At 35.2% G+C, this 72089-nt stretch overlaps 1 protein-coding gene and 1 pseudogene across 1 annotated transcript; one reads left to right on the top strand and one right to left on the bottom strand.

The window, feature by feature from the left end:
- The first annotated feature begins 20928 nt into the window (after window positions 1-20928).
- Window positions 20929-44020, top strand: LOC125868532 (uncharacterized). Its single transcript, XM_049549155.1, has 3 exons — window positions 20929-21402; window positions 22903-22934; window positions 43681-44020. Exons 1-3 carry the CDS (start codon window positions 20929-20931, stop codon window positions 44018-44020), a joined length of 846 nt encoding a protein of 281 aa, XP_049405112.1.
- Window positions 44021-60254: 16234 nt separating this feature from the next.
- On the bottom strand, window positions 60255-61015 carry LOC125868531 (vesicle-associated protein 1-2-like; annotated as a pseudogene).
- Window positions 61016-72089: the final 11074 nt, after the last annotated feature.

The raw sequence follows: 72089 nt of genomic DNA, 5'->3' as shown, positions 1-72089 counted from the left end.
TTTGTTACAAGAGTCTTAAATAGATGATAAACTAATTAAAAAAAAACAGCATGTTTAATCTCCTAGAAAATTTGAAGCTAAAAACTGACTATGCTATTCCTAATTCCTAAAGACTAAGAAGCAACTTATTGGACTCCTAAACAAATGCAACAATTAAGCATTACTCCATAAACATAACTGCCAACAATTGGTACCTCTTCAATGTAGATCTTAAATTAAACATAGAAAATCATTTCTAAAATATTTATGAATAATAAGTATTCCTTTTAGTTATTATTTTTCAGAGAGACACACAAAACTTCATAAACCATCCAGAAGAATTTATATACAACTATTCAACATATAAAATAATTTACGAAAAAACAACAATAGAAAACAAATCAGTGAAAAACAATACCTTAGTGAGATTGTATAGAAAATACTATTTTTCTTGCATCACTTGAAGGGAAAAACCCTAAGTGTTTTTGTATACTTTTAGAGTGTAAGAACACAATAAGGTGTCAAAAATATATAACACACTAATGTTTTGTCAAAAACAAAAATAATATATGGGTTCCATGGTGAAAATATGTGTTTCGAGAAATTAATTTCAGAATCCCCCATTTTAAATGTAGATAACTTTTCTCTCTTTAAAATAGTTTCTACCTAATAAAACTAAGACTTCTTGAATATATAATCTTAGTTTTGATGGTCATTAAACTTAACTTTGAATATATTTATTACATTGGCCATGTTATTTAAATTGGTTATTTGACATCCGATTATCATATATTCTTTAATTACATATATTTGGTAATCTTTTATGATCAAATTGGATCCCTATTTTTCAGTGCTTAATACATGAAATTACATATTTAGACGTAACTTATAGATCCAAAAATCTGAAGAATTGTAATGACAATTCACTAACCCTCCGTTAGATAAGTCAATTTTTTTTTTGAAATATTAAGATCAATTAACCATACGGAAATAAATGAAATAGCTATATAAGCCATAACATAGATTTCATGTAAATGGGCAAAATACCAATTACTAGAAGAGTGATTAGAAGTTAAATATAACTTTTTATATACGAATACACTATTTGAAATGATACATGACTAAAAAGTAAAAGATAATGCTTAGAATTGGCAATGATCAACATTTGGTAGACAACTTCAAATTGGTGATTTGATGTTTCAACACAACTGTAATATATTTTATGATCTATTTGCATATTTGGTTTTCTAGATTAGTTTGATGGGTAAAATAGATAATTTATCATAGCTGATGCACCAATTGTTGGTATAATTAGTCATCTTCTCCATGCCCGCAAGGGCTAGATATATCACATTTGTGAAAAATAATTGTAGGACTTCTATGCATTCATGAAGGATAAAGTTTGTCAGTTCTAGATAAAGAGTCCCATTTATGATTGTTGAGTCATGATTGTGAGGGGTTAGATCAGATCACTTGATCGTGTTCGCAGTTGTGATCTACATTCGCAAAAAGCAATTAAGACCTGGATGAAATAAATCTCCAATTTGTACATAGACTTCATTAAAAGATTTTTCGAGTTTGGCAGCTCGATTTTGGTGATTTACAAGGAGGAATTGCTCATTTTATCTCAGGTTAAGAATATAACATTTAATTTGGTATTTCCTCTTGATTATATTGTTCATATCATGATTTAATTCACATTTGGGTGTTAGAAATTAGGATTTCTGAACCTAAAATTGAGGAGTGATGTTTCGATGATTCGATGTCTGGTTCGAGCTTGGATTTTGATTAAATTTCTTATTTGTGACTCCTATGTCATCAAAAACTAATTTTGAAATAAAATTATTGCTCTAACCTTGTAGTCTTGTTGTTAACATTTTAAGTTCATAATGAAAGTATAATAATAGGTTTATCAATAGACTTGTATACTTATTTAGAATATGTTCTTGATAGATTGAGCGTATCCAAACTATTAAAAAAACATATTTGTTAGGGTTTACGTCACATGAAATTGATCAACCATCCCAAAGTCCCAACCAAGAAGGTGGCATTATGTTCACACTAGAACAATACGATTAGATTCTAAAGATACCCCTTATCTCATCCAACTCTCTTGATACATAATTTAATGTTTTGGAAAAAAACATTACAAAATTTTCTCATATCGAATTCAAAGTGTCATGCTATTATGCCTTAGCATTCACATGTAGAAGGAATAGTCTTCTTTTTTTCTTTCAAATAAGAACCTCATTGGCGCCAAGAGTGAGGGAATGTTATACACTTGGTAAGTTGTCCTCCGGCCAGGATAAAAGATATTCACAAAGAAGTACGAACTGATTCAAACAAGCACATATCAGGTATGACTAAACTCTTTATGGCTACCAATAGTGAAGCATTTAGAAAGGGGATAGTAAATTCAGGGGCCACTAATCATATGGTTTACAATAACGCCATATTGGATTGAATTTATCATATAACTGATAAGAATATCAGGAGAGGTATTTTCCAGATGGGAATGCACTAGACATAACTTGTGTAGGAAGATGAAGGTTAGACAACGATCACACTCCAAATGAAGTATTATGCATTCCTAATTTTAAACATAATGTCATTCCCCAAGCCTACACCCTGGGCGGGACACGCACTCGAAGACCATTGCTGGTCCCAAGCGAACCCTTGGCCTGGCTTACTTAACTCAGCCGAAACTTAACTCAACAGAATAACTTCATACAGTGAAAGGTCATAAAACAACCCAACTGATAAAATCTGGCTAATAGGCAACTCCGGTCTCAAAATAGAATATTTATATATGTACATAGACGAGAGACTCAATACTAATTCATTGACTGTCTATAAAGCCTCTATAACACTGAGATGGATGTTGGGACACACCCCGCAACATCCTCATAAAGCAAAACTAGGAACACAAAATAATAGAGTCTTCCAAAAAGCAAGGAGGCTCACCACTGACTCTGGAATGCTCAGCTGGATCAACGGCGTGCTGGATGCTGATCCGGGGTACCTGTGTCTGCATCGTTATAAGAAGCAGGCCAACTGGCATCAGTACATTGAATGTACGAGTATGCGAGCTGGAAAGCTAAACAACAACATAAGCTTGAAAGGAGTACAAAGGAACTCTTACCTTGGCTCTGTTCGACTCATGAATAACCGAACACAATATAAAGCAATAAGACACATGCAATATATATAAAGCTTGTAAAACAATGTAAACAACTTAGTTCGTTAAGGATAAAACAATAACAACTCAACTTTACTTATATAAAAGTAATATAACTTTAGTGGGAGATTCTTTAACCGACAACCACCACTATGAGCCCTAGTGATGATACAATGTTTTACCTTACGTTTACCAAGGACCATTCTATATGTTGTCGTGATATAGGACCTTACTTAACTTAGTGGATCCACTAGCTTAACGTACGTGATCATCTAAAAAGAATGACCCGTTAAATCCCATGTTTCGCTACATGGTTCTTATGGAAAGTTGAGTTAATATGAACTCGCGTCCCCAATTCAGTGCTCAATACTACTCCCAAAAATACTAAATTTAGCTCATAAGTGTTTTAAACACATCTTTCTTTAGTTTGAGATAATTGCTCAAAGCTTAGCCCAAAGGCTCTCTTGGAAAACATAGTTCCTTTCTTACTCAAATATAAAAACATTTATAAACTTCTTTGGGAATATTTAGTTCCCTAATAACTTTTGAGAAATGAACTCAACTCTTATACTCTTGGCTTAACTTGAAACTTCAGCCTTAAAAATGAAGTTAAAACGTTCAATCAAGAATCTTGAAAAGCTTTAAAGACTTGCTTTGACTTACTTCTTAACTTTTAAGCTTGACTCTAACTTCACTTAACTTTGATCCTAACTTTCCTCGAATTGGATGATGGATTCAAGGGTAATGATCTCATGTTTATGGATGAGTTCGTGATGTCTAGATGTACCTTAGAGTGTTGAAAACAACTATAAAACATAGGTACATTGCCAAGGAACCGGTATGAAAAAGTGGGGAAAGAAATGAGGAAGACTGGCGTCCTTGGCGCTCTAAGAGGCATGGGGTGCCAGCCCTCAAGTTTCAGAATGGTCTGCTGGGTGCCCTGCATGGCGTGCCACGCTAAGGGGGGGACTTTGGAGCCCCTATTGGGGCGCACTGGCTGGCGCGACGCCCCACCCTTTTCTCCAGAAAACCCGACTTTTCTCCTTAGTTTCTCCAACTCTAAACCCCCTCAACCACAAAGGTTCTTTCCCCAAACACTCATTATCATAAAACCCTCAATATACAATAGATTCAACTAGAAATTCCATCCGGAAACATGTACCAAAATCAGCAAGAAACTTCAACAACACAACCACAAACTTCTACAAACACAACCAATCTTTTCTTGGAATTAAATGAGTTTGGTGTGTTGGGGAATGAACCAACCCAACTCTATGATCTCACATATATTATTAGGGATCACCCCCGATGAAAACCACGATGATCTTGACGAACTTTGCTTCTTCTTCACTTTCTCCTCTAAGTTCCTTTTTTTCTCAAGAACCCCAACTCTCACTTTTAAAGGGGAAAACTTATGTAAAATCAGCTTAGACCCTTGATATACAACCAAAAGAAATGGTGAGGGAAAAGACCAAACTACCCTTAAAATTTCGGATGAACTTCCCTTACCGACAACCCAACTTCAAAAGGGCATAACTCACTCTTACGAACTCGGAATCGAGTAAACTCGGCGGCGTTAGAAAGATACTTCAAAGGGCTTTCCAAACATTACTAGAAATTCACCTAACTCATCCTGAGCTAGGAGTTATGACTACTCAAAGTTGACCAAAAACTCATTTTTTTTCCATACTTAACCAAATTTCCAGATTTTTGAATTCTTTCCAAAAATGACTATTTCAAATTTCCAGCTTCTTCATAGTTATTTCAACTTACACGATGTTACAATATCTCCCCCTTGGGAAAATTCGTCCTCGAATGAGATTACTCTTACTAGGCTAAGGGTGTAACATCAACTCAATATCCAACAAGCAATCATGCAAACAACAACAACAACAACAACATGCTCATTATAATTTGAAGAGCACTACGAAGGAAATTAGTACCTTGATCTGCATTTTCTCCAGATTCAAAGAGATATGGATATCTCTTCTTCATGTCCTCTTCGGCCTCCCAAGTAGCTTCCTCAACAAATTGATTCCACCAAAGGACCTTGACTGATGCTACATCTTTCGTTCTCAACCTACGAACTTGGCGATCTAAAATCCGAACAGGAATCTCCTCATAAGATAAGTTATCCTTGATCCTAATACTTTCAGTTGGTAGGACCAATGAAAGATCGCCTATGCACTTCTTCAATATAGAGATATGAATACCGGATTAACTGCTGCTAATTCATGTAGTAGCTCCAACTCATAAGTGACATTGCCAATCCTCTTGGCTATGCGGTAAGGTCCAATATACCGGGGACTAAGTTTCCCCTTCTTACCAAACCTCATAACCCCTTTCATGGGTGAAACTTTCAAATATACCCAATCATCTACTACAAACTCTAACGCCCTTCTCCTAACATCAGTGTAGGATTTTTGACGACTCTGTGCCATTTTCAACCTTTCTGGAATCACTTTCACCTTCTTCATAACTTGGTGAACTAAATTTGGTCCTATCAACCCTGCTTCACCAACTTCAAACCATCCGATAGGAGATCTACATCTTCTCCCATATAGAGCTTCATATGGAGCCATCTGGATGCTAGAGTGATAATTGTTGTTGTAGGCAAACTCGATGAGAGGTAGGTGATCATCCCAACTCCCTTTGAAATTGATCACACAAGCCCTCAACATATCTTCTAAAGTCTGAATAGTGCGTTCTGCTTGCCCATTAGTCTGAGAATGAAAGACAGTACTTAAGTTCACATTCGAACCCAAGCCTTTCTGAAAAGATTTCAAGAACTGTACAGTAAACTGTGCAACTCTATCTGAAATAATGGAGATTGGGACTCCATAAAGTCTCACTATCTCTTTAATATATAACTTGGCATAATCTTCTGCTGAATGGGTAGTCTTTACCGGTAGAAAATGGGCTGACTTTGTCATTCTGTCGATAATTACCGAAATAGAATCATGTCGTCTGTGAGACCTTGGCAACAATGTGATGAAATACATATTGATCATCTCCCACTTCCATTCCGGAAGTTCTATCTTCTGAGCCCAACCACCGGGCCTTTAGTGTTTAACTTTCACTTGCTGACAATTTGGACATTTAGCAACAAATTCAGCAATGTCTTTCTTCATGCTATTCCACCAATAAACTTCTCTCAAGTAACGATACATAAATGTGGAACCCTGATGAATGGAATATCTGGAGCTATGAGCTTCTTCCATAATCCTCTCTTGGAGTCCATCCACCATAGGTAAACATAATCTATCTTGAAATATCAATACACCATCTCCCCCTTGTCCAAAAGCTAATAATTTTTTCTTTTGAACATTTGCCTTCAACTCAAGCAAAATGGGATATTGGTTCTCTTTCACTTCTGACACTAATGATGATTCGACCCCGTTCGTCACCGTTATTCCTCCTTCTGTGGAATCCATAGGTCTGACTCCCAGGCATGCCAGTCTGTGCACATCTTTTGCTAACTCTCTCTTCCCTTCTTCAATATGGGCGGTGGTACCTATAGACATCCTACTTAAAGAATCAGCAACAACGTTAGCCTTACCTAGGTGGTAAAGAATACTCAGGTCATAATCCTTGAGTAATTCTAACCACCTCCTCTGTTTGAGATTAAGCTCTTTCTGAGTGAGCACATATTCAAGACTCTTGTGATCAGTAAATACATCAACATGCACACCATACAAGTAATGACGCCATATCTTCAAAGCGAAAAACTACGACAGCCAACTCTAAGTCATGGGTCGGGTAGTTCTTCTTATGAACCTTCAACTGTCTGGAGGGGTAAGTTATAACCTTGTCATTCTGCATTAAGACACAACTCAAACTAACTCTAGATGCATCACAATACACCACAAAACCTTGAGTACCTTCTGGTAAAATAAAAACTGGAGCAGTAATCAACCTCTTTTTCAATTCATTAAAGTTTTTCTCACAAGCTTCAGACCATTGAAATTTCACTGTCTTCAGAATCAACTTGGTCAAAGGAGACGCAATAGACTAGAACCCCTCAACAAACCTTCTATAATAGCCAGCTAAACCCAAGAAACTCCTAATATCAGTTGGAGATGTGGGTCTAGACTAATTTTGCACGACCTCAATTTTCTGAGTATCAACTTTAATTCCATCACCAGCTACAATGTGGCCTAGGAATGCCACAGACTTACGCCAAAACTCACACTTAGAGAACTTGGCATACAACTCCTTGTCATTCAAAGTCTGAAGAACTATTCTGAAATGAATAGCATGATCTTCTTCATTCCTTGAATAGATTGGTATGTCATCAATGAAGACGATAACAAACATATCTAAATAAGGTTTAAGGACTCTATTCATAAGGTCCCTGAATGTTGCCGGTGCATTGGTCAAACCAAAGGACATGACCAAAAACTCATAATGACCGTATCTGGTTCTGAAAGCTCTCTTTGGAATATCACATTCCCTAACTCTTAGTTGATGATAGACCGATCTAAGGTCAATTTTCAGCCATGGTGCTCTTGTGATTGATGGAAATGGGATAATCACGATAGACTCTTTCTGCTAGAATAGACTCCCCAACATGTGTAGAAACACAAAAGGGTTCACAAAGTCTATCAAGAAGAACATCAAACTTATTTGGAACATAAGGACTTACAAAAGATAAACTTTCTCTTGGGTCTAGCAAAGCATAAACATCAAAAGCAAAGACTTTGATCATACCAGTGACAACATTTGGTGAATCCTCTTGCTCATGGCGACTGTTGATTGCATAGAAACAGTTTGCTTCTCCGCCAGTACTAGAAGTAGCTCCTCTAGGTGCCATCCTGTCTGGGGGAGCAATTGATGAAGATTGGGCCCTAATACCCAGATTTCCACTACCGTGCCTGTTCTTAGGGCACTCCTTCATGAAATGACCCTCTTGTCCACACTTAAAACAACCTGTCTAGCCATCACGACATGTACCTGGGTGGGTTCTACCACACCTAGCACATGCAGGAATCAAAATACCTCCTTGTGCCACACTACCCGAAGACTGTGCTGGTCTAGCCTTGAAGTCCTTTGAATTCTAGCAATTATGTTCACCTCTGAATCTGGGTGCAGGTGCTCTAGCAGATGATGAAGCAGGTCCCTTTTTCCTTTGTTGAAAGGACAAATGGTTCGCATTACCTCTCTGTTGTCCAGACTCATTTTCGATCTTAGCTTTCTTATTTCTGAACTCTTCCCTGTCCCTCAGCTTCACTTCTTCAACGTGCTGCACATAAGCCATCAACATTTATATGTCCATGTCCCTAATAAGCATTGATGCCCTATCTTCCTTACTCAACATACGAGACAACCCAGCAACAAACAAGAGCATTCTACTCCATATGTCCGAAACCATCTTTGTAGCATAACGGGATAGTTGGGTGAACTTCAACCCATACTCATGAACACTCATAGACTCCTGCTTAAGTGTGAGGAATTCATGTACCTTGGCCTCTTTCAACTCTCGAGGAAAGAAACGCCCCAAGAAAGCTTCCTCAAAACAGGCCCAACTCGCAGGTGGTGCACCCTTAGCTCTGCCCCCTTTCCATTGGTCAAACAAAGTTCTAGCAACATCCTTGAATTGATATGTACTTAGTTCAACCCGCTCAGTATCTGTCGCATGCATCACATTAAAAATCTTCTTCAGCTCCTCAATGAAGTTCTCTGGATCCTCAGTAGTGCTCGTACCTATGAAACTCAGAGGATTTATCCCCAAGAACTCACGAATCCTTGAAGTGTCATCTCTTTCATGTCGAGCTCCCCTCTGCTGACCAATCTAATTAGTTACAGCTTGACTCAGTATCCTAATTGCTTCTCTGAACTCAGCATTAGAAACTGCACCTTGATGTTGCACTCCAGGTGCGAAAGGTAACTCTTTTTCCTCAACATAATGTCTAGGAAGACGCCATCTGCCAACTCTTCGTAGAGGCATGATTATCTGAAAACACGCACAAGCACCAATTAGAAAGAAACTTTTTAGAGATAAACTCTAACGCACGAGATGAGTGTGAAAAAAGTGAGAAATCATCCTAAATGTTGTAGCCTCCTAATTAAAGATATGGCGCGCTTCACACCGATAACTAGGACTCTACAGACACGACTTCATAGACTCCCTAGGACTGTTGAACTCTGTGCTCTGATACCAAGTTTGTCAGTCCTCGAGCCTACACCCTGGGCGGGACCGACACTCGAAGACCATTGCTGGTCCCAAGCAAACCCTTGGCCTGACTTACTTAACTCAGCGGAAACTTAACTCAACAAAATAACTTCATGCAATGAAAGGTCATAAAACAACCCAACTGATAAAATCTGGCCAATAGGCAACTCCAATGTCAAAATAGAATATTTATATATGTACATAGACGAGAGACTCATTACTAACTGACTGACTGTCTATGAAGCCCCTATAACAGTGAGATGAATATTGGGACAGACCCTGCAACATCGTTATAAAGCAAAACTAGGAACACAAAATAATAGAGTACTCCAAAAAGCAAGGAGGCTCACCACTGACTCTGGAGTGCTCAGTTGGATCAACGACGTGCTAGATGCTGATCCGGGGTACCTGCGTTTACATCATCATAAGATGCAGGCCAACTGGCATCAGTACATTGAATGTATGAGTATGCAAACTGGAAAGCTAAACAACAACTTAAGCTTGAAAGGAGTACAAAGGAACTCTTACCTTGGCTCTGTTCGACTCATGAATAACCGAACACAATATAAAGCAATAAGACACATGCAATATATATAAATCTTGTAAAACAATGTAAACAACTTAGTTCGTTAAGGATAAAACAATAACAACTCAACTTTACTTATATAAAAGTAATATAACTTTAGTTGGAGATTCTTTAACCGACAACCACCACTATGAGCCTTACTGATGATACAACGTTTTACCTCACGTTGCCAAAGGACCATCCTATACGTTGCCGTGATATATGACCTTACTTAACTTAGTGGATCCACTAGCTTAAGTTACGTGATCATCTAAAAAGAATGACCCGTTAAATCCCATGTTTCGCTACATGGTTCTTATGGAAAGTTGAGTTGATATGAACTCGCGTCCCCAATTCGGTGCTCAATACTACTCCCAAAAATACTTTAGCTCATAAGTGTTCTAAACACATCTTTCTTCAGTTTGAGATAATTGCTCAAAGCTTAGCCCAAAGGCTCTCTTGGAAAACATAGTTCCTTTCTTACTCAAATGTAAAAACATTTATAAAATTCTTTGGGAATATTTAGTTCCCTAATAACTTTTGAGAAATGAACTCAACTCTATACTCTTGGCTTAACTTGAAACTTCAACCTTAAAAATGAAGTTAAAACGTTCAATCAAGAATCTTGAAAAACTTTAAAGACTTGCTTTGACGTACTTCTTAACTTCTAAGCTTGACTCTAACTTCACTTAACTTTGATCCTAACTTTCCTCAAATTGGATGATGGATTCAAGGGTAATGATCTCATGTTTATGGATGAGTTCGTGATGTCTAGATGTACCTTAGAGTGTTGAAAACAACTATAAAAGATAGGTACATTGCCAAGGAACAGGTATGAAAAAGTGTGGAAAGAAATGAGGAAGACTGGCGTCCTTGGCGCTCTGAGAGGCACGGGGTGCCAGCCCTCAGGTTTCAGAATGGCCTGCTGGGTGCCCTGCATGGCGCGCCATGCCAAGGGGGGGACTTCAGAGCCCCTTTTGGGGCGCGCTGGCTGGTGCGACGCCTCAACCTCTTCCCCATAAAACCCGACGTTTCTCCTTAGTTTCTCCAACTTTAAACCCTCTCAACCACAAAGGTTCTTTCCCCAAACACTCATAATCATAAAACCCTCAATATACAATAGATTCAACCCGTAATTCCATTCGGAAACATGTACCAAAATGAACAAGAAACTTCAACAGCACAACCACAAGAATTCCACAAACACAACCAGAAATTTCAACAAACACAACCAATCTTTTCTCGAAATTAAACGAGTTTGGCGTGTGGGGGAATGAATCAACTGAACACTATGATCTCACATACCTTATTAGGGATCACCCCCGACGATCTTCAAAAACTTTGCTTCTTCTTGACTTTCTCCTCTTCTTTCCTTTTCTCTCAAGAACCCTAACTCTCACTTTTAAAAGGGAAAACTTATGTAAAATCAGCCTAGACCCTTGATATACAACCAAAATAAAAGCTGAGGGAACAGACCAAACTACCCTTAAAATTTTGGATGAACATCCCTTACCAATAGCCCAACTTCGAAAGGGCATAACTCACTCATATGAACTCATTATCGAGTAAACTCGGCGGCGTTGGAAAGGTCATTCCAAGGGATTTTGCAAACATAACTGGAAATTCACCTAACTCATCCTGACGTAGGAGTTATGACTGCTCAAAGTTGATCAAAAACTCATTTTTTTCCATACTTAACCAAATTTCCAGAATTTTGAATTTTTTCCCAAAATGACTATTTCAAATTTCCAGCTTCTTCATAGTTATTTGAACTTACACGATGTTACACATAACCTCCTGTCAGTGTCCGAATTGACGAGAGATTTAAAGTGTGTTGTCACTTTCTTTCCTTGTCTCTATGTTATATAGGATCTTCACTGTGGAATGGTGAAGGGGATTCGTAAGAAGTTTGATGGTTTATACAATATGTTGTTTCCCATAAAGAAAAAAGAGAAGAAATCTCATTTAATAACAACAAATATGATCAACAGTGATAAAGTAGGCAATTTTGCAAACATGGACACCTGGCATAGAATGCTTAGACATGGTCCTACTAGAGTGTTGAGGCAGATTTATTCTTTGAAGTTTAAGAGAAACTGGAATGATGTTCAACCGTGTAATGTTTTCCCACTAACAAGGCAAACCAAAATGCCTTTTCCTTCTTGCTATAATATATCCAACAAGCCTTTCCACACCATACATTGTAATGTTTGGGTATCATAGAGTACCTAGTCATATGGTTGTGTCACTTTTGTTGAATGAGTACCCTCAAATAAGAGTTCTTCCATTAAATAGAAATAATTCTGATTTACATGCCTAAAAATCTGCTATATATCCGTAAATATATGATATTCCTATTTTTAATAAATTTGAAAACATGCTATATTAATGAATGCTATCTCTTATCATCATTAAACAAATATTTAGAGTTAAAACATAGATATGTACATATATTTGTAATCTATCCAATTATGCTTACATCCACCCTCAAATTGATGTCGGTGAATCAAAAAACATCAATTTACCTACCAAATATTGATGATGTTGTCGTGCCATAGACATTGTAAACACATCAGCTATTTGAAGATCACTAGATACATGTGGAAGAGTAATGACTCCCTTATCTACAAATTCTCTGATATAATGACAGTCCACTTCAATGTATTTGGTCCTTTCATGATAAACTTGATTAGTAGCAATATGAATAGCACTTGGGTTGTCAGTATGGAAAGGAGTGGGATTAGATTGAGGAAATGCAATTTTTGCAAGTAAACCACGAAGCCAAACACTCTTAGAGCAAGCAATAGAAAATGCTTGATATTTAAATTCGGTGGAAGATTTTAATACACAATCTTGCTTCTTGTTCTTCTAAGATATCAACAAATCTCCAAGAAACATGAACCAACATGTGACGGAGCAATGAGTATTAGGATATCCAGCCCAATCAGAATCACTAAATGCATTAAGTTGAATCTCAAAACCACTAGGAAAGAATAATCCACGAGTAGATGTTCCCAAGAGATATTGAATGATACGACGGACAACCACCAAATGTAGATGGTATGGAGCCTGCATAAATTGACTCACTTGTTGAACTACAAATGAGATATCACACCGAGTAATAGTAAGATAATTTAGGCTCCGAACAAATTGCCGATACAAAGTTAGATCAGGAAGAAGATTTCCTTCTGCACAACAATACTTTACATTCAATTCCAATGGAGTATTTTTACAGAGGAAGATTCTTGAAGACCAGCTAAAGCAATCAAGTCCTAAGTATATTTGTGTTGGTTCAAGAACACACCTAAAGAATTATAATGAACTTCTTACCCCAAAAATCAGGTAAGATTACCAAGATCTTTCATATGAAAAGAATTCTTAACTTGCTACTGGAGGCTAATGATTAGTGAAGAATTAGTTCTTATGATAATAATGTCCTCTACATACACGAAAAGAACAATACAACCTATAGTTGTTTTTCGAAGAAACAAAGACGAATCATATTTTCTTTGCTCAAAAGAGAATAGAAGCAAAGTAGACTGAAACTTGTCAAACCAAGCTCTTGGAGCTTGTTTTAATCCATATAAAGACCATTTCAACTTGCATGCATCTGTTGTAGGTGATGAGAACAAACCAGGTGGGGATTTCATATAAATATCTTCTTTGAGATCACCATGAAGAAAAGCATTCTTGACATCCATTTGATCAAAAGGCCAATTTTGTGATGCAACAGTGGCAATAATAGTTCGCACCTTAGTCATTCTTGCTACAGGTGCAAAAGTCTCCTCATAGTCTACACCATACTCCGGTTTGTTGCCAAGGACCACCAATCGAGCTTTGTACTAATCAAGAGTTCCATCAGAATGAAGTTTAATTGAATAAACCCATTTACATCCAATTGGACGGACATTTTGAGGACAAGGAACAGTGTCCCATGTGTTATTTTCTGTAAAAGCCAAAAGTTCCTACTTCATTGCTTTTTGCCAGCATTCAAGCTTGGTGGCTTGTGAGTAACCGGTTGTAATAGAGATGGTGGATAAAGTAGGAGAAAAACCATACAGTTTAGGAGTTTGAGACACTCTAATAGATAGACGAGGAGGCTAAAGAGGAGCAGATGTTGAAGAAATATCATATTCTTGTTGTGGAGCAGTCTCAGGTGGCACATCTATTTCAGGTTGGGGTAAAGTTGGCCGACATCGTTCATAAACAAATCCTGGTTTGAATAGCTTAGAAGACAATGAAAAATCCTCAAAATTAGGAAGAAGAGGAGAAATAGAAGATGACTCAATATGAGTAGAAAAGAAATATAAGAAGAAACATATAGGTAGAAAGTTAAGAAAAATAAGAAGAAGATTAAACAAATTATATCCAGAATACAAACAACTCAATATCACAAAAACTGATAACGACAAATTAGATCAGTTAATAGATAATATATCTAAAATAGAATATAAATATATTCAATATTTAAAAATACAATGAATAACGAGAATAACGAATATTGACAAAAACTTACTGAAATAATTATAGCGAAAAGACAAGAATTAGCACATAGGCAAAGTAGACTTAACAGTAATATATTCGCAGGAACATGTAAAAAATCTATAGTAGCACAAAGAAAAACTATTTTATATCTACAGATACAGATAGAAAGTTTAGAATATAAACTTCAACACAATCTACAAATGAATAAGGAAGAATATGCCATAGACGAAAAACATATGAAAACTATGATGGATTAAAAATAAATATAATATTTTCTAATCTAGGAAGAAGATACAAAAAATAGGTCACAATCTAAGTTTAATGTTAGAAAAAGAAATGGTAAAACTAAAAGATAGTTTAACTGTTATGATAAGAATAACAAAAGAAAATGAAGAAATAGATAGAAAAACGGAAATTGAAAAAATAAAACAACAAGCAAAAAAGGAAGTACAACAATTAGAAGAAGTAAAAAATACTAATATAATAGAACAAGAAAAAGAACTGGCAATATTAAGACAAATGTATTAAATTAAACAAAAAGAAAAAGAAAAAAAAACAAAATTAGCAAATGAGATAAATAAATTTAAAGAAAAATTGCAATTAGAAGGTGAATTAGAAGAAAAAGAAGAAAATAACCAAGATAATCTACATGAAATAAGATTTGATGAAATAAATGACAATGATCTATATGAACAACATTCGGAAACAAGCGAAACATATACGGAACTTTTAGCAAACATAGATAATACAAAGAATTTAGAAGTAAATACAGGAGACGTAGACGTAGATGAAAAACCTAGTACATCAGGAATAAAAAAACCCAAAAAATTTAAAATATTATAATGCAAACTATGGACAATATGATAAAGAAAAAACTATATGTGATAAATTATTAAATAAAAAATGGACAACTAAACCAATAACTGAACAACATGATTTTTTAAATTTAGACTGTGTAGCAGATATAAATAAAACAATCCAATTATGGATGGGATATATATCAAAACAATTAATAGATAACAAAATAGGAATGACAGAAATACCAGGATATATAGAAAGAACACATATAGGAACAGTAAAATTATGGCTACAAAATTTATCAGATAAAAGTTAAAAAACTCTAAGAAGTAATAAAAAATCTAATGGTGAATTAACTACTACAACTATGAAAATATTATATAAGTACAAAGTAGATATAAGAAATGAATTTAGTAGTATAACAACAGAAGTAGAAAAATAAAATAAAGAAAAAATCATAAATCAAAATCTAATGACAAAATTATCAATATGTAGATGAATATACATGTGAATTTAGAGAATATTATTATAAAGAACATATAGCACATAAGAAAGTAAAGAAATAAGAAAATTATATTTTACAAAATTACCAGAACCTTTTAATTCAAAAGTTATAAAAAGTTGGAATGAAGCTGGATTAACAGATACCTTAGGAGCTAGAATAAAATTCTTACAACGATGGTTTATAGAACTATGAGAAAAACATAAATAAGAAATAAAAATGGAAAAAGTACTAGTAAAAAACTTAGCATGTTGCAAAAATAAAACGGCACCCCAATTTGGTTGTACGGACAAATACTATAGAAAGAGATATAAAAAAAAATATAGATCAAAATATAAATATAAAAAACCAAGAAGAAGATACTATGTAAAAAACTACGAAACCAAAAGACCAAATAGACGAAAAAGAAAACTAACGGAATGTACTTGTTATAATTATAGAAAATTATGACATATAGCTAGAAGTTGTAAATTACCTAAGAATCCAAAGAAAAAACAAATATCATAAATAATAATAGACGATGAAAAGTATATACAAATAGAGTAGGTAGATTATGAATTAGAAAGTGAAGATAGTATATATGAATTATCAGAAAACGAAACAGAAGAAATGGAAAATAATTCATTAATAGAATCAGATAATGAATACTATATCAATGACTGTAACACATATACAAATAATAACTAAAGAAAGATTTCAAGATGAAGAATCGGCAGAACAAAAAATAATATTTGATAATAATATATTTGAACAAATAAAAGGAAAAAAATTAGACCTAAGCATAGAAAAAATATTCGAAATACCAGCACTAAGAAACTGGTTTAAACGACAAAAAGAAGAATATTATGTAGTAAGTCAAAGAAAATATATCATAGATTGCAAATACACCAAAGGAAAGGCTAAAATACCAATAATAAACAAACGAATAATCAATAAAGAAATACAAGATATTAAGGCTAAAAATCCAATTAAATATGTACATTTAGGAGGAACGGAAATATTAATAAAAACATATTTTAGAAAAGGAATAGATACACCCATAGAAATATACTTAGCAGATGATAGGATCATACAACCTATAGAGAAAAATATAATAAGTGCAGTAAAAGGTAACCTTATATACCAAAAATTTAAATTTATAATAAGTGTTAACTAGTCAGTAGCAATAAATGACAGAAACATAGATAAATCACTAGTATTATATTGGAAAATGTCAGGGATAGAACTAGCCCCAGGAAGTAAAATATTTACAGCTAGATGTAAACACTTATATGTTTTAACAACAAAACATAAAATAACAGCAAAAAATAAAATAAGAAAAATAAAAATAGAAAATACTTTTGAAAGGATAGTTACAGTCATAGATAATAATGATTATAGTTATAATGAGATTGATATAGAAGAAGATTTAGAAATAGTAAAAGAAAGATTAAGCACATCAAAAAGAATAAACTATGAAATACCCCAAATATCATAAAAAATGACTACCTCAAGAAGAATAGATAAAACTCCACAAAAATCAATAGAAGAAGAAATAAAACCGTATCATTACTACATAACGGGAGTAATGGAACAACAAAAATATCTAATATTAATAAATACAGGACAAGAAGAAAACTATATTACAAGAGAACTAGTAACAGAAGATGAAATAATTACTACTGAACAATCATGCCTTGAACTACCAAAGGCATTAATATATACCGAAGAAACTACAGAAAAGGAAATAATCATTAGAGCAGTACCAATAGTAATAAAGTTTAAAGTATATCAAGGAGATACAAATATCACTTTAGGAATAAAATGGTCAGAACAAGTAAAACCATATAATTTAGAAGACAAACAGTTAACAATAAAATATAATGAGAAGAAGATAATAATAAAAAAACTTTCTTATGATAAAAACATGAAAATATATATACTTGCAAAGATAATAATAGAAGGATATTACAACAGATATTATACACCAACGATAGACACATGAGCATAAGCTAATATATGTAAATACAATTGCTTACTAGAAGATAAATGGAAAAAATTAAAAACACCGATAGTAGTAACATGATTTAATAATGAAGGAAGCATGATCACATATAATGCAAAAAATATAAAAATATAAAAATACAAATATGGAATAAGATTTTAACTATAGAAGAAATATATAACTTTGAATTGACCACAAACGATATGCTATTAGGAATGCCATTTTTAGAAAAATTATAGTCACATATAATAACAAAAACACACTGGTGGTTCACAACACCATGTAAACAAAAAATAGGAGCAAAAAGAGTAAATAACAAAAAACGAAAAACAACAGAATTGATAGAAGGAAGTGAGAAAATTACACAAAAATTAGAAAATATAAAAGAAGAAGACCCTAAAATAGAATTAATTATATTTTCTATAGATAAAATAAAAATAATCCAAGATAAGTTAGAATTATTATGTAGTGAAGATCCTTTACAAGGATGGGAAACACATAAAACAAAAGTAAAAATTGAGCTAATTGATAATAATAGTATAATAACCCAAAAGCCATTAAAGTATGATTTTAATGATTTAACATAATTTAAGATACATATAAGTGAATTACTAGAAAATGATATATACAAGAAAGCAATTTTAGTGAATCCCTATCAGGCAGGCCACGAACCACGACCCAGTTGATGGGTAGTGGTTCAAATGACGGCCCATCAATCCACTCTTGAGTGGCACTTCGTCAAGTTTAAGTTAGGGTCATTTTGGTCCTTTCCATATGTGTTGGGTTACTTAAACTACACCATTTGATTCCTAAACTTCGTCGTCTTACTCAGTCTCAGCCTAATACCAAGTCAAACATAACCAGAACCCTCATCCTCCAAAGAACACCCAACTTAGAGCAAGAAGAAGAGGAAAAAGTAGCAACCTTCCCAAGAACAAGCAGAAGCGTTCATCAAACTCCAGCCCAAAAATCCAAAGGATTTCTTCATAGATTTTATCACCAGGTATGTGGATTTCACTAGTGGGTTCCTTTCATCCACTTGGTCCCTAGAATTTAGTGAGTTCCTTGATTCTACATAGCTTGTTTAGACCTAGGGTTTTTAAAATCTTGGGAATTTATTGTGATTTCAAGTTCTATATAATCCATAGTCTAAATAACATGTTTTCTTAAAAGCGTTGCATAATTCCTTGTATAAAACTCCGAACCTTAGTTTGTGTAAATTCTCTTAGTTCATGAATTATACTTTCTAGGTTAGTTAAAAATAAAATCAATCTCCAGCTTTCGAATGTCACATTCTCAGTATGTAAATGTTGCATTTTGAGTTAGCATGTCAGTATTTTGAGCTATTCTGTGTTTAGTGCATTTTAGATTCATATGTATTCAGTTGGGAGTAGACTTAGCACCAAGTTGGACTAGGGTACAATGTACCCTCATAGCCTCAGAACTACGTGCCCGCTTAGGATTATAGGTCCTTTTTGTTGGGCATCAATATTAGTGATCATGCCACAATCAAGCCTTTATATCCCTGGAAAGGTATATTGGGTCTTCTCGATGGGGTTTATACATCGGACTCCACATTTAGCTCACATCGTTTATGTCGGTTAATAGTAGCCCCCAGTCAAACTCTTAGTGCATTGACTAGGTTTTCAACATTTCTATCAATACACAGTTCAACATGTTATCTTTATGATTAGTACTTGGTCATTGCAATCAACTTATCTTTTTAGTTATGCTTCAGTATTTATATTCTTGCTCAGATTATGTAATTTCTTAGTTATGCTTTGTTTAGCTCATATAAATATTTGTTCAGCTTAGTGTATTTGTATCATGCATGCTCAGTACATTCTAAGTACTGATACATACTCTGCGCTATATCCTTTCATGGTGTAGGTTTCGACACTCAATATCCAGATCACACTTAGATCGATTCTCGATCCGACTTCAGCAGCTTCAATGGTGAGTCCTCCTACTTTAGGACAATAGACATGCTCTCCATTTCAGTTTTTGCTTTCAATTTTTAGTTTTGTTCGAGTTAGCTGGGGGAATGTCCCAGCAACTAAACACAATATAGGCTTTTCAGATATATTAGTAGATTAAACTTAAGATGTTTTATGGTCCTTTCAGTTACCACTAAACTCTTGTTATATTTTATTAAGATTATTCAGACTAGTTGGACGTGTTACTCTTAAGAGATTTATTTATTTAGTTTCCACTTAGTTCATGTTTACTTAGATATATTTAGTATGTTCATGATATGCGAGACTCAGGGTTAGCTTGGGGTCACTCGTGATCCTAGGTCCTGTGTTACGTCAAGGGGGTAGCCTCGGGGCTTGACAAACTTGGTATCAGAGCATTAGGTTCAATTGTCCTATGGTGTCTGAAAGCCGAACTTAGTAGAGTCTCTTTCATGGGTGTGAAGCACACAACATCTCTATAGGGGAGGCTACAAAGTATTTTAAGAAAAACTTCACTTTCTTTGCTATTCTTATCATGCGTGAGGTATGATCACACTTCTCCTGTCTAATTTATCATTATGTGTTTCAGATCATGCCTCCTCGTAGATATAATGCACGAAATGCTAATGCATGTAATGCTAACGCAGTTCCTCCAGCCCCGAACCACGACGTTACAAATGCATAATTTTGGAATGCAAGCTAGCTCTTGGCTTAGAGTGTAGCTAATCAGATCAATCAGCATGCCACAGTTCCTACAAACACCACTGGTGGATCAGCTACAGCTTGGGTTTGAGACTTTGTTCGTACCACTAGAATTTCTAGGGTCGAAGGTTCGTGATGACCCACAAAACTTTATTGATGTGGTTAAGAAGATTCTTGGAATAATGTAAGTGAGTGGTCCTAAGAGTGTTGAGTTAGCATCCTATCAACTCAAGGAAGTGGCTCATATTTTGTTCATGCAGTGGAAGGAAAACAGAGGTGAGAATGCAGCTCCTGTGATATGGGATTGTCTTACTGGAGCTTTTCTTGATAGGTTCTTCTCGAGAGAGTTGAGGAAGGGTAAGGCTCAGGAGTTTATGAACTCGAAGCAGGGCTCAATGTTTATTCAAGAATACAGACTGAAGTTCATTTAGCTCTCCAGGTATGCTCCACATATGGTTGCTTATTCGAGGGAACAAATAAGCAAGTTCTTGTTTGGAGTATCCGATTTAGTAAAGACCGAGTGCAGGAATGTTATTCTATTAGGAGACATGTATATCTCCAAGCTACCGACTCATGCTCATCATGTTGAGTGAGATAAGCTTAAGGAAATGGCTAAGGCTAACAAAAAGGCTAGAACAAGGAATTATGAATACTCTCAACAAAGGTCGAGCAGTGGAAATCTCTCACAGTTTCAGCAGAGGTCCACATCCCCAACACCTTCACCAGCTAGCGCTCCGTCCCACAGGTTTCGACAGGATTATAAAGGTAGGGCATCCAGCTCTAAGTCACAGGGGAGTGCTTCAGGTAATCAAACTTTTCCAACTTGCCCAAAGTGTGGTAAAAACCATCCGGATGACTGTCTTGCTGACAGAGATCGGTGCTTCTGTTGTGGTCAGTTTGGTCATAGGTTGAAGGATTGCCAGGTAACATTAACAGGACTCAGTCTACTACTTCAGCAATGCCAACAGGTCGCCCTAATCATCAGGGTGCCTCGTCTGGTACAGGTGGCAGTCAGTGCTAGAACAGGTTATATGCTCTCCAAGCTCGCCAGGACTAGGAAGATTCTCCTTATGTGGTCACGGGTATGTTACGAGTCTTTCATTTGGATGTTTATGCATTATTAGATCCAAGGGCTACACTATCTTTTGTAAATCCCTATATAGCAGTAAACTTTGGTGTCAGTCTAGAAACTCTCTCAGAACCCTTCTTAGTCTCTACTCCAGTTGATGACCCAATTATAGCTTGACGGGTATACAAAAATTGCCCTGTCACAGATTCTTAGAAAGTCACCTCAACAGACCTTGTAGAGTTAGAAAATGTAGATTTCGATATCATTCTAGGTATGGATTAGTTACATTCCTGTTATATCTTATTCGATTGTAGAACTAGGATCGTTCAGTTTTAGTTTCTAAAAAAGCCTGTCTTAGAATAAAAGGGTTGTAGCACAGTGCCTATGGGTCTATTTATCTCTTACCTTAAGGCAAGTAAAATGATCTCTAAAGGGTATATCTATCATCTTGTTCGGGTTAATGATTCAAACTCCGAAACCCCAACTCTTGAGTCAGTCCCAATAGTAAATGAGTTTCCAGAAGTATTCCCAGAAGATCTTCCCAGAGTTCTTCCCAAAAGAGAAATCGACTTCGGAATAGATCTCCTCCCATATACCCAGCCTATTTCAATTCCTCCTTACAGAATGGCTCCAGCCAAGCTTAAGGAATTGAAAGAGCAGTTGAAGGACCTTCTAGATAAAGGATTCATCAGACCTAGTATCTGTCCATGGGTGCTCCAATGTTGTTCATGAAAAAGAAAGATAGTTCTCTCAGAATGTGAATTCACTATCTACGGTTGAACAAAGTCACAATCAAGAACAAATATCCTATCTCTAGGATTGATTACTTGTTCGACCAACTTCAAGGTGCTAGTTGTTTTTCTTATATAGACCTCAGATCCGGCTATCATTAGCTTCAAGTCAGAAATAGTGACATCCCAAAGACTACCTTTAGGACTGAGTATGGTCACTATGAGTTTGTAGTTATTTCTTTTGGACTAACAAATGCTCTTGCAGCTTTCATAGATTTAATGAACAGGGTGTTCAAAGAGTGTTTGGACTTATTCATCATCGCCTTTATTGATGATATCCTTATTTATTCTTGGAGTAGGGAAGAGCATGCGACTCATCTGAGAGTTATTCTACGAACTCTCAAAGATCGCCAATTGTTCTCTAAGTTGAGCAAATGTGAATTCTATCTATAATCCATCTCTTTCCTTGGTCATGTGGTATCCAACGAAGGGATCCGAGTGGATTCTCAGAAAATTGAAGAAGTACAATACTAGCCCAGACCTACCTCTCCAATAGATGTTAGAAGTTTCTTGGGTTTGGCCGGTTATTATAAAAGGTTTGTTGAAGGATTTTCATCAATAGGTTCCACATTGACCAAGTTGACTTAGAAAATTTTCAAGTTTCAGTGGTCAGATGAGTGTGAGAAAATATTCTCAGAGTTGAAGACTAGGTTGACTACAACTCTTTTCTGGACTCTACCAGATGGGTAAGTCATTTATGTGATTTATTTTGATTCCTTCAGGGTCGGCTTAGGTTTTGTGTTGATGCAGCGAGGTAAGGTCATAGCTTATGCTTCTAGATAACTTAAGGTCCTTGAGAAGGACTACCTGACTCATTACCTCGAGCTTGCAGCCGTAGTATTTTCCCTAAAGATTTGGAGACACTACTTATATGGTGTTCATGTTGATGTGTTCACATGCCATAACAGCCTCCAGTATGTGTTCACCAAGAAAGTGTTTAATCTTCTTCAGATGAGATGGCTTGAATTCCTCAAAGACTATGAAATGAATGTGCTTTACTAGCTGGGTAAAGCCAATGTAGTGGCTAATGCTCTAAACAAACTATTTATGGATAGTGTAACACATGTTGACTAAGATGGTGGTGTGATAGTTCAGAATAGATCAGAATCTTCGTTGGTTGCGGAGGTTAAGGAAAAACAGGATAGTGATCCTATATTACTTTAGTTGAATGGTGAAATTCTTCAACAGAAAGTTGAGGTTTTCTCCCAAGGTGGAGATGTTGTGCTCCTTTACCAGGGTTGCTTATGTGTTCCTAATGTAGGTTAGTTGAGGCATCAGATCCTTACATAAGCTCATAATTCAAGATATTCCATTCATCCAGATGCCACTAAGATGTAGTGTGATCTACAGGAAGTCTTTTGGTGGAACGACATGAAGAGGGATATAGTAGACTTTGTGGCTAAGTGTCTTAACTGTCAACATGACTCCATTTGGGTTATAGTGGAAAAAGTCACGAAGACCGCTCACTTCTTGGGTGTCTAGACTACAGATTCAGCGGAGGGCTACGCCAAACTCTACATCAATGAGATAGTTAGGTTGCATGGGGTTCCCTTGTCCATCATCTAAGATAGAGGTCCTCAGTTTACCTCTCATTTATGGAAATCATTTTAGAAAGGTCTTGGTACATAGGTAAATCTCAGTACAACATTTCATCCACAGACGAATGGTCAAGTAGAGCATACCATTTAGACCTTAGAGGACATGTTGAGATCTTGCGTGATCGATTTCAAGGGTAGTTGGGATGATCACCTACCTCTCATAGAGTTCACCTATAATAATAACTTTCATTCCAGTAATCAGATAGACCCGTATGAGGAACTATATGGGCGTAGATGCAAGTCTCCAATTGGTTGATTTGAAGTAGGTAAAGCAACCTTGATTGGGCTAGATTCAGTTCATGAGGATATGGAGAAAGTTCAACTCATTAGAGAGAGACTAAAAATAGCTCAGAGTCATCAGAAGTCCTATGCAAATGTAGGGAGAAGGGACGTAGAGTTGGAAATCGATGATTGGGTTTTCCTGAAGGTGTTACCTATGAATGGGATGATGACATTTGGAAAGAAAGGAAAGCTTAGTCCCAAAAATGTAGGTCCTTATAAAATCCTATAAAGGGTTGGTAATGTGGCTTATGAGTTAGAGTTTCCAGTAGACCTAGCAGCGGTTCATCCAGTCTTTCACATTTCCTTGTTGAAAAAGTGTGTAGGTGATCCGACATCGATAGTACCATTAGAGAGTGTGGATGTGAAGGATAATCTCACTTATGAAGAGGTGCCAATTGAAATTTTTGACCGTCATGTTCGTAGGTTGAGAAATAAGGAAGTCGCTTCAGTAAAGGTTTTGTGGAGGAGTCAGTCCGCAGAGGGAGCTACTTGGGAAGCAGAAGTAGCCATGATGGACAAGTGTCCTCACCCTTTCCTTCCAATTTCGTTTCAACTTGAGGTAATAGTTCCTTTCTAGTCTCTCAATTTACTCTTGTGTAATTCAGTTTCAGTATCTTGTTCTTTGAGTTATTCTTGCATTTCAGCATATTTACATGTTCTTAGAACTCGGTTCCGTTAGATATCGGCTTCTAGCACTTAGTGGTAGGGATTGCAACTCCTTCCTTCCATACTCAGCTTCTTTAGACTTTATTCGAGGATGAATGTTGCCAAGAGGGAGATATTCTAATACCTCTGATTCGAGAAGATTGATAAATGCAGATTTCTAGGATCTGGTGTCAGAACCGACGGAAGCCACCGACGGACCATGTGTCAGACCATGGATTGTAGGTGGGGTGCTGTCGTTGAGTCCCAAACTTAAGGAAATTTCAGGATCAAAAGATGAGACCTAAGATCATGGTCCACGGTCCGTTGATAGACCCACAGACCGTAAGTGGGTCTCATCATTGGGGTCCTAAACATAGTGATTTCTGATCCCACCCACGACCGACCATTATGGTTCGTGGTTGGATCTACGGACCGTAGGTCTGATCATAGGTCAGGGTCAACAACTATTTAGAGGAAAATGGTTGTTGGGTCAACTTCAAATGGTCATATCTTTTAGTACAAAATGAATTAGGTGGCCCATGAGCTATGTACTTAAATATAATTGAATTCTCTTTCCAACGCCAGGGAATTTGCTAAAATCTAAGCTTAGAGTAAAAAGTTATGCTCATTTTAGTGAAGCCCTGTCAAGCAGGACACGAACCACGAACCAGTTGACCGGCAGTGGTTCAAACGACGGACCGTTATTCCACTCGTGAGTGGCACTTCTTCAGCTTTAAGTTAGGGTCGTTTTTGTTTTTTCCTATGTGTTGGGGCACTTAAACTACGTCGTTTGATGCCTAAACTACATCGTTTTATGTAGTCAAAAGCATAATAACCTAGTAAGACACACCCAGAACCCTCATTCTCCAAAAATCACCCACCTTAGAGCAAAAAGTAGAGGAAAATGTATCAGCCCTCCCAAGAACAAGCACAAGTGTTCTTCAGAGTTCCATCCCGAAATTTGAAGGATTTCTCCATAGATTTCGTCACCACGTATGTGGGATTTCACTAGTGGGTTACTTTCATCCTAGGTCCCTAGAATTCAATCAGTTCTTTGATTCTACATAGCTTGTTTAGACCTAGGGCTTGTAGAATCATGGGAATTTATTGTGATTTCAGCTGCTATAGAATCCATGGTATAAATAACATGTTTTCTTGAAAACATTGCATAATTCCTTGTATAAAACTTAGAACCCTAGTTTGTGTAAATTCTCTTAGTTCATTAATTATACTTGCTAGGCTACTTAAGCAAAAAATTATGCTCTAGATTTCGAATGTCACATTCTTAGTATATAAATGTTGCATTCTCAATTAGCATGTCAATATTTTGAGCTATTCAGTATTTAGTGCATTTTACCTTCATATGTATTCAATTGGGAGTAGACTTAGCACCTAGTTGGACTAGGGTTCAGCGTACCCTCATAGTCCCAGAACTACGTGCCCGCATAAGAGTATAAGTCCCCTTTATTGGGCATCAGTGTTAGTGATCACGCCATAGTCATGACATTATACCCCTGGCATGGTATATTGGGTCCTCTCGATAGGGCGTGTACATCGGACTCCACGTTTAGCTCACGTGATTTTTGTCCGTTAATAGTAGCTCCCACAGTGAGACTCTTAGTGCATTGACCAGGTTTTGAACATTTCTATCAGTATAAAGTTCAGCATGTTATCTTTATGATTAGTACTTGGTCATTGCATTCAGATTAGATTTTCAGTTATGTTTCAGTATTTATATTCTCGCTCCGATTATGCAATTGCTCGGTTATGCTTTGTTCAGCTCATATATATATATATATATATATATATATATATATATATATTTGTTTAGCTTAGTAAATCTATATTCTGCATGCTTAGTACATTCCAAGTATTGACGCATACTCTGTGCTACATCCTTTCATGATGTAGGTTTAGGTACTCAGAATCCAGATCACGCTTAGATCAATTCTTGGTCCGACTTCAGCAGCTTCAATGGTGAGTCCTCATACTTCGAAGACAATAGACATGCTCTCCATTTCAGTCTTTGCTTTTAGTTTTTGGTTTTGTTAGACTTAGCTGAGGGCATGTACTGGCAACTCAACTCAGTATTTTTTGAACTAAGACCCGAACTATCCTTCTTTGTAAGTAGGATTTTACCGAGGAATTTAAATTTTCCTTAAGTATTAAGGTCAGGTCACTAGATATAACACATTGAGTTCCAAAATAATTAAAGAGAATTCATTCAAGTCATTCCTAGGTTCTTCTAAGTTTTGGGTCAACTTAAAATGACCATAACCTTCAGTACATGATGAGTTAGGTGGCCCATAAGGTATCAAATGAAAGGTCTTGGAATCCGCTTTCCAATGCCACTGAGTTTTCTAATTTTCGAGCTCGTATGAGGGAGATATGTTCGTTTGAAGTTGGGCTATCCAATTAAGGAACGCTACCCAAAAATATAAGAGGTATTTTGGTCTTTTCCTTACCCAATCGGATTTAAGTGTTTTTAGTAAGGTTCTAGTAGTCTAAAATGATTAGAATTAGGTTCATTCATCCCTAAAAAACGTTTAGAGTTTTAGAGAGAAGATTCAAGAGAAAAAGTTCAAAGTTTCAAGCGTTTGTTCAAGAAATTCAAGATTTCACCATGAACCTAGTTCTTTGAGGTATGTAAGCTTCCATGGTGTTGGGTTCGTTCACCCACACGCAAATCATGAGTTTCTTTTGCGAATCTATCCATAAATATTGAGCAATTTAATTTCTTGATGAGTTCTTGATAAGTGTTCTTGATGTTTCCTTATTGATTAAGTTTTGATGTAAAATTCTACTTGGGTCAACTTCAAACGACCATATCTCTTAGAATATAAAGAGTTACGTGAGCCACAACCTATCAGATTAAAGGTATTTGAATCTACTTTCCAACACCACTAATTTTGCATCAATCCAATTTCTGAGTAAAAAGTTATGAATATTTTAGTAACCTGATACAATGTTGTTACGAATTAGCCGACGGGAAAACATTAAAAAGGGTCGTTTTTGTTTTTTTACCTCCAAGAAAAGCTAAACGAATTTCTTGACTAATAAAAAGGCTCTAAACAATCAGATTTTCATCTTTTAATCCATCATTCTCTTCTCCTTCAAACCCTAGGGAAAAACCCTAAGGAAAAATCAAAGTAGAAGACAACATTCAAGATTCATTCAATCTTTTTCAAGATTCTTCTTCAAGGTAAGTCTTTCTCAAAGAATTCCATTTTATCGACTCAAATTCCTCCATATAATTATGAATCACTATTTAAAATCATAATTCTTGGCCACAGAGATTTCAAGAAACTAATTCAAGAATCTCAAGAAAGGTTTTCTTGATCGTTTACCTTCAAGCTAGGGTTTCAAGGCTTCTAATCAAGTTCTTCTTCATGATTCTTCACGATTGTTCAAGATTCTTCAAGAAACTTGTTATTCCAGGTATGTAAGGCAATCATAGTGTTGGACTAGTTTGTCCTCACGCCCTACATCTACTTCAGATCAGTAAAACAGTAATCTAGGATTCTTTCCCTAGATTTGAGTATTCTTGAGATAAGTAGATTTGAGTTCTTGAGTTAATGGTTCTTTTAAAAATTTTATTTCTAATTATTGAGTTTCTATATTTTTATTGAGATCCTTGAGTTGGTTTGTTTATGTCTATAATTCAGCATGAAACCTATTTTGAGTTATAAATCTTGAGAAGTTTTTCAAAGCCAACACTTGAGTTTTAAACTGAGTTTTGAGGAAGTAAGTATGAGAATGATAAGAGTCGTATACATGAGTTCCATATTGTTAGTTAGACCCTTGAGTTGAGTCGTTCATGTAACATCTCGCAACTTGAAATAGCTAGAAAGAAGCTAAGAACTTGAAATAATCATTTTTGGAAAGTATAAGGAAATCTGGAAATTTATAAGTAATGTAAAGTTGAGATTTTGGTCAACTTCAATCGACCATAACTCCTAGATCAGGATTATTTAGGTGTATTTACAGATATAGTTGGAAAGATCTTGAATTTATCTTTCCAACGCCACCAAGTTTGCACGATTCCGAGTTCGTATGAGTAAGTTACGTCCTTTGTAAGTTGGGTTGTTCGAATGAAGAAATGCCCAATCCGGAATTTAAAAGGGTAGTTTGGTATTTTCCTTACCCAATTAATTAAATCCTTTTGTAGTAAAATAAGTGGGGTCAAAACTGAGTTAGTTCAGTTTGTGCTTTTGAGAAATAGAGTTAGGGCTTTTGGAGAAAGAACGTAAGAGAAAGGAGAAGAGGAAAAGCAAGATTCGCCAAGAACGATCGATTTTGGTTGTGGATTCGCCAAGGAATTGATCCTACAAGGTATGTGAGTCTCTCATAGCGTTGGGTTCATTCACCCACACGCCAAACATGTTTAGTTTCAACGCAATTCGTCCTAAAAGATTTGAAAGTTGATGTTCTTGACATGAATTCTTGAATTTGAATGTTGTTCATGCATTGGGTTGAATTGTGGAGTTTCCGAGAACTTTACGTGTTTTAGAGTTACTTTCAGTTAGGTTCTTGAAAACATATACTGGGTATCGGGATCTAAAATGAATTTGAGGAAGATAATCGAATTTAGGTGGTTTGAGGCTGAAAATCGAAGAAGGAAAAAGTCGAGTAAGGTTCATGAAACAAGTCCGCGTCGCGGACTTGTTCCCCCCGTGAACAAAAATCTGCTCTACTTCACGAAGAGGACGCGGACTCTTCTGTCCCAAAATTTAATTTTGCGAGTAATTATTTAAAACACCTCCGCGTCGCGGACATGTTCCAAGACGGTGATTTTGTAGCTTCTCTCAGGTTTAGCTATTCGAAATCATTCCTAAACATCAAGAGATCTTTCCTATAATAAATCATAATCCTTGAATCCATAATTCAATTTAAGGACCAGTTAAGAGAAGTTAAGAGTCAAGTCTAGAAGTTAAGAAGCAAGTCAAAGCTAAGTTCTAAGGTTTTCAAGAGTCTTTAACAAACTGTTTAACTTTGTTTTAAAGACTAAAGTTTCAATTTAAGCAAAGAGTAAAGAGATGAGTTCATTTCTCATAAAGCTATTAGGGAACTAAGTATTCCCAAAGAGTTTATAAATGTTTTCATATTTGATCAAGAAAAGGGAATGTCGATTCCAAGAGAGCTTTTAAGCTAAGTTTTGAGTAATTATCTCAAACCAAAGAAAGAAGTTTTTTTTTAAAACATATGAGCTAAGTATATTTCTGGGAGTAGTATTGAGCACCGATATGGGGATGCGAGTTCATATTAACTCAAGTCTCCATAAACCATGTAGCCATCATGGGTAATAATGGGTCATACTTTTTAGATGATTACATAGGTTAAGCTAGTGGATCCACTAAGTTAAGAGTTCTATATGACGGCAAAGTATAGGACAGTTCTGGCAGCGTGGGCAAGACGTTGTATCACTACTTAGGCTCATAGTGGTGGTTGTCAGTTAGAGAATCTCCCACAAAATTTATATTACTTTTATATTTAAGTAAAGTTGAGTTTGTTATTGCTTTATCTTTAATGAACTAAGTTGTTTACACTGTTCACAAACTTTATAAATATATTGTATGTGTCTGATTATTTTATATTGAGTTCAGTTATTCATGAGTTAAACAGAGCCAAGGTAAATGTTCCTTTGTACTCCTTTCAAGCTTAAGTTGTTGTTAGCATTCCAACTCGTACATTCAAATGTACTGATGCCAGTTGGCCTGCATCTTATCATGATGCAGACGTAGGTAACCAGGATTAGCATTCAGCGCGCTGTTGATCCAGTTGAGCACTCCAGAGTTAGTGGTGAGCCTCCTTGCATTCCGAAGGACTCTTTTATTTCGCTTTCCTAGTTTTTTTTCTTTATTAGGATGTTGTTGGGTCTGTCCCAATATCCATCTCAGTATTATAGAGGCTTCATAGACAGTCAAACAGTTAGTGTTGAGTCACTCATCTATGTATTTGCAGATACTTTGTTTTGAGACATAAGTTGCCACTTTGGCTAAGATGTTATCATTTAAACTGTTGCATTGAGTTTATTCTGTTAAGTTGAGTCTTCCGCTGAGTTAAGTAAGTCAGGCCAAGTGTCCTCTTGGGGACAGCGATGGTGTCCGAGTGCCTACCACGTCTAGGGTGTAGGCTCGGGGTGTGACAGCTTATGTCCATAAATTCCACATAAACTCGATCAGTTGAGTATCTTTGAGAGGAGTAGTATCTTCAAGTTCTAAGTCTTGAGTATTGAGTTCCTAATCATTTTGGGATTATATTCCTAATGATGGGGATACTACATGTTACCCATAAATGTCCTTGAGTTAAGTAGTTCATTGCCCATAATTCTGCATGAACCCTATGAGTCGAGCAGTCTTGAGATGATAGGTATCATTGAGTCCTTGAGTTGAGTAGTTCACCCATAATTCCACATGAACCCTCCGAGTCGAGCATTTTTTAGATGAGTAGTATCATTGACTCCTTGAGTTCTGGAGTTGTTTAGTTCCAAGCATTGAGTTCTATACATGGTTTTTGAAAACCTTTGATTGAGTCATTCACGTCCATAATTAGGCATGAACCCTATTTTAAGAAGTATTTTTTTACAAATTATTTTAAAACTTGTTTTAAAGACTTGAGCACTGAGTTGAGGAAGAGTAGAGCTGAGTTTCGTTTCTTTAAAATGATATATGGGAACTAAGTATTCCCAAGAGTTAATGATTTTACATTTAAGATGAGAGGAAACTGAGATTTCCAAAAGAGTTTTGAGCAGTTTGAGTACCATCTCTTTTAAGAGAAAGATTTTGAGTAATAATCTCGAATCACAGAAAGACTTATGTTTTTAGACATATGAGCTGAGTATATTTTTAGGAGTAGTATTGAGCACCGATATGGGGATGAGTTAAGATAACTCAAGTCTCCATAAACCATGTAGCCAATGTGGGTAGAAAGGGTCATACTTTTTAGATTATTCCTTAAGGCCTTTTAGCATAGACTTGTGGATCCACTTAGTTGAGAGGTTCTATATCCTAGGAAAGTATAGGATAGTTCTGGTAGTGTGGGCGAGACGTTGTATCATCACATAACTCATAGTGATGGTTGTCGGTTAGAGAAACTCCCATAAAGTTATATTGTATTTTTATATATATACAAACTGAGTTATTATTGTATTCTTCAATACATTGAGTTGCTATGTACTGTTTTAAAAGCTTTCCATATATATTGCATCTTTTAGTGTTGCTTTATCCTTGAATATCATGAGTTGAGTATTTTATTCTTGAGTTGAGTTGAGTTGAGTGAGTTCAGAAAAGGTAAGTATGTTTCCTTTTTACCAAGTTCAAGCCCATGCTTATTCTTTAGAATTCCCCTTACATGGTCGTACATTCCACATACTGAGCCATATGACCTGCATCGTTTCATCATGCAGATACATGTATTCAGGATCATCAACAGGCGTTTCGTTGAGGTCATGTGATATTCCAGTCTGCTTTGGTGAGTCTTCTTATATTCCGGAGGACTTCACCTTTATCTTACAGTTAATAGTTTTGAGATGTCGTGGGTCTTGTCCCGATATCCTGCTGTAATAGTAGAGGCTTCATAGATAGACAAAGTTGAGTAGTTTTCAATATGTATCTTCTTTGAGTTGTTTTTTTTCAAACTCTAAGTTTATCTATTGAGTAGTTTTTAGATATTTTTAAAGATTGAATATTTGAGTTATTGAACTTAATTCAGTTTTTAAGCTTTTGTATACTTGAGTTAGTCTTCCGCTTATAGTCATCTAGGATGAGGGTTCACTTGGGGACCATCAATGGTTCTCGAGTGCCGACCACGCCCAGGGTGTAGGCTTGGATCGTGACAAGAGAAATTTCAAACATATTAGTAGATTCAACTTGAGTTGTTAAGTGGTCCTTTCAGTTACCACTAAACTCCTGTTATGTTTTATTATAATTATTCAGACTTGTTGGACTTGATCCTCTTAAGAGATTTATTGATTTAGTTTTCGCTTAGTTCATGTTTACATAGACATATTCAGTATGTTCATGATATGCTAGACTCAGGGTTAGCTTGGGGTCACTCGTGATTCTAGGTCCCGTGTATTGTCAAGGGGGTAGCGTCAGGGTGTGACATGAATCGTACACATGACAACCAAGTGCTGGAATTATTTTTGAGAATGACTTAGTTTTCCGCTTTTATGTTATTGCTAGTTTACTTCTGCATTTCTATCGTTTTGTTGTGTTTTAGGCTGGATTTTCTTTGTGATACTAGACGAGTTCATCTCGTCTATTTTTGGGTTGTGACATTAAATAATTATATACTAAAGAAAGTAAATGAAAATAAAAATGCAAGGGCTAAAAAACAAAAAAGATACTAAGAAATTTTATCTCATCAATGTCTATACATTTATTTGATCTTTACTTTGTTTCATTTCATTTCTTTTTCTACTCATAATCTCATATAAATAAAATTCTAAATAAGTCAGATTACAATAGTTAACAAAACTAACAAACAAAAACATACATTAAGAATCTAAATTTTAGAGGAAGGAAAAAAATTATGGTATCTTGATTCCCATCCTCATTATTATGTATTACCATTTCCCCCTTTTCATATTTATTTTAAAAATTTTAATTCAATAAGTTTTTTTTGTATTAAATCAAAAAGTTTATAATGGGAGTTAACAAATTCTTTCTACTAAAGTATTTTATATAGAATGTTAGAAGAATTGTGAAAAGATGATTACCTATTAAATTATGAATTAATAATGAATTTTAAAATTTATTACACTATTATTTAACAATAATCTTATTTTATTCTTATGATTGTATGAAGCACGGACAATAACATTAGTAATGAAATCCGGAAATTTGATGTCGGTTAGTTTCCTTATGGTTTGTTTTTCGTGTTGATGTGATTAATGGAACAAATTTTTTTTTACTTCTTATGTTATTTTTATGATTGTAAAGCTCTGATGTGGTTTGTGTGATAAATTCACCAAATATGTATTATGCCTCAATAACAAAAGTCTCATATAACTTTGTTCCTTTAATAGAAAATATATTATAGTTTTGAAAACTTAGTTTACACATGACAAAGTTTGTCTCAACTATATCGTGCTTCGTAAATATTAATTATCTAGGTGTACATGTTTTTCTTTGATAATTATAGGATAAAAACTTATCCACAATGTGTTTACACCCAAACAAAATTAAGGTGGTTCTAATATTAAAAAACATTTACTACAAAGAGTAAAATGTAAAATGAATTTCGGCATCACCAGGGTTACACACCAAGGAAGAACTCCAAGCCATAGTGTTAACTGAAGATATTATTGCCACTACCAATGCAATTCATAAGGAATTACAATACTTCCTAATGAACATAAAATCTTTTCTAAGAATTAGATATTTGAGGTGATGAAAAATCCTTCTTTTATTATTTATAATATATAATATCAAAATACTTTTTTTATGATTCCTACTTGAACTACCACCAACTAATCATCAAAATACTTATAAATTATCGATTGTTTATTGTTCCTACCTGAATTATCACCAATACTAAGACAAAACCGACCCAAGTGGGATGAGGGATTTTCTTTTTTAGTTGATTAGGGTTGGGAAGGGTTAAAAAATGGGTGAGAAATATTTATAAAACCGTGTGGTTTTTTTAAAATTAAATAAAAATGGTTTTAAGACTACTTTTATATAGATTTTTAACGAAAATGTAAATATACATTATTTATTAGACAACAAATCAAATATTAGACGTGGAGGGTATATATATGCCAAACTTGTCATAACTAGTACTCCCTCTGTCCCAATTTATATGACTTACTTTCCTTTTTAGTTAGTCCCAAAAAGAATGACACATTTCTATTTTAAGTAACAATTTAGCTATAAAATGTCTATTTTACCCTTAATGAAATGATTTACAGCCACACAAATTTCTATCATTCATTTTGGACCACAAGTTTTAAAAGTCTTCCTTCCTTTCTTAAACTTCGTGCCGAGTCAAAGTACCTCATATAAAATGGGACAGAGGGAGTAATTAAATTTGGAAACTGAAAAAGTTTCTCAGTCCCCGCCAAAACTAAAGAAACCAAAAACACTTCAATAGCTCATTCATGAGAAGATAGTAAATGTAGAAATGCTTAAACATATAATAATAACCAAATAATCAATATATCCAATCAAGCAATGCTCATGTTCTGAAATAGATGTATCAGAAAGGATGAACATAAAATAATAATGCTACGTCAAAGTTTCTTTCTTGCTTTTAATTTTAAACTTCTATGCAAAAGATCGAGATCTGCTTAAATCTATGTAGAAAATTTCTGCTTTAGGTGATGCACATGAAATTGTACATAGATTTTAATTGGAGATTGTTGATGATTTAAATTGCAATACACCTTTATTTGTTTTGATAGTTTGACGATTTGATTCCTTATGTAATTATTCTAACAGTACGAATAGTAATTCCATCTAGATAGTTTTGATATTATTTTAGTATTGTTCATATAGTTTGAAGATTTCTTACCTCATATTACTTCTTATTTTATACTAGTGTTGGGTAGTTTATGATATCTCCTAAGGGAAGAAAACATTGTCAAAGTTTAATGCATGACATCCTTAGCAATCTTCTCAGTAATGTAATCGATGTCATTCTAATGCATTTGCCTTTTAAAGATGTTTTGAGGACAAGTGTATTCTCAAAGAAAAATATGTATCACTTGTATTCAAATTTAGGAAGATCATCTACCATCTTTTGACACTTCATGAAGGACCCGTTACTAAGTTTAAACTCAATGTTGTTCATCTAGAAACTTGTCTTGAGATTGACAACTTCATATGTTTCTTCTCGATGAATGACATTCAACATCTTTTTCTTAACCTTCCATATAGAGAGAGATACAAATTGTGCATCAATGTCATTCATCCAGAGGAAAAGTATGAAACTATCAATCTCAGGATAGCTATCCAGGCGAAGGCGAAACCTTGATGATAAACTTAGTAATGGGACCCTTATGAAGGGTCAAAAGTAAATAGATTATCTTCCTAAATTTGACAATAGGGTTAAGTAAATCCTTGTTTCCCAAAGTTATTCATAAAGCGTTGATTGCGTAATTCAACACAGTGATTTCTCTATTTCTTTGATAAGATGCTTTTCCTCACATCATCTTTAAAATGTAAACACATCAAAATTAAATCAAATATATCATCAGGATGATTTCAAAAGATGCTAGGCATTAAACTTCGTTAGTAATTTCTTCCCATATAAGGCATTATAAGCCACCAAACACCTTTACAAAATAAGAAACAATACAAGGTAATGAATCTCCAAACTATATTGAGAAAATTGAAATAATCGTCAAACTATTTGGATGGAACTATAGAACCATTGTCAAATCAATTAAAGAACAAAAGAAATGGAATCCCCAAAACTATTTGGATAAGAAAGAAAGGTGCATTGTAATTAAAATCATCAACAATCTCCTATTAATATATGTAACTGGACTTGACATACTAAGTGTTACACAAAATATTTAGTACACTATGTTGATATTTAAAAAATCAAATAAGTGAAACAAATCATTTTAACACATCATACAAGAAAACACAATTCAAATCATAATTAAGAAACTATCGAGGATTAAAATGAGGCAATTGATCATAAATATTAGAAAAACTCCAAATTGCTTCATAGAATTGGTAGTCTATGTCACACCCCTTAGAGTTTGACCTTTCCCCAGACCATGCAATTTGTTTTGGGTTTTCCTTTGTTTCATAGATATCAACCCACAAAGAAAAGTAATGGATGTTTTCAAGTAGTTCTAGATTGATTCTACTAATATTATCAACTCATAAAATCTACTAATTTTAATTAATAAAATACAAATAAGAAGTTGTTCCATTCGCTAGAATTATAACATCAAATTAGTTGTTTTTTCTAGTATTAAAATTGGAAACCCCTAAGGAACTTATGTAAATATAGCATAACACTAACCGAAAAGGAAAAGTAATGATTTTTTTTAAAAAAATTATAAAATAAATTTTGAATACCTTTTATGAGGTTTTTTAGTTATAGGGCACTATTTGGATTCTTCAAGTCTTCATCCTTAATCTACGATAAGCAATTTTTCTTTCAATTCTTTAGAGGAATTGAGAAAATCATTTTATAATTTTAAGAAAAGCAATCAGGTTCTATACAAGTGTATCATCAAGAATTTGCAAAACATTCATCTAGGGTAAAAAACTAGTTAGTTCATTATCTCCAAGGGTGTTCCTGAATGGACCAATAAGGAATTTAAAATTCATATATGGATTCACCAAAACCGTTTATAATCATATGAGTTCTATACTTAAAATTGAAAATAATTAAGTCCGATTTGCAGAAGGAGAGATTCTTGTAATTAGAATTAATTTATTTCTACGAACAAGTTCTCTCTTCATATCAAAATCTACAATAATAGAGAAAAATAGCAGCATGCAAAGTAGATTGAGCGAAAAAAGGGAAAATTTTCAGTCTAAGAGCAAATATTTTAATGCCTTAAAGTGATTAGTTAAAGATATACCTAAATTCGGGGGGGGGGGGGGGGGNGGGGAATGGAGTGGAGTCCAAGAAGAGCGAATTGACACTGTTAGGGCTTTTTCCTTATACAAACCATGAAACCTAGACAATGAATTTTCAGGAAGAAGCAGGGGTGGGGGAATATTTGTCCCTTTTTATAGACTATTATATGTGAATCTCTCACTTCACACATAGTAGTCTGCATACATTCTACATTTCCATCTTTGGCGAGATATATATACACTCTAACCTTGAGTACATGTTACGCTCCTATATTTGACTAATTATATGTATATTTAATCATTCTTTGACTTGATCTGTGGTTTTTATAATATGCTTAATTGTATGGGTACATTCTACACTCATATCTTTGACTATATATATATATATATATATACATTCTACATTCCCATCTTTGGTGAGATATATATGCACTCTAACCTTGCGTACATGTTACGCTCCTATATTTGACTAATTATATGTACATTTAATCATTCTTTGACTTGATCTGTGGTTTTTATAATACGCTTAATTGTATGGGTACATTCTACACTCATATCTTTGACTATATATATATATATATATACACACACACATTTAACCCTTTAAAATCTTTAATTATATATGTTCTTGCTATAATATAATTAATGTTTTTTTTCATTCGATACCAAAAAGTTCTTTTTATTTATTTTGTTTTTACTTATAATAATTTAATATTTATATATTTTTCATTCAATATTCCTATATAGATAATTCTTATTCTGGGACGATCAAAATAATAATTCAACAGAAATATAACAAAATAATTTTGTATTGTTACTTTTATACTTTTATTGTGTGTCATCAATGCTATTGCAGGTGGTATATCTTCTCTCTTATTCTTCTTCAAACAATATCTTCAATATTGAAATTTTGAAGATAAATTGAAAATTAAATAATTATACTCTAAAGAAAGTAAATGTAAAGAAAAAGTTAAGTGCCAAAAAAAGATACTAGGAAATTTGATCTCCTCAATAACTATTAATTTCTTTGATCTTTTCTTTGTTTCATTTCATTTCATTTCTTTGTGTACTTATATAAATAAAATTATAAACAATTTACCTTATGAAACAAGTTAATTTTAGAGGAAGGAAGAAAAACTTACGACATTTTATGTTTTAGTGCTCATTATTTCATATTACTAATATTTTCCCCTTTTCATAATTATTTTTAAAATAAAGTTTTCTCATATTACATCGAAAAGTTTATAATGGAAGTGAAATGTTTTTAACAAGTTCTTTCTACTAAAGGATAGTGAATTTTTTTTATGCAAATACATTCTATTAAAGAATTTGATACAAAATGTTAGAAGAATTATTAAAAGATAATTAATTATTAAATTATGAATTAATAATGAATTTAAAAACTTATGACGTTGTATTCGGAAAAAAATCTAAATTTATTCTTTAAGTTCATATGAAACACGAACAATAATATTAGTAATGAAACGAAAGAAATTTGATGTCATTTAGTTTTCGTATGGTGTGCTTTCTGTGTTGACGTGATTGATGGAACAAAAACAAGATGTACTTTCCATGTTCTTTTTTGTATGAGTGTGAAATGACCCTCTAGGTCATTTCCTCCATTTTCCAATCTTTTCAGTGTTTATACCTTTCTTGTAGTGATCTCAAGTCATTTATGATATGCTGGGACTGATAGTTTAGTCATCGAGTCGTTGTATGAATTTTATGCAAGTTTCCATATTTTGAAGCTTTTGGATTTTATACAGTTGATTTCGATCAAAACTTTGGAAAGACGACCTCAAAATACAAATATGACAATTTCAAGTGCTCCAGAATGTCGATCTTGGACTAGAACAACACTTTGTGTGGGTCTTGAGGCTTTAGGTCTCATATCGAGCCCCCTCATGGAAATTTCCTGAAAAAGAAGCTTGGGTGTGGGACTCACTTTTCATCAAGAGGACCTCAAATAGAATTTTCAATAGTTTCATTAAGTCTGAAATGTCGAATTCAATAGAGTAACATATTTGTTTTGCGGGCACTAGGTTCCAAATTAATCATGGGCACCTCGTCGGAGATTTCCAACTTTTAGCAAATCAGTTGCTTTACATAAGCTGGTGCAACTCAGTTTTCCCTTTGTGTTTGAACACTAAGGGCTGCATTGATGCAACTCTTTCTCCTTAGCATATGCAGTCGCGAGGCATCGACCGCGTTCGTGAGGGCTCATCACCCTGACCTCCGCGTTCAAGAGTTGTCCTTAGTGATTTTGAGGGTGTAGTTGATCGACCTATTACAATCATGGGGATCCCCTCCTTGTTCGCGATGCCTTGTTCTTGGGTGGGCCATGATTGCTGGCAATGGCTTCCATGATAACGATAAGCAATTTTGACTTGTTTGTTAAGTAAGACCAATCATGCATTAACCAACCCCATTTCAATCTTTTTATGAATTCTCAAGCTTCAGACCTCCATTTTATATAATTCCAAGTGTTAGGTAGGCTGCCATGTCCTCTTTAAATGGTGGAATTTATGCATGTTGTTGTTTGAGTTGTGGGGGCATTGAATTCGACACTGTTTTAAGGCACAAGATGTGTATATCGATTAGGAAATTTTGAAGAACTAAATATCAAGATTCTTAGTGTAGGTCCCATTTCCCATTTTGACTTAATTTTCGGTCCATCCCTAGTTATTGTGATTTTGGTGTTTAATCTTCCATTGTGATGTTGTGATCAATAATTGGTTATCATGGTGATAATATGAGGTGTCTTAGACGTGTGTAACCCTTTTGAGGTTGATTTAAAGCGTTGTTGATTGGATTAGAAGAAGTATACGATCTACTTTGATGGTTGAACTTTATTAGATGAAGTTTAGTATGATTTTCATGTGATTTAGGTTGGTATTTTTTAAGTGTTAGGATTGTTGCCTTTTATTGGGCTAAAATTTTTGCCACTTATTGTGTGCTTTTAATCCAGTTAACCTCTAAAACTGCTTCTTTGGAATTAACTCTCTTTTAGATTATTAACATGAGGTATTTTATGGACGTGGACTACATATCAACACATTCTACTGGAGTTTGAGCAATTGGTCAGGCTAGAGAGCCTTAATCGCTCAACCCTGGGTTTAGAGATGTTCTACAACAAACAGAGAAATTCGATGAAGCCTAGGGTTCGACAAGATCATTAACTACTTAGGCTACTCAAGGTTTGGTTCTAGGAGGCCTTAGTCTCTTCGAGGATACACCACATGCGGTTATGGTTCTTATGCAACGGGTGCTTCTCAAGATAGAGTTAAGTTGATTGGTCTCTAACAAGGTTCATCATCCATTTTTGAGTATGTATTGGGATTTCTTGAGTGAGCTGGGCATAATCACACATTATTCCCTATGGACCGAGATTTGAGCCAGGATTTTCTTTTGGGGTTGTCTTTGCCACTCTGGTTGGCATCAGAGAGCACTTGATAGTAGTTGGGTCTACCTTTCCCAGGTCGCTAGTCATGTGAGGTCCATGGAGAAGGCATACCTTGCAACTTTTAGGGATATTGGTAAGAGGACATGCCATCAGTAAAACAGTGACCACATTCCACTTCAAGGTGGGTATTAGTTCAGTATGGGTCATTTTCCATCTCAAATTATCAGCCCATGGAGGTAGCATCATATCTTCCAATGGGTTCTGATTTAGGTTGAGAAGCCCATGACATGCAGAGTTCAAGTCAGACTTCTCACTGTGAATATTTCAGGACTTCATGTGTTTGGACTTATCTTACTCCAAATGGGTCTTCATAGCAGGTTGCTCTTGTGGAGGTTACTATGAGTGTGGTAAGGTAGGCCACTTTGTTAGAGATTATTGTAAGGCTTCATTATAGTCTATTAAGGGTTGTCCTGAGTCAGGTAGATTTAGGTAGGGAAACTCATTATGTTCTTCATGTCGGGCTTTAGTACTTGGAGGTTGCTATTATTGTGGATGGTTTGACCACTGGTCTAGGGAGTGTTCTAGGCGGTAGTTGATCTTCTAGACATTCTTCAATTCTTTTATTCTCTAGACAAGAGTCATTGGATCTTGTTGTATCTATGGAGAGCTTGTCCCCGGTGTGGGAGTACGATTCATTATGTTTAGTTGGGTCAATCTCTTTGGTTGATTTTACACTCGGTCATAGGTTATGCCCTAAGTGATGTTGATGGTGTTTTAACTTTTTATGTTGAGGTGGGGGTATAATAAGTTCTATGTTCCACAAGTCAACCAGAGGTTACGGCTCTATGTATCCCTTATTTTGAAATGATTTCATTATTTTGTGTTTATTTTGGGATTTCATACCCTTTCATGCCTATTTGACTAGTTATCCATCTTTGGATTGTTGTGACAACCTTAATTATGGATGTGTAAGTGTTTTATCTCCTATAGTAGATTTCTTTTAGTAGTGGATTGACTAGGTTGTGTTTCTCAGATTGAGAGTAGTGGCTTAGAAACTCCCTGTGCCTTTACCTTGGTGGCTTTGTTGTGATAGTGGTGTTAGGGTTTTTGGTTTCCTCTTTCGCCACCCAGGTTATCTATTTTTGATATGATGCCAATCCTTGTTAGATAGGTGGATAGACCAACTTTACACGATTTGGAATTGGTTTTGCTATTGGACCTAGTAGGCTAGGGAGGTTACCTTAGTTACATGTCGTTCTTTTGGAGTAGTAGTTGGGAGATTGTTGGTGGCAGAGTTATGTGAAGGTTAGTATGGTCTTTTACAGTGTTGTGGTAGTCCTAGTTGGCCTCTTTCTTCTTTTGCCTTAGTCTTATTCTCACCTTCACATTTATGTTTTGCTCATTCGATCTCTTAGGATAAGTTTCTTTCTATTGGTCTTGGTGTTTTGTTATGGTTAGCCGGGATTCGATGGTGTGATCCTTTGTTGCACCTTGTTATCATTGTAGTTGATTTTTCCACAATTGTGTTGGTAACTCTCAAGGTTTTGTTTGTAATTTAGAGTCAGTGTAGTGGTGTTCCTTGGTGGCTAAGACATTAACTTCTGTTTGTGAATGGAAATTTGTTTAGAAGGTTCATCTATTGGTTGGGGTCAATGTAATAGGGAATCTATGATTGTGTGTTTGTTCAACATGCAATGCCAACTTTTGGCATATTGGGTAGCTTGCGGTGTTTGTTGATGAGAGTTGGTGCCTTGGGGAATTATTGATCGGTTGGCTATGTATGTATGCCATCTGCTACCTTAGTTTTCTTTGGATTAAGGTAGTTGTCTCATATTTACGATGACTGAGTAGTTTGTGAGCAGATGGTGTCATTTTTTTGGAAATTCCTTTGTAGAAGTAGGTCACTGGAGTGGGGGATCAGTGCATCCTTGTTGTTCACCAGATGGTTGTACTTTGGAGTAGAATGTTTCATTTTAAAAGGTTGTGTTTCATCTAGAGTTGTTTGTTTTAGGAGTTGAGGATTTTTTTGGGCTTTGCTTTGGGTTGAATTCCTTGTTTTGGTAGTTTTTGTTTCTAGATGTTCAGGTGTAGCATGTCATTTGTTTGATGTTTGCATTTTATGGGTTGGTAGGCACGATTTAGATGGTGTTGGAGATGTTCATGATAACTAAGGACAAACATAACGCTCCTATGACTAGAAGATGTTGGGTTTAGACAATAATGTAGGTATTTTGATTGGTGAGTTGGGTTGCATCCGCCATTGTATTGTGATTTCTCAATTTGGCGATTTCGGTGTAGTATTGGTTTCGTCATATAAATCTGGTACTTTCGGTCATGTTTCGTCCATTTGGGCAAAATTGGAGCCCAAAAGGAATTGGAGAAGCTTTTGGAGTGTTGAAGTGGACTTAAGGATTTCCCTCCTAGATTGAGTTCTGAGTTGGAATTGTTAACTCTAAGTGGGTTTTTGAGGGTTTAACGGAGCATGCAGGCCTTGTACCCTCGTCTTTTACTGTCTTCAGGCTATAACTATCCTTCTACTTTACGGATGTTGACACAAATACTTTGTTTGAAATTTTCAAAGGCAAAAGGCATAAATCGCCCCCTAAACTTGTACCCAAAAGTCATTTACACACTTTAACTAATGAGGCGACCTATTACACACCTTAAGTACATAAAAGTATATTTATTTCCCTCTTCCGTCACCCAACCCAGGACATTATGCCTAGAGTGAGAGCCACTCGCCTCCTAGTGAAGCCACGTAACAAAAGACCCCAATCCAATTCATTTGACCCAAACCCATTTCTTTTCACCCAAATCCGATTCTTTCACCCAAATCCATTTTATTTTACCCTAGTCCATTTATTTCAGCTACCCGTTTCCTTTCTCTAAGAACACCAAAACCTAATAATAAAAAATCGTCTGTAAATCCTAATTTTAGCTAAAGATTTCTTCGATTTTGTAGTGTTTTTGAAGCATCCTTGTAGTTTTAACCATCTAATCAAGTTTTCACTGTCATATTTGAAGAACATTGGTGTGTTTTCGATCGAGGCGTTCATCGTTTGGTGGAAGCAAATCTGTGGTTACTAGGTTTGGTGGGTACTCTGGTGAGTTTTACGGTGCCGGTGGGAGCAACAATGGAAGATCTACCATGAATAACAACTCCCAAAGGCCTTATTCTTCACTACTATCGGGTATTTTGCCTGACCTGGTTATAGAGATCGTTCATCAAGGGAGACCCAATTTGATGGGGAAGCAATCTCTTGCGGAGTTTCAACAACAACAACAATTGCAGTTTCTACAACTTCAACAGCAGCAGCAGCAACAACAAATGATGCTATTTCAACAACAACAACAACAACAATAGCAAGGACTTGGGTTTTTATCTCCGTAACGTAAAACCTAGAAGTTATCAGCAGTCTTCTCCAATGTCTTCTCTTTCCCCTGTAGAGTTTTCTATTGCCGCTTCTTCTTCTTCAATTTCATCTGAATTTTCTTTGAATTCAAATGTCTCTACGATGATAAACATGCACCACGCTCTACCTATTCTACAGCAATTTCGATCACAGCCTGCTAATATTGGTGGGTTTTTATTTTCAGGTATTCAGAATTATTCTATAGGGGTTTCGTCTCTAAATCCGGTTCAAAACAGAGCATCCATCGGAGTACAGGAATTATTGTTTCAGGAATCGGATAAAAAATTGATGAATCGTCTTCAAGAGCTTGAGAAACAGCTCTTAGACGACAACGATGAAGAAGAGGAAGGCAATACAGTTTTAGTCGTCACCAACAACGAGTGGTCGGAGACATAGTACTTCACAAATCCATGTTTGCATAGTACTTCCATGTCTGCAGAACATAGTACTTCACAAATCCATGTTTGCATCGCACCTCTTTCAATTCATGATCTTCCTCTTGCAAACAGAGCCTAGTCAAACTTATTCAAGCCATTGTAGCACCTTAATAAGAATTACCGCGAATCAAACAACTAAAAATTCAAAATACAAAATAGATAGAAACAAATCAAATGAAAAAGAGAAGAATGAATCAAAATGGAAAAGAGATGAATGAATAATAATAATGAAAAAGAGTTACCTTTGATTCAAAAGAAGGAATTTTGAACTATGTCTGAATTTAGGGTTCTTGATTCAGATTTTTAGGTGAAAATTTAGGGTTCTTGTTCATTAGGGTCAGGTGGGTGGGTTATATGAAGAGAACGGGAATATAACTGTTGGGTTGAGTTTTTTTAACTAAAAAAATAAATAAAAATGACTCTATTGGCGTGTTGACGCGCTCAACTATGTGGAGCGAAACACACCCTAGGTTGGGTGACGGAAGGGGGAAATAAATATACTTTTATGTACTTAAGGTGTGTTATAGGTCTCTCCATTAATACTTTTAGGTGTTTTATTCATTAAATAGTTCAAAATACATATTTTGTAATTTTAATGTCATTTATTGATAATTATCCTTTTTTCTCAAAATATCAGGATTTTTATCGGTTAATTTTTTTACATTATTTTGGGTTGCAATAGTTTGAATATGTTCAAATATTTGTTCGATTTGATTAAATCATTATTTTTTGTTAAATCGTAATTTTTACATGCCATTCATTTTTTCGTTACATTGATTAATATTTATTGTAGTTTTTACTTTTATCAATAATCATTTTGGTTTTTTTGCACAGTCTAGAAATACAGTTAAATACGGATAAGATTTGCATACACAAATATTTTATTAACTGGTGGGTTTATCCCACAGTTTTAAGGTGATTGTATTCTACTAAGGCGGTTTTTAATTTTCTATTTAGACAATTACTTGGACATTAATTTGGTGGTGGTGGATAAAATTTTTAGGGGTGTAATTTAGAGATTTTTTTATATTCTTTTATTAGTTATTATCTTCTTTGGCGAAGAGTTCGTCGGAGCTCCGCCAATTCACCACCGAAAAGACCCCATTTTCCTCCTGCCTTTGTTCCTTTCTCCAAGCTCGAGTTCTGCCATTAACGGCGAACTCCGAGTCCAACAGCTCCGATCCCCAACAACCAGCAACAAGCCAGCGAGCTCGTAACCACAAGATCTCCACCCACGAGTTCCTCAAGGCAACGACAATAACAACAACCAATGTTGGCAGCCCCTTCCCTTTCCCCCTCATAATTTTTTATTTGCTTTGTAGGGCGTGTTGATGAGCTTAAAGCTTTTGAAGAAGACCGACAAACAACCTTACAAACCCAACAACCATCTGATCTAAGGACCACCAACTGGCCGAAAATGCTAAACTCCAACAAGCTTCTCTATTTTCCCACAAATTTTTTGTAGAAATCTAGAACCATCTTATAACTTTCCTGTTGGTTTTATTCTATGCTTGTTTTGAATTTCATATCTTTGCTTGAATATTTTGTTATGTTGCTATTTTGTTTGAAAAATTACTCTGTTTGAGCTCCCTCTGTTATTTTCTAAGCTACTGCCAGCGTGAGATGTTGCGGGATTATGTCGGACACCGTTATATTGTGTATAGTTTCAGATCTGGTTCGTGACATGCTCATTATTTTTCTTGACTCAAGTTAATTCTAGTTTTTGATCAATGCTTAAAATTGTTCTAGTTCTTAATTTGATATATTAATTGTTGAATTGGTTATAAATTTTCATGGTGTTACAAAAAGCTACTCCACACAAGATCCAAATAAATAGTGAGAACTCGTACTATAATTTTTAGGGTGAAGAAAAGTAGTATAAGTACCAACAAGCGGTACTCAGTAGGCATAGGACTACTGAGCTCCAAAGATAAAGCAAGTAAAAATAGCATGTAAAAAAAGGAAACCGTCGCACAAGTATCTAACGAGGAGATATAGCATGATAATACAGGTAGTAAGAATGAAGGGATGAAATACATTGAGTAAACGACCAAGTGAATGGAACATACCTGGAGAGGCAAGTTGTCACGCCCCAAGTCCCATTTAGCGGACAGGCACCCGATGCCCTAAAGGCCCAAGAGAATAACTTATAACCCTTGATTATCATACATGCAACAATGAAGTTATAAATCTTTGATGAGTATAAGTAAAACACCCTGATAAAATACCAACATAGATAGGCCCAAAATAGATATACTTGCTTGGCCATTGGAGCCTTAATTACTATAAAACAAAGATAGTCTACAAAACCTCTAAAAGATAGACACATAGGGTGTGTTTGGTATGAAGGAAAATATTTTTCGGAAAATGTTTTCCAATTTTCTCATGTTTGGTTGGGTTAAATGCTTTTCAAATCAACTCATTTTCCTCGAATTTAAGGAAAATGACTTCCCTTCAAAACTTAAGGAAAACATTTTTCAAAACTCTTTTCCAACTTCAAATTACAATTTTTTTGTTAAAAAATCAATTTATTTTGTCCCTACCCTCAAACTAGCCCTCCCCCCCTCCCCCCCTCCCCAAAAAAGTAATAATATTTAAAGCTTGTTTTTAAAAAATATTTTTAACTTTAATTATATTTCTTACCCCACCCTTATCCTTACCCCCAGCACCCTACCNNCCCCCCCCCCCCCCAAAAAATGAAGTTTCTTTTGAAAAATATTTTCAACTTCAAATTTTTAATTTTTCATCCCTACCCTCGAACACCCCCACCCCCAAAAAAATTTAAGTTTGTTTTTTAAAAATATTTTCAATTTCAAAAATTATTTTCTACTCTTGTACAAATAAAAGATATTTTTTCATAAACATTTTTCATTCATAAATCAAACACTAAATTTCTGGAAAATATTTTCTACTCACCAACCAAACATGAGAAAATAAGTCAAAATCCAGTTGTTTTCCAGGAAAACATTTTCCTTCATACCAAACACACCCTTAGCTAAGTTCGGGACATGACCCCATCATACCCTTAACTATAATAAAATATCAAATATATGTTAGAGACTCGACGATCCCTAAGTCAACATGGAGCTCACCAAAGGTAGCTGAGTATCTTGTGCTTAGACAAATTCTATTATCTTGAGTACCTGTACATACGGCACGGAACACAACGTCCCAATGAGGGAGTCAGTACAAAAGAATGTACTAAATATGTAAGGCATAAAGTATCCATATGTAAAACAAGAGCTCAAGTAAAATTATGTATCAATGTATAAATGTATAGATAAGGATGAAAGACCACCTTTGCTTTACTCTTTTGGGGTATTTAGTACGTTACATTCTTTGCTTTACTTTACTATTCTTTTCTTTATAAACTTTATAGAATTTTATACGACGACCAGCTGATCAGTGGCAGAGGAGGATGACCCATGCTAGATATTTTAACCCCTGGGATGTTGTCCTTGTACATATACAAATTAGGATCGGCCCATGCTAGGCATTATAACTCCTGAGATGCCACCTCATATATATATCAATTGGGATCGACCAATGCGAGGTATTTTTAACCCCAGAGCTACCACCCATAAGTATACAACTTTACTTTTAGGATCGACCCATGCTTGGTTTTCAGCCCCTAGGCTACCACCCATAATTATATAGATTCAGTTTATGTCATTTCTTTAATCTTTGAGATTGTTCATAACTCTTTTGAACTTTGGGACTATATACCACTGATGTAGACATGTGAATAAAATATTTGAGGCAACAAAAATGACATAAGAAATAATTGTAACCTTAATGTAGTAATATTAATTTAGGAACTTATATGACACAATGAATCTTATAGTGGGCTAAAACATATTCAGTAGATGATATCAAACAATAGGTGTCATGAACATAGGAACTAATGAGACACATGGGCATATTCAAGTTAGGGACAAGTGCACATTTCAAGTTAGAACATATAAACTGTATACTAGAACAAGTACGGATTATGTAAAGTAACATGATACACTAAAACAATGGGAGTGATATACAATGAAAGGAACATGTGAACATGTGAGCAAATGAATTATATGATTAAATAAATAATTGAAGCCATTTGACAGTATATATCAACATATTGTGTATCCAACAATTTAACATTTTTAACATGTGTAACCTAGGGTCATGTTGACTCATATAAAAGAGAAAGGTGACAAATATTTGTACCTTAGCAACGAAAAATGTTCTTTTTTGCCATACATACCTTGTTTTTGGACCAATACGACTACAACAAATCAGCCTTTCGTTTAAGATTTTGATCACAATATAAGTACATTATGAAGCTAATAGTAACATCTAATCAAAATGTGGTCCTTGTGAAATCCGTAATGGGTAGTAACCTCGTATAGTTCTTAAATAGATGGTGTATCACCACACCCTACATTTTCACCTCAATAAATTGCACAATCATCTTATAAGGTCCCCTAACTTCTCCAAGTAATATACATATAAAACATCCATTAAACTCTAACACAATCCTTCAACGCAATAGGAAATTATTGAACTTATGACTTCTAATCCTTGTCCCATGAATTCTTGACTTTTACACCAAAATAATTCACCATCCCAACTGATATATATATCACAATATTGGATCTGCTTCGTCTTGGTATCGGAGCTACAAGTAGCCCAAATTAGAATAGCAAAAAGGTGTCAACTCACCAACTGATCAAGTGAAAGGTGAGCACATCCAGATGCCTTTAATGTCTTAAAAACTATTTTATCAAAGTAATCCAGGTGGTAGGACTTCCGTTATAACCATTTTTAAAATAGTAACATTGTAAAAACAACTTTCTCAAAAATAGCAATGATAATCCAATACATGAACTAGGATCATACCACAAAACAAGTGAAATCAAGTGCCAAATGCAATGCCTGTCATCACAAGCATCCAATCAATAGCCTCCAAACAGCTAGATGAACATTACAAATACTACCATGCTCCTGGAGCAAAGAAAATTAACCTGAACTCTAGATGGTACTAGACCAAGGCCTTGGGCGCAACAACATACTAACAACCTCAACAATAATAGCATAGCAAGCTCCTTAACACTCATGACATAAAGGAAATACAGAGGGGATTAAACAATCCCACATGGAATACGCCTCCATGATCGATGTTTACCCCGAACATACAACTACGACAAGTAACTAAGGCCCGAGAGATAACGAAAGGTACCAAGAACCGTAATAAGTACTATAGGGAGCAATAAATAACTAAAAGGATTGCTGAAATACAACAAAAGCATCTAGGTCCCAACCTAGAGTAAGGCCCGAAGTATCAATCATAAGGAGGAAAAGGGCACCAACTATGATATGAGCAAGGGCTACTAGCCTAACATAACGATATTGCCACCCAAGACAACCTCAAAACTACTACGAGAACCAAACAAATGAAAAAAAGGAAGGCATCTCTAAGTCTGGACTTAACAATCCTAGTTCACATGCAATTCATAATAAACCCTATCTAATAGACCACAATCAAGAAAAGTAGATTGTAGCCTACCTCAAAACCAACCACACGCGATCCCAATTCATTGAACTTGAGTTTCCTACTTATGAAGCTCCTCCAATCATGGAAATGCTATCAAAACATTGGTCACAACATCAACGCGGATAATTAGACACCAAAATCATAGTAATTGGAGATGGACCAAAAATCAAGTCAAAATGAGAATATAGACCCATGTTGAGAATCTTGAAATTGACTTTGTCAACATGTCCTAATTAGCATACTGAGATGTGTCCACTATTCGATGCTAGGAAAATAAGGAAATAGCACATGCAACAACTTCAATAAGAAAACAACATAACTAAGCTCAGACAGTCTCTTTGGGATAGAAAGTACCTCAAATAAACGTCCCTCACGCTTCATCGATCACTCTAATGTGTAGACATCCAAATTCTCAAACCAATGCAACTAAAAAAGAAACTCAATTTAGAGTTCCCTAGCTCAAGAAATCGTATTTTTAATATGAGAAATGAAGCTGAAATCACATCTGATCATAAGACAAGAAAAATGACCTTCATGAACGCGGGGACATCTTGACCATTTCGTGTGAATATCGGAACCTGGTTCACAAATGCGGAGGTTAGCTTGAACACTCTATACGAACAAGGGAACCTAATCTGTCAATGCAGAGCACAATCTAAGATGTAGTGGTGCGCTAAACTTTGGAGTTGAAAAATACTTCGATGGGATTCTTGGGATTCGTTCAGAATCTTGTGCATGAAAAAATATTCTACCCTACTATATATTATGCATTTTAGCCTCAATTGAGATGCCTAAACTTCCTTCAGACGTCGTTCTAATGAAAAGTGGGTCACACACCCAAGCTTCGTTTTAAGCCAAATTATGTTTTGGTGGGAAATTTTACAGGACAAAATTTTTCTACGAAATTAGATATCATCACTATCCCTCCATCAAAATATAGGGTAAATTTGCATTGAAGTATAAAAGAGAGGTATAGTTGAACTAAAAGTATAAGATTTATTTGGGCCAAAAGTATAACAAATGTATATTTAAACCATTTCTAATAATACACAAATATATTTAACCCTTTCCATTTATTATAAGCTTAACTATTCTAATAAAAAAGAGGAATTCATTCTAAATTCGTTATAATGGCAATGAGCGAATTTTGAAACACAAGAGTTTTTATCCACTTAATTGTCAAACAAATATCAATTAGCACATATTACTTTTTCCATTGTTTGTGGAGTGATTAATCTAGCAAGCATTTTCACTAAAAAGTTTAAATAGCAAGTCGCTAATTTATATTACGTTAAGACATCGATGCTAGTTCGATATGGATGTACATAGTGCATTGCAGAATAATGGTATCCACTGATACATATTCCTAATAATACAAGACATGTTTGGGAAAACAGTCTTTGTTTGATTCTAGTCCAATAAATAGAGTACTGCTATCCACATAATACAACAGGTAAATTGTCTGTCATAAGGGGATTTTGTTTGAACGTAAGATACCCCATGCTCTTCGTGCCTGTCATTAGCATAAACCAAAAGGTGTACTCACTAAGAGAAAACTATAGTTAAAATAGAATTCACGGTGCTACTTTTAAAGGAAACAAAACTCTTGCTTGCCAAGTGTAGTATTGTATTCAAGCCTAAGAGAGAGATGTAAAACTTACTCGGACTTTGAGTTAATCTAGACAAGCTGAAACTCAACTAAATCAACCTAGAAATGAAAAAAAGTTAGAAAAACATATTTGGTACACTCAATATAATTCTAATAGGATTGCTTATAACTTGAGGACCAAAAGCTTTTCTTATGGAATCAGCCCTTCCCCTTGGACAATCCACATTTTTTTTGGCAATCCAAAAGATGCTGGATGTGACACAAAACAATCCAGTGCACTGTTTTGTAAAATATAAGAAGAGACATTGTGCTTCTTCCACCTAAAAATAAAGCGAGTTATCTGCCAATTTTAATATATGTAGTAGTATTGATAAGAATTTCTTACACAGCAAACAATGGAGTCAAAACTTTTACTAAAGAGCATCACATTATAAAAGAGTAGACACATAAAGCAAATAATTAAAAGAATCAACATATAATATATACATAAAACTAGTATTCTGAATTTGCTAAACAGTAGTAGTATTTCGATGAAAAAATGTCATTTAACACCTCTTAGCGTAAGATGGCTCTTTTAGTTAAGGGGTTGTAGCAGGATCCTTTAACACGTATGTAGTAGATAACATGCCTTGTCCTTTCCATGGTTTCTCTTATTGGCATTGCCTTTATTTTCTTTACAGTATTGGATATACCTCTTACAATAGGTTTTTTTACTTCGTATTAGAGTCAAACTCATCCCATTCTTGGTTTCTCCCATGTTGGTCTCCCATATTATGTTCTTCACTGTCCAAATATCAAGATTGGGCATTGTTTATGGAGGGAGAGAGGGTTTTGTTAGAGGCTCACATTAGCTGGCAGAATGAGTTGTCTCGTTTATGTAGTTCCGTACAGTTCTCACCTCATAAGGTAACTTTTGAGGCTGAGTTAGATGTTAACAAGTAAACAACTCCTCATATTCTGATCTTATATTTGTATTTGCAGGATTTTCACGATGGAGACTTAGAGCTATCTAGAATAGTAGCTGAGAAATTTTCCAAACACATTCAGCCAAGACAGAACAAGTAACTTGATTATGAGGGAATACACTTTAGTAGTTAATTTGCTCTTTTAGTACAGTTGATAGCTTTCCCATGGACACATTTGGTAAAAATTGGGAAGAGATTAGACTTAACTATACAACTAAAAGTAAGATATATAGATTCATCAGTTAAAAACTTTTTGTTTTATATAATCATGATCAAAATTTACTTCTACTTTGCCTGAAAGGACTGAAATACCACAAAATTCAAGTATGGTAGTTTAATTTTCTAAATCATTTAACTACTCGAGAATATTTGATAAAAAAAATTAATCGCAAAATCAAAACTATATTAACAGACAACAATAGCTACTTAAAATAATGATATAATACATAAATGTGTCCTTTAACTTGACCTCATTTCACATTTATGTCCTCTAACTTTGGGTGTGCACAGAGAACTTAAATTTATATAAAGTAGACACATAAGTCCTATGTGCATGACATAATACACAGAAAACACCACATAAGATGCAAATTGCCATGCATGTAGGATGTCACATAGGTCGTGTGTGTCTATTTCTTCAATTTTATACAAGTTTAAGTGTTTACTTGTGCACACTCAAAGTTCTAGGACATAAACGTAAAATGAGGCCAAGCTAAAGGGTATATTTATGTATTATGCCTAAAATAATCAATCAACCTGGACTATATCTAATTGGCAAGCTAAAATACTTCACTAAATAAACTTGATTTCATAATATGCACATTTCATTGATTATACTTTGCTCCATACAAGGTCCCATTTTGAGCTCATACCCTTATATCTCACTACTTCATTCAAAGTAGAGACGCAAGAAACAACCATCCATATCATTGCATAGCAGCTAATTACTATTATTCTATTCCTACACATACAAATAAACATGTGCTTAATGGTTTGAGCTCCTCACTCCACGGTGGCAAGAAAAGTCAGGCTATACATAAGGATGCTATTTCCATGGAAGAAGGGGTCATTATCTGAGTGCTAATTAACAATTTTTATCGATATCCACATTACAAAAAGTCATTATAAGCAAAGAGAATCAAACAATCATTATAAATCAAATAGAAATAGTAAGCTATCAGCAATGGAAGCAACAACAAGCTATCAGTAAATAGAATGGAAGGCACTTCCCGAAGTTGAAAGGGATAAAATTTTGAAGGAATGGAAGCTCTTTTACTCTTTCACTCTATGTTTAGAACAAGGGGTCTTTCACTCTGTGACTGATTTTTGAGTGAGTGAGATTTATGCACTTGCAAAATATTAACAAGTTGGCAATAGGATTTCGTTATGTGCTAAATATAGCTCTCTGCCTTTACAACAAATAAGTCAATGACCAAAATATTCGTAGCAAAAAATAAAATAGCACTAGTCACAAGATATTTCATCGTTAAATCCATCCCTACTATGTTAGTAATTTTGTCGAAATCGTATGCTAATATTGTAGGAAAAATAAGGGTGCCAACTTTTAGCACGGAATGTTAGCAACGGATTTAAGTTGTTGTCCCTAATCCATCCCTATTTTAGCAACCAAATAATGTTTCCCTAACTAATCCGTAGTTATTTAGCGAGGGAATGTGTGAAGATGAAGATTCTGCCATTTAATGCCAGCTGTCAGTATACACTGTTAGATTAGCAGTTAGTTAGTTAAAACTGTCAATAGTTTGTTAATAAGTGAATGAAGTAATTGATACAAGTGGTTAGTGATTAGAATATGTATATATGTACTGGTATATGGAATGTAAATGATATGAGAGAAGGAAATAATTCCTTTCTTTTAATCCCTTTCTCTCTCAATTCTCCATAGCCACAACTTCCATTGAAGAAGATTGTGAGCTTTCTTAACATGGTATCAGAGGTACGGATGTTTTATCTTTCTCTCGTATTCATCATCTACTTCATGATTACTTTCAATGGTGGAACGAATAGATCATATTCATCCTCTGCACGTGCACCCATCAGATACTCCTAGTTCTTTTATTATCCCTATTCAAATGAAAGTATCGGAGAATTATGGGATGTGGTGAAGATCGATGACGATCGCATTACAAGCGAAGAGAAAATTAGGTTTTGTCACAGGTGCTTGTAGGAAGGAATCAGTCGATCATGAGCATCATGAACACTAGGAGACCAGCAATGCACTGGTCCTTTCTATGATTATGAATATTGTCGTACCATCGCTTCTTAGTGGCATTATTTATGCTTTGAATGCTTTCTCAGTTTTTGAGGACTTGAAAGAACGATTTGATGGGGTTAATCGCATGTGGATTTCTCAATTTCATAGGGAAATCAACAGAATCATACAGGGAACAATCTTTGTAGCAGAGTATTTCACAAGATTGAAGGAATTATTGTCTGAGTCTGATGCAATGGTTCCATCTCCTGATTGTGGCCGCATTAGAGGAAAATAGAACATAGGACATCTTCAACAACAACGTCTATTAGAGTTGATAGGAGGCTTGAGTACGACTCATATGATAAAGCCAGACGGCAAAATCTTATAAAAACATTTGAGCCTACTCTAAGTTAGGCTTATGCCCTGATCATTGAGGATGAAAGTCAAAAGGAATCTGGTTTGAACACTCTATCTGACTCGATTATTGAGGGTAATGACATTACTGCACTATGGAGTGCACATAAAATTCTATGAAACCTTAAAATGAGCATTGGAATGAGAAGTGTGATTTCTACAAGCTTAATGGCCACATTGAGGAAAACTGCTATAGACTTGTTTGTTATCCACAAAATTATGAAGGCAAAAGAAAAGAGGGTATTGCAGCCAATAACTTATCCTTCGGTGGTAGCTCATCTCACATTAAACATGCCTCTGATTAGTACTGTGGGGTTCCTATCATCAACACTACCCTTCTAGGGATAAGTCTTCCACTCATGGAAATAAAGTTTCAAGCATCAATCAGCTCCATATTATAATGGTTGCACCTACAATGGCTATGGATACAACGGTTAGCCACTAATTTTTTCCTATGGAGGTAAGGGACAAATGGGCATGATTGCTTGACCTGGTCGCTTTACATGTTACACTCCAAAAGTTGGAAAGTCAAAAGAAATAGGAAAAAAATATTTTTTAGGAACTGAGCAGGTTCAACGAGTCCAACCTATGAACTGTAGGAAGGAAGATGAAGACCCAGAGTTGAGTTTTGAAAAATTTAGTTTCTAAAGATTGGACCTACGACTTGACAGAACGAATCATAGGATGTTTGATAGGTCGTAGGACTAGCCCATAGGATTCATTCGGAGTTTTAATTTAGGACCTCAGGTCTACGGATGGTTTTGACGAGTCGTAGTTAGTTCTACATACTGTAGATATGTATTAGACTTAGACTTAGTGAAATTTTTGAGTGAAAGTTAAGTTGTACGGATGAGGTATACAGATCGTAGAATGTTGAACGGATTGTACAATAGTCTCATGGGAAATGATTGAATATTTGGGTCTTTGAAGCTTGTTCTATAGTTCACCAGGACAGACCGTAGAAATTCTTAACAAACCATGAATGGTGAAATGTTTTCTCACACATGATTTAAGGAGCTACTCTATGATGTTTCTAGCTTGGATTAGTAACTTAATTGTGATTTTCTATGGATGATTATATGTTTATGAATATGACTATTTCATTGGAATTTTACATAGCATCGAGAGAATATTGAGATGGAGGCTCTTCCGTTAGTAGAGGTTGGGTCTCAAGTAGCAATCTCCTTGTCTCTAACTACGTGCCCCCAGTAGGTTGTCTTAAGTTACATAGATAGTGGATCCACCTAAGCTAGAATTTTAAGGTACTTTCCTTGGAAAGCAAAGAAATCTCTTTTTTTGTGTGGGAGCAAGACAATGGATTCCATGTTGTAGCTCACATAGTCTATGTCGGTTAATAGTAAATATCCCACAAAACGAACCAAGTTACTTTAAAATGTTTTATGAAGCTTTTCTTATGATTCAAGTTGGATTTACCATGATTATGATTACAATTCTCTTTAAAGAATTTTACAATATTTAACTTGGTCATGTATATCATGTTTGTCGATTATGTCCCCTTATGATCATGTTTTATGATTTAGTGCATTCCCCTCATACTTAGTATATTTCATGTACTAATGCATACTTGTCCCTGTATTATTCCACTAATATAGGGCTTGACGATTCATCTCGCTCCATTCATGGCTAGTTGATCAATGTAGAGATTGAAGACTTGATTAGTGCTCATACTCCAAGGATGATGTTGCCTTTATTACTTCTCTTATGTCTTTATGATTTAGTTTCAGAGTTTGTACGTGGTGTATAGGTTACGTTCCAACCATTCTTTTGATGTAATAGATAACTTGTCAAGACTTTGATGTACTTTTGCTCATATGTCAAACTTTTTACATCTTATGAGATTCCTTGTTTTTCTCTATTATCTTGTGTATACATATGTCAAGTGGCTTGTGTAGGGCCTCACGGGGTCTTATACTCCATGTATTGTCTAGGGTGTGCTTTGGGTCATGACAAACTTGGTAGTTAGAGCACAAGGTTATAGAAAAAGGTCCTAGGAAATCTGACAAGTTGCGTTGAGTGGAGTTTTGTTCATAAATGTGAAGCGCTCAACATTTGTGAATAGGAGGTTACAAAGAATTTAGGAAACTCCACTTCTTTCATTATTCTAAAGTCGTTCCATAAAGTCTATCTTTACACTACAAGAAAAACCCTTATTTAAGACCAGAGTTTTGTGACGGATACAAAATCTAGTCCCTAAATGTATATCTACAAGGACGATATGTGTTTTTGGTCCCTAATTCTCGATATTATAGCAAAGGGACTAAATGTGGTCCCTAAAATGATGAGAAAGTGGTCCCTATACTCCAAACTAAACGGGACAGAGCATCACTTTACAAATTTGACTCTTAAAAAGAGTGAGATAAATAAAGAAAAAACTAAATCAAAGTAAACTTGAAGGGTAAAAACTTACTTGNCTAATTCTCGATATTATAGCAAAGGGACTAAATGTGGTCCCTAAAATGATGAGAAAGTGGTCCCTATACTCCAAACTAAACGGGACAGAGCATCACTTTACAAATTTGACTCTTAAAAAGAGTGAGATAAATAAAGAAAAAACTAAATCAAAGTAAACTTGAAGGGTAAAAACTTACTTGATGTCTGAAAACCCTAATCAACACCATCTCTCATATGAGCAATTTCAACAACGCTCTTCTGAGATTCTCCACAACCTCTAGTTCCTCATGCCGCCATCTTCCCTTCTACTTTTGATCTTTTTTCATAGAAATTTCATGGTCGAGTTTGGAGCTATGTACAGACACCATAATCTCTTTGTTTGGTTAGATCTTTTGTTTATACCCAGCTCGATTTTTTCTTTTTATTTTGTGTTTTTGCCTCATAGTTTTGTTACACAATGATCTTTCAGAGGAGTAAAATGATATTCCATATTAAAATTATTTTAGATTAAGTTTCCTCTGTTCAAATGGTATTGATTCCTGAATTAGGGTTATCTTTGCTATTAAGATCTTGATTTTTCAAGTGAGAATTATTTTATGAGTTAGGGTTATCTTTGAGATTATGATATTGATATTGAGGTGGGTATACATGTTAAGTGAATCAGAGAGATTAAACATTTTCAATTTACTGTACTCATTTTTTGATTTATGTTGTTATTGAAAGTTTGGTGCTCTGGCACTTACAGTGTGATTATATTTTCTCCACATGTTATAGCATTGTTATCTATAGAAATTGATAGATGATTTATTTGAGCTCTAAGAATTTGGTAAGGTGGGGTTCAACTTTATCAAGGATATTGTGGGAGCTTGCACAAAAAATTTGCATTGTCCACGTGGTAAATTTGTAAACATAAGTACACTAATAGAGCTATGTTTTATATGCATGAATATGGTTGATTAACTTGCTTCAATATGTATTTCACAAATTACTTTGGTCATAAGCTAGAATGGCAGCCACGCTGAATCTGAAGAAATCACAGTTTAGTTGCACCTTACTTAAACAAAGATGTGTCAATATTCCTTGTATTCTTGATTATAATATAACTTTAGCTTATTCAATCTACAAATACTTGCTGAAAAATTTAATGGGATAATTTTTTGACGATTTTTTCGAGCAAATAGAAAGAGCTCCCATAGAAAATTGCAGAAATGTTTTGGTCTGTTAAGAATATCCAATAATTGCATCCATCTATTATCCCATTTGTGTTCCATTGGTTATTTGATTAGAACTCCTACATTATATACTTTTCATTTAACATTGATTATTTGTACATAGATTGCCTTTTACTCTTTGCTGCAGTTGAATAGAATGTGTTCCATTATTAATCCAGCAAAGTTATGTTTCTAAATATGTCATATATGTTTAGGTACCCGTTATGGTGCCAGTCTGTGAAAGCAGATTAAGAAAATGGAGGTTAGCCAGCATAGCAAGTACTTCTGCGAGTTTTGTGGAAAGTATGTTTTTTTTAGTCTTTTGGATAAATTAGCAGGTATATGCAACAGAATTTCACCATCTCCTGAATGCCTTTCTGCTCTACTTGGTTTGTCTTATATACATGTGATCTGAAGATATACTTGTCACTATGAGCAGTATGCAGTGAAGAGGAAAGCAAGAAGTGCTTATACATTGAAGTAATAATTTATTCCCTTATTTATATATTTCTCTTCAATTTTTCGTGTGAGTATCTGATTCATCTTTTTCTTCAATAGCACTGCAAGTGCTGTGACAGTTAGGAGCACAATCCGAAGACTGAGGGAACAAACTGAGAGTTAGAGCAATCATCAATCAGCCTTTTTGTTTATCTACTTATGTCGAGTCTGTGTAATTTTTTGATCAGATATGTTTTTCAATTATAAGACCATTTTGATGTTTGTGAACACACTCGATTTAGTCATTTAAATACTGTTGGGGAAATTGATCTTTTCTGAGAAAGTTAATATCATTTCCAACTCTTCTTGCAATGATCTTTTGAGTTCGCAGATTAGCTTCTATTTTGATTTGACAATTTCTTTGTGTTCATTCAGGAGTATAAATATTTGGATGAATATGAGGAGGAAGGTGAAGAGCAAGAAGAGGATGAGTGTGGTAAAGAGGATTATGAGGAGGAAAAAACCAAACAACTTCCAAAAGAATTATTGGAGTATCTGCAACTCAGATAAATGACTGAAAAAGATATCGGAAAACAGAGGAAGACAAGAAATCAAGAAGGCATTGCCAAGGGACAAGTGAGTGCTACTAATGTGTATCTGTTTTTTAAAATTCTTGTCTTTTTTTTTAATCCAAGTAATTCATCATGTCAATAAAATCAATCTACTACAATGAATTTTCAATAATACCCAACACTTGGCTTTATTCATAACTTAAAAAATACACTTGATCAATACACTAATGTTGTCTTCTCGATTTTCCAAAAGTAGGACGTCAAACTAGTTGGTCATATGAAGATTGCCAGAAGCAAAAGGTCATTACAAAACTAATGATATTAACTGTACAAATTTAAGTCAACCAGACACTTAATTGACTTACGGTTCTGATATTTTTCAAACAGCTAGAGCATTGAAAATATAGCAAGAATGCGTAAGGATTATGTTTCCTTGAGAAGATAGCCCAGAAGGATGTCCAACAATGCAACGGCTTCTCTTATGTTCTTGCTGAAGTTTGTTATTTTACTGCATAATAGAAATTTTCTCCTCTGTCAGCTTTCAAATTAGTGCCTTTGTCCAACGAGTTATCTTGCTGCGCATTATATGACCTTGAAATATTATTAAGCTCGAATATATTTACAGCTCTATTTTCGGATACTAGAGTCCTAGGAGGAGAACCTTCCTCAGACCCCTCCCTTATAGGCAGTGGCACTTGAGGGGAACATAAATCACTTTCAACTTGCAGTCCTCCACACAATTCCCCGACTCCTTAATGAACATCTCGGGAGTAATGTCCTTTGCAGTAGTTCTAGGGTTTGCAGCAACACTTTGAAGCAAGAATTTATCCTTGCATTACATGACTGGTTGAGCCTCTTTCTGCGGTTGCATTCTAATTATGACATCGCTGGAAGAGTTAGGCATGAAAATTCAAGTGTTGGGCTTCACACAATACTTCTTTGGATTTGTGGTCTTCACCTTGAAAGCAATATAATTATCAGAATTGTTCTTCCTGATATCATTGTTGCACTTCAACAACACCACACTATCTAGACTCTACTTGTGTGATTACACTAAATTTATTGTTGTATCATTTCTAAAGTTTTAGCAGTAAATATTCAAATGATTGATCGTCAGGTGCTCACTTGAATTTGGGGCATGTATTATACAGGATAAGAAGTTGATTGACTATATCCCAGCACAATGAATCCAAAGAAATGATTCCTTATATTGTTAATTACTACTATGAAAATACATCAAGTTCAAATTTTCTTTTTGAGGATCAACATCATTTGACTTCAGTTATTGGACATGAACATCAAGGTTCTGCGCGTACTCATGTTGTTATATAAGGTATTCTTATTAAAAAAATTATGTTCGTAGTTGTGAATTCTTGTGAGTACGACCAGCTTAATGGACTTGTGAGAAAAGAAGACTTAAAAGACCTACTTTATGAGTTCTCTTGTGAGTTGTGATTAAGTTTTTAGGTTCCTAAGCCAAGCATGGCAAGGGACTCTCCAAAGAGAAGATATTTTGAATGACTTTGAAGTGTTTGGTTGTGCACATAATTTCTTATTTCTTATCAACACTAAAATATATTGTGTGATTTGGTTGTGAACATAATTTTTTTTTCTAAACAAATTTATTTTGTACGTTTCACAGGATTTGGAGATCCGTTTACAAGTCAAGCTGCAAGTTGGAATACTTTGAAACAATTGACAAATTGCTTATCTTTTTTAAGGGTTTTTTGGCAACACATTATATTATATTATAGTTAGAAATATTAGTTTTTTTTGGTGAATGAGTTGTGTAATAGTCTTGTGAGTATATTTCTGTAAACACTATTGTTTGTGGGATGTTGATCAATACTTTTAATTAAAATTATCTAGATGCATTTAGTTATCTATATTATCTAAGAGAGCCTTGACAGGAACAAGTAAGTGTTATTTATGTGCCACATTTTCTGGCCATAAATCATCTTTAATATTGGAAATAAATAAATAATTTTTGAATACAGCTTTAGGGACCTACAATGTGTGAGTCCTTAAAACTATTTAAGGACTAGATTTTTAGTCGTGATAACCTTTTTAGGACTAGAGAAGTTCTTCGTGAAATTTTAAGGTGCCAATTGATTGTTATATTTAAGGACCAGAATTATGGTCTCTAAAAGAGTTTTAGGGACTAGAACATTATCCGGTCGCGAAATAGATTTAAGGACTGGCACCTAAATCTCATCCCTATTGACCTTTAGCGACGGAACCTATAAGGACGGTTGGCGACCAGATTTTTCTCATCGCTAGTGATCTTTAAAGACCAGAATTAGACCTTTTGGGACCATATTTCTCGTCCCTAGTGACCCTTTTTCTTGTAGTGTTATAAATATCCTTCTCCTAAATCATGTTTGATCCTTTTCAGGATATGGACCCTCGAAGACCTTACTTGAGAAGGAATGCGGGTGAGAATGTGGAGCCTGAGGTTCCTCAAGTTCCAATTGATCCTTTAGCCGAGCAAGTCACTCATGTAAAATTCCGAAGTGCTTTTCAAGTTTTGGCTCAAGCCAATAGAGAGGCTAGTGCTCCCATGAACCCAAATATTGGTAAGATGATAGAAAGGATAAGGGACTTCACTACTAGGATGAATCATTTGGAATTTCATGGTTCTAAGGTTGATGATGATTCTCAAGAGTTCATCAATGAGGCTTACAATATAGTATGTATTATGGAGTTTACTACAGTTGAAAAGCGGAGTTGGCCGCTTGTCAACTTAAAAGTGTTGCTCAAGTGTAGTTTGAATAGTGGAAGAGTGAGAGATTTGTTAATGCGAGTCCTTTTGATTGGGAAAATTCAAAGGAGCTTTTCTTGATCGTTTCTGTCCTCTTTAGATGAGAGACACGAAAGTTCTTGAGTTCATTAGTCTTTATCAAGGAAATATGAGTGTTAAGAAATATGCTTTGAAGTTCACTCAATTGGATAAGTATGCTTCAACCATGGTTGTCGACTCTAGGGCAAGGAGAGTAAGTCTGTGTCGAGTGTGTCTGACTTGGTTATCAAAGAGTGTTGCACAACCATGTTGATCAAGGAAATGGATATTTCTCATTTGATGATACATACCCAACAAATTGAGGAATAAAAGCTCAAGGAAAAGAGTCCAAGAGGGCAAGGACTGATGATGGTGACTTTTCTCATTCTAGGTCAGGTGGGCAAGGTCATTCTCAATTCTGGAAAATATTTTCGAGTCAAGGTTTGATCTTCTAATTTTCCAGATCCTAACTTCAACAAAGATAGAGTGTCTAATCTTAAGCCTCAAGAGGTGGTTGTAATGGATCTTCTATTGTCGCTTGCACTAGCTGTGGTAAGAAATATGATGACAAGAGTGTTGCCAATACAGATGGTTGTTTTAGTTGTGGGAAGAATGGTCATAAGATGAGAGATTTCCCATTGCTTTCTACTAAGGGAAGGGATGGAAGACAAGTCTAACCGAGGGGTTCCAATTCGGGTGCTCTAAACCAAAACATATTTTATGCTCTTCAGACTCGACAAGTTCGTTAGGGTTATCCAGATGTGCTGACCGGTATGTTGAACGTCTTTCATCTTGGTGTTTATGTCTTTCATGATCCAGGTGCTACTTTGTCATTTTTTACTCCTTATGTGCCCATGGGATTTGATGTTGGTCCTGAAATCCTTTCGAATCCCTTTCATGTCTCTACTCTCGTGGGTGATGCTATTGTGGCTAAGAGAGTTTATAGAAATTATCCTATTTCTATTTCTAATAGAGTCACTTAGGTTGATCTTATAGAGCTTGATATGCCATATTTTAATGTTATTCTTGGGATGAATTGGCTTCATGCATGTTATATTTCCATAGATTTTAGGGCCTTATTGGTCACATTCAAGGTTCTGAATGAACCCATCATGTCATGGGAAGGGGGAAATTATGTCATCAAGGGTTAGTTTATATCTTACCTAAAAGCTAGAAAAATGATTTCAAAAGTGTTTCGTGATGATTTTCTCGGTGTTCCTACAGAAAGAGAGATAGACTTCGGTATTGACCTTCTCGAAGATACGCAGTGTATCTCTATTTCCTACTTATTGTATGGTCCCAGTAGAACTAAAGTAATTAAAGGACCAATTGAAAGATTTTTTGGATAAGAGTTTCATTAGACCGAGTATCTCACCATGGGATGTTCCGGTGTTGTTTGTTCGAAAGAAGGATGGTTCTCTTCGAATATATACTGACTATCGACAATTGAATAAGGTTACCATTAAGAATAAGTATCCTATACAAAGGATAGATGATATTTTCATCAGCTCCAAGGAGAAAGTTATTTCTCTAGGATCGACCTCGGGTCTAGTTACCACCAATTCAGGGTGAAACAAAGTGATGTTCCGAAGACAGATTTTAGAACTCGATATGGTGATAATAACTTTTTGGTGATTGCTTTTGGTTTGACTAATGCCCCGGTGCCATTTATGGATTTACTGAATAGGGTATTTAAGCAATATCTTGACATGGTTTTTGATTGTGTTTATTGATGATATCTTGATTTACTCACGGAGTGAGAATGATCATATTGAGCATATGAGGATTGTGTTGAAATTCTCAAGGATCGTGAGTTGTATGCTAAGTTTAACAAGTGTGATTTTTGGTTGAGGTCTGTTACTTTCCTTGATCATACTGTCTCCGATGAAGGTATTCAAGTTGATACTAAGAAAACTGAGGCGGTCAAGAATTGGCATAAACCATAAATAATTAGCCTCTTTCTCTACTTGAGTGCCCCAAAATCATAAGAAAAGAGCATCAAATGAGTGGAAATTCCCCACTCGTCATGGGGATTACAATTTTAATACTTAGGTTGCAAGAGCTTGTAATCTAAACCTTGGCTCTTTTAAAGTAAAAGATTTGTTAAATGGCTGCTTCACCAAACTTTGAAGAAGGACAATCTACCACCATACCTCCACGTTTCAATTGTCAATACTACGGATGGTGGAAGATTGGATGCATGATTACATCGTGGTGAAAAATATTGAACTTTGGGACATCATCCTTGATGGACCTCACGTTCCTACGAATGATCTTATGGAAGGAGAATTTGATGCTATCATTAAAGCAAGGGATTTGAAAACCCTAGCAATGGATGAGCTGATAGGGACTCTTCAAACTCATGAGCTGAAAAAGCGCCAAGATCATTTTAAGAAAGATGTGAAGAATGAAAAATATTTGTCTCTTAATGTTTCTCACAATGAGAATAGTGAAGAAGACTAGGACAAGGCTTACTTGATTCTTACATTTCATAAGATTTTGAGAAAGCACGGTGGTTTAATGAAAAAAGGAAACTCAAGCAATCCAACAAATGCAAATGATTTTTTCATAAATTTTGAAATCCAGGGCATTACATCAGAGACTTCCTTATGCAAAAATTGGTTTACAAAGATTATGTCAAATCTGGAGGTGATAAGGACAAGAGGAGGGACCAGGTCACAGATAAGTAAAAAATGAGAGCAGCTACAAACTATGTAGTAAAAAGGCTCGAGCGGTTCAGGGAGACTCTTCAAGTGATGTAGAGAAATCTAAACATCTAGAGGATGCATCTATGCTAGTTATGAAGTATGATGAAGATGTCATTGATTCCTTGTTCACTTATAAGGCTAAATTAGAAGATGATGAAGTTGATGAGGAGGTAACTCTTCTTGATTTCTTATGAAATCAGAATGTGTACTCCATTAAAAACGTAATCTGAGAAGGAGGGTGCATTTATGCTAGCTGGGATATACATTCTTTCGTAGATCAAGTCGATAACAGAAGTAACACACTTCAGAACTCTAACCAAGTAAGCATATGTATTGTTGTAGTAGGCCAATCATGATCCTCTTTGGTACACACTCAATATATTGAACCATAGTGGGGATTCTAACCTTAATTGGCGCAACATTATTCTCATCATTAGCTAAGCAATCCATACATGTTATGACAACTTTACTAACTATAGTTGCTAAAGTTACAGTTTTTATTATCTAGTTGTTCTATTATCATTCCACTTCGAATATTCAAATCACTCTACATATTGTAAAACCACACAAAATCTATTTCTTCTGTCAAGTAACTAACCTGAAAACATAACACATTTATGAAATACCTTAAATCATTGTTCAACCTCATCATTCAAATATCTTCAAAATGCATCGTTGAGCCATCACCATACTCAACTACTTCGAATCACTACATATTCTGAATCTAACAACATATCCTTCTCATAATTCTATCACTTCCACCTTAGTACAAGATCTAACATCCAATCCATACACGACACACCAACTGCTCACATGAAGAACCACACTTGAGTCATCACTATGAGAGAGAATGGAATAAACAAAGGGAATCTTTCTAACAGGCTGTATAACTTCTCAAAGATAAGAACATACATCTTTGTACTAATCTTCGAGATTCTACTAAGACTCAGCTTCTATACATGTCAGACCTATGAACCTGAGGCTTTGATACCATCTGTCACAACCCTAAAATATATGTGATGGCACTCGTCTTATCCCATTAAGACAAGTCAGCTTTAAACCCAAAATATAATGATAAAATCCGGAAGTAAATAAGAATTAAAGTCTAACACCATATGATAATGCAGATAACCAAATCAACTTAATAAAACCCCCAAAACCAGGTTTTCATGTGTACAAGCCTCTAGTATACTACAAATAGAATAGAAACAAAACCACAACTCTCAAATGATATTCTCTCTGAAGTAGAACAAGATCATAAATAAGATTAAGAAGATTTGGTGAGATGACAAACAACTACCTCGAAAATCTCTATAGAAGTCCTTGGAGAAGAAGAGAAGGGAGAATATTACATATCAGCAACACACAAGATCAGGTTCACTAACCAAAAGTTCTACAGAAAGTATTCACAAGTTCACAAGTGATAAAAATGCACAATGCAATGATAAACAATTCCAAGGATAGTGATGCATGTCTGACATAATAATAAACACATGCTCTCTCTGTGTTTGGTACCCATAGGCGACATATCTTTCTATGCATTTATCACGGCGTGTGAGACAACCCTCAATAATATTTGTCACGACGTGCAACACATATCTCGAAATGGTATATACTCTTTAATTTCTTATTTTTTGTTGATTCACACAACATTTGTCACAACCGTGTCTCAGAATCAATGTAAATGTCATGTTCACACAATTAATGAAGAGATAAATATTTCCATATCAAGACACAAATCACACCAAAATAATCGTGATACAACATCAATAATAAAACAATAAATCTTTCCAATTATTCTCCATGCATCACACAACAATATATAATATAGTTACCTTTATTAACACATTTTCCTTATTAGGAACATTCAATATGAACAAGTTAGCCCAACACCAAGTCTCATTACTCCCCAATACATACTGTAATACCCCAAAAATCTCTAAGCTAAGATTCGAACCAATCTTCATTAGTGTATTGGGTTGTACCTGACGATTATTAAATGTGTATAGGTTTTAAAGTCAATTATTTAGTGTGGTAGGATATTTGGAGATAAATTAAGGTAATAATCCTTTAACACAAAGTTGAGTTAAAAGTTTTCACATTAGATTTTACTTTGGTTAAATTCAAATTACCATATCTCTTAAAATATGAAGAGTTACATGGTCATAACCTACCAAATTAGAGGGCTTTGAATATTCTTTCCAACTCCAACAAGTTTGCATCTTTCCAAGTTCAGAGTAGAGAGATATGATTGTCATGCTCTAAGGCTACTCCCTTGACGTAATACGGGACCTAGCATCACGAGTGACCCCAAGCTAACCCTGAATCTGGCATATCATGAACAAACCGAAAATAACTAAGTAAAATGAAATAATGCAGAAGCTAAATCGATTGATATCTGAAGAAGAACAAGCCCAACTAGTCTAAATAATAATATTAGATATGAGTTTTAGTGAAGACTGAAATATCCACTTAACAACTCAAGCTGAATCTACTACTATGTCTGAAAAGTCTCTAAATGAGTTGAATTGTTGGGACATCCCCCCCCCCTCCCCAGCTAACTCTAACAAAGTTGAAACTAAAAATGATGACTAAAATGAAGCATGTTTATTGTCCTCATAATATGAGGACTCACCACTGAAGCTTCTGAATATGGACTGAGAATCGATCTAAGCGTAATCTGGATGCTGTGTACCTGGACCTACATTATGAAATGATTTAGCGCAAAGTATGCGTCAGTACTTGGAATGTACTGAACATACACGATATAGATACTAAGATGAATAAAAGATATATAAGTTGAACAATACATAACTAAGAAATGATGTAATCTGAGCAGGGATATAGATACTGAAATATATCTAAAAAACTAAAACGAATGCAATGACCAAGGACTAATCATGAAGATAACATGAGGAATTGTATACTGATATAAATGCTGAAAACCTAGTCAATACAAGGAGATCCTAACTGTGGGAGCTACTATTAACTGACATTAACCACATGAGCTAAACGTGGAATCCGACCGATGCATACACCTCATTGAGATCCCCAACATACCTTGCTAGGGGTATAGAGGCATGACTATGGCGTGATCACTAATATTGATGCCCAACAACGAGGACTTATAATTCTACGTGGGCACGTAGTTCTGGGACTATGAGGATACCATTAACCCTAGTCTAACTCGGTGCTAAGTCTACTCCAACTGAATACATATGAAGCTAAAATGCACTAAATACTAAATAGCTCAAAATACTGACATGAATTCTAAGAATGAAATATTTATATACTAATAATGTGACATTAAAAATATGGGACATGATTATTTGTTTAACTGACCTAACAAGTATAATTCATGAACCAAGAGAATTTACACAAACTAGGGTTTCAGAGTTTTCATACAAGGACAACTGCAATGTTTTCAAGAAAAATATATTATTTAGACTATGGAAACTATAGCAACTAAAAGCACAATAATTTCCCAAGATTTTACAAACCCTAGGTCTAAACAAACTATGAAGAATCAAAAAACTAACTGAATTCTAGGGACCTAGTGGGTGAAAACAAACCACTAGTGAAATTCCACATACCTGGTGACGAAATCTATGGAGAAATCCTTTATATTTTGTGGGTGAAACTTGAAGAACGATGCTGCTTATTCTTAACAGAAACTCTCACCTCTTTCTCTTCTTTTCATTCTAATTTCAAAAATTTTTAGAGTATGAGAGTTCTAGATATGTCTGACTAGGTTATTAGGCTTACACTGAGTAAAACGATGTAGTTTAGGCATTAAACGATGTATTTTAAATGCCCCTACACAAAGGGAAAGGACCAAAATGACCCTGACTTAAAAGCTGACGAAGGCCATCTACTACCGGACTGATAGCCCGTCGTTTGAACTACTAGCCATCAAATGGGGTCGTGGTTCATGGTCTACCTGGTAAGGCTTTACTAAAACGAGCATAAATTCTTACTTCAAACTTAGATTTTAGCAAATTCGGTGGCGTTGGGAAGAGGATTCAATTATCTTTAATTTGATATGTCATGGGCCGCCTAATTCATTTTTTCCTAAAAGAAATGACCATTTGAAGTTGACCCAACAACCATTTTCCTCTAAATAGCCGCTGACCCTCACCTACTGCCATACCTAGGGTCTGTAGGTCCAACAACAGACAATACTGGTTCTATACCCCGATAAAGTATAGGACAGTTTTGGCAGCGTGGGCTAGACGTTGTAACATCGCATAGCTCATAGTGATGGTTGTCGGTTAGAGATCTCCCACAGAGTTATATTGTATTCTTATATACAAACCGAGTTATTATTGTATTCTTCAATGCATTGAATTGCTATCTACTGTTTTAAAATCGTTATATATTTTGCATCTTTTATTGTTGTTTTGTCTTGATTTGAGTATCCAGAGTTGAGCCCTATTTCTCTGAGTTGAGTTGAACTATTTTTCATAGTGTTGAGTCCCTTATTATTGAGTTAAACTATGTTTCATTGAGTTGAGAAGAGGTAAGTATGTTTCTTTTCCATCACTTCAAGCTTATGTTTATGTTTTAGAATTCCCCTTACATGCTCGTAAATCCTATGTACTGAGCCATTTGGCTTGCAGCATTTCATGATACAGATACAGGTATTCAAGATCATCTATAGGGATTTAGTTAAGGTCAGTGATATTCCAGTCAGCTTTGGTGAGCCATCTTATATTCTAGAGGACTTCACCTTTATCTTACAGTTGGTAGTTTTGAAATGTCGTGCGTATTGTCCCGATATCCTTCTGTATTATTAGAGGCTTCATAGATAGACAGAGTTAAGGAGTTTCTGTATTTACTTTTATTTTGAGTATTGTACATACTTTTCAAAAGGTTGAGTATTCGAGTTTATTGAATTTATTTTAGTTTTAAGCTTTTGTATGCTTGAGTTAGTCTTCCGCTTGTAGCTAGTCAGGATGAGGGTTTGCTTGGGGACCATCAATGTTCTTGAGTGTTGGCCAGGTCTAGGGTGTAGGTTTGGGTCGTGACAAACTTGGTATTAGAGCATAGAGTTCAAGGGTCCTAGGGTGTCTATGAAGCCGTGTTTGTAGAGTCCTAGTTATCGGTGTGAAGCGCGCCACATTTATAATTAGAAGGCTGCAACATTTAGGAACTATCTCACTTCTTTCATACTCTTAATCGTGCAATAGAACTATGTCATAGAGACTCATTCTAACTCGTGCATTCTCATATCCATTCAAGTACCCCTTATACTAGAGGTTATTGAAAAGCAAAGTTAGTTATTTATCAATGAGTTTCTCTTAGAAAAATCTTGAGGAAATCATGAGACTCCATAGGGGTTTAAAAGAAGCCTAGGAGTGTGTTAAGTGTTAAGTTTCAAAGGAATGCGCTCATGTTCACATGAATCATGCGTTCAAGATAAAAGCGAGTTGTACTCTCTTCTCTAAGCCCTATTTTAGCTGAGATCCTTATGAGGAAGTATGTTTAGAGCTTGGGTAGTATTTTCATCCCAAAAAGTTAGTATGAGTTATGAAATTTTGAGCAGTTGTAGTGAAAGTGCCCAGAGTTAGAGGAAAGTATGCAGAGGTTCAGTAATCTATGAAAGGGAGATAGAGATGAGGCAGACTATGTTAATGCAATCATGCACCCAGTCAGTTATAAGTGATGAGTTCCTTTATGAGTGGCATAAGGAATAATAATGTTGTAGAGAGTTCTTGATAGAAGAAAGAGCAAAATTTACTAGTCCGCATGGATAGAGTATACTATTAACCAGAATAAAGTTGATGTCGATGTGCCATCATGTTACAGAAGACTAAATATATGTGTTGAATAGAAGCACAAACTATTCATGAAGTGATAGATCTAAGCTAGTCTTATGATTTGTTTGAAAGGGTCATGATGCTTCAAAGGCTATAGAACCAATTAAGTTATGAGGTATAATAAGTGGGAAAATAGTACTTAAGTTGTAAAAAGGGGATGTAGACCAATTTAGAGATGATGGAATAGGTCCATGACTTCTAGGTGGCAGCTTTAGACCTAAGGGGAAGATGATAAGATGAGGTTTTACTATGAGAAATAGTTAAATGAGAGCCCTTAGTTGATTTCGAGTGGTAATGCGGGAAATCGTAGTTGGTATTGCAGGGATGATGAGAGAATGAGAACTTCTTAGGGAGTTGGTTAGTAAGAGTCCATGGAGTTGTTAGAATACTAAGCTTGAATGTGGTGTTGTTAAACATGAGGTAGTTTTTTCTATGAGCCCAATGTTGATTAAATGTGGTGATAAAGAGTGATGTCCTTGGGATGAGACTCCCTATAGAAAGGTATAGAACCCGAACCTTAGGATTTTGGGTTAAGCTTGAATAAGGTAAGAGTGTGTCGTTAGACTCAGACCTTGGTAAGAGAAGGCATGTCCCCTTGAGGGAACTAGGAGTTGCAGCCAATGAGAAATTGTATAAGGAAAGAAGAGTGTAGTTGAGGAGAGTTTCTAAGCTTAATATTTAGCAGTCATATTACCCCAGGCATGGTATTCCTAGGCTTATTTCATGCCCAATTTTCCTTTGTTTCAGATAAGCTAACTTCAGAGAGAGTGTGACTATGTTCACAATAGCATCGTTCTTGACTTAGGTGCTATAGGAAGTCCCAACACTTGGTATGAATCAGCCCAGCCTGTATTAGTAGGCAAGTTCATGAGTCAGAAGAGATAGTGAGAGTAACCCCATTCCGTAAC

The sequence above is a fragment of the Solanum stenotomum genome, chromosome 6, assembly GCF_019186545.1.
Source record: "Solanum stenotomum isolate F172 chromosome 6, ASM1918654v1, whole genome shotgun sequence".
Lineage (NCBI taxonomy): Eukaryota > Viridiplantae > Streptophyta > Magnoliopsida > Solanales > Solanaceae > Solanum > Solanum stenotomum.
This window is presented reverse-complemented; position numbering and strand designations above follow the sequence as displayed.

Coding starts and splice junctions, on each gene's coding strand:
- LOC125868532 (XM_049549155.1), top strand. CDS start 20,929: ATGGCTAAGGCTAACAAAAAGGCTAGAACAAGGAATTATGAATACTCT. Junction 21,403..22,902: donor TTCTCCTTATGTGGTCACGG/GTATGTTACGAG, acceptor TGATTCCTTCAG/GGTCGGCTTAGGTTTTGTGT. Junction 22,935..43,680: donor TTTTGTGTTGATGCAGCGAG/GTAAGGTCATAG, acceptor TCATATTTGAAG/AACATTGGTGTGTTTTCGAT.